The sequence below is a fragment of the Nothobranchius furzeri genome, unplaced genomic scaffold (genome assembly GCF_043380555.1).
Source record: "Nothobranchius furzeri strain GRZ-AD unplaced genomic scaffold, NfurGRZ-RIMD1 Scf024, whole genome shotgun sequence".
Classification (NCBI taxonomy): Eukaryota; Metazoa; Chordata; class Actinopteri; order Cyprinodontiformes; family Nothobranchiidae; genus Nothobranchius; species Nothobranchius furzeri.
In genome coordinates, this window is record NW_027223041.1 from 648406 (window position 1) to 720494 (window position 72089).

At 39.6% G+C, this 72089-nt stretch overlaps 2 protein-coding genes across 4 annotated transcripts; one reads left to right on the plus strand and one right to left on the minus strand.

Moving 5' to 3' along the window:
- Positions 1-23147: 23147 nt before the first annotated feature.
- Positions 23148-37230, minus strand: LOC129160155 (uncharacterized). Of its 3 annotated transcripts, XM_054737337.2 has the most exons (8): positions 35329-37230; positions 35126-35174; positions 31572-31659; positions 30646-30711; positions 30471-30530; positions 30318-30365; positions 30178-30231; positions 23148-27854 (listed from the first exon to the last, which is right to left on the minus strand). In XM_054737337.2, exons 3-8 carry the CDS (start codon positions 31656-31658, stop codon positions 25500-25502), a joined length of 2670 nt encoding a protein of 889 aa, XP_054593312.2. In that variant the 5' UTR covers position 31659; positions 35126-35174; positions 35329-37230; the 3' UTR covers positions 23148-25499. The 3 variants fall into 3 exon arrangements, with proteins under 3 accessions (XP_054593312.2, XP_070403847.1, XP_054593310.2); XM_070547746.1 differs by lacking the exon at positions 35329-37230 and having other exon boundaries at positions 35126-35235; XM_054737335.2 differs by lacking the exons at positions 35126-35174; positions 35329-37230 and having other exon boundaries at positions 31572-34080.
- LOC129164983 (BEN domain-containing protein 5-like) lies at positions 34168-42959 on the plus strand. Its single transcript, XM_054747157.2, has 8 exons — positions 34168-34885; positions 35149-35267; positions 37224-37507; positions 37985-38109; positions 38631-38663; positions 39873-39931; positions 41131-41338; positions 42383-42959. The coding sequence occupies exons 1-8, from the start codon at positions 34732-34734 to the stop codon at positions 42517-42519; spliced, it is 1119 nt and encodes a 372-aa protein (XP_054603132.2). The 5' UTR covers positions 34168-34731; the 3' UTR covers positions 42520-42959.
- The last annotated feature ends 29130 nt before the right edge of the window (positions 42960-72089 follow it).

Here is a 72089-nt window from a genome sequence, read left to right on the forward strand (position 1 = left end):
TAGAGGCTGTTGATTGGAGTACACTAAAACAAACCTGACCTCTTTAGGATATTCAGAAGCCAAGTTATTAGCTCACAAAGGTGTAACTTGACTACTTCTTTAAAGTGACACCAGGATCGGTGACCTTTGGGACATGGTTTGACCCCCTATAGGAATATGCGATCATCATGAAACGTTCAGATCACTTACAACTCAATAGATTCTACCTTCTTGTAACGTTTCAGCCTGATTCGACCTTGTTTTCACACAAATGGACCCAGAATGTTGTGAAATTGTGCTTCGTGCAGCATAATTCTGGGTGCCATTTACAAACCATAAGTGCTAATGACTCCATTCCTTTTTGTGGTTGTAGGGGCTGTTGATTGGAGTACACTAAAACAAACCTGATCTCTCTAGGACATTCAGAAGCCAAGTTATAAGCCCACAAATGTGTAACTGGACTACTTCTTTAAATTGACACCAGATCCGGTGACCTTTGGGACATGGTTTGACCCCCTTAGGAAAGTGCTATCATCATGAAACGTTCAGATCACTTACAACTCAATAGATTCTACCTTCCTGTAACGTTTCAGCCTGATTGGACCTTGTTTTCACACAAATGAACCCAGAATGATGTGAAATTGTGCTTCGTGCAACATAATTCTGGGTGCCATTTAAAAACCATAAGTGCTAATGACTCCATTACTTTTTGGGGTAATGGGGGCTGTTAACTGGAGTACACTAAAACAAGCCTGACCTCTCTAGGACATTCAGAAGCCAAGTTATAAGCCCACAAATGTTGGTACATGACTACGTCTTTAAATTGACACCAGATCCGGTGACCTTTGGGACATGGTTTGACCCCCTTAGGAAAGTGCTATCATCATGAAACGTTCAGATCACTTACAACTCAATAGATTCTACCTTCCTGTAACGTTTCAGCCTGATTGGACCTTGTTTTCACACAAATGAACCCAGAATGATGTGAAATTGTGCTTCGTGCAACATAATTCTGGGTGCCATTTACAAACCATAAGTGCTAATGACTCCATTCCTTTTTGTGGTTGTAGGGGCTGTTGATTGGAGTACACTAAAACAAGCCTGACCTCTCTAGGACATTCAGAAGCCAAGTTATAAGCCCACAAATGTGTAACTGGACTACTTCTTTAAATTGACACCAGATCCAGTGACCTTTGGGACATGGTTTGACCCCCTATAGGAATTTTCTATCATCATGAAACGTTCAGATCACTTACAACTCAATAGATTCTACCTTCCTGTAACGTTTCAGCCTGATTGGACCTTGTTTTCACACAAATGGACCCAGAATGATGTGAAATTGTGCTTCGTGCAACATAATTCTGGGTGCCATTTACAAACCATAAGGGCTAATGACTCCATTCCTTTTTGTGGTTGTAGAGGCTGTTGATTGGAGTACACTAAAACAAACCTGACCTCTTTAGGATATTCAGAAGCCAAGTTATTAGCTCACAAAGGTGTAACTTGACTACTTCTTTAAAGTGACACCAGGATCGGTGACCTTTGGGACATGGTTTGACCCCCTATAGGAATATGCGATCATCATGAAACGTTCAGATCACTTACAACTCAATAGATTCTACCTTCTTGTAACGTTTCAGCCTGATTCGACCTTGTTTTCACACAAATGGACCCAGAATGTTGTGAAATTGTGCTTCGTGCAGCATAATTCTGGGTGCCATTTACAAACCATAAGTGCTAATGACTCCATTCCTTTTTGTGGTTGTAGGGGCTGTTGATTGGAGTACACTAAAACAAACCTGATCTCTCTAGGACATTCAGAAGCCAAGTTATAAGCCCACAAATGTGTAACTGGACTACTTCTTTAAATTGACACCAGATCCGGTGACCTTTGGGACATGGTTTGACCCCCTTAGGAAAGTGCTATCATCATGAAACGTTCAGATCACTTACAACTCAATAGATTCTACCTTCCTGTAACGTTTCAGCCTGATTGGACCTTGTTTTCACACAAATGAACCCAGAATGATGTGAAATTGTGCTTCGTGCAACATAATTCTGGGTGCCATTTAAAAACCATAAGTGCTAATGACTCCATTACTTTTTGGGGTAATGGGGGCTGTTAACTGGAGTACACTAAAACAAGCCTGACCTCTCTAGGACATTCAGAAGCCAAGTTATAAGCCCACAAATGTTGGTACATGACTACGTCTTTAAATTGACACCAGATCCGGTGACCTTTGGGACATGGTTTGACCCCCTTAGGAAAGTGCTATCATCATGAAACGTTCAGATCACTTACAACTCAATAGATTCTACCTTCCTGTAACGTTTCAGCCTGATTGGACCTTGTTTTCACACAAATGAACCCAGAATGATGTGAAATTGTGCTTCGTGCAACATAAATCTGGGTGCCATTTACAAACCATAAGTGCTAATGACTCCATTCCTTTTTGTGGTTGTAGGGGCTGTTGATTGGAGTATACTAAAACAAACCTGATCTCTCTAGGACATTCAGAAGCCAAGTTATAAGCCCACAAATGTGTAACTGGACTACTTCTTTAAATTGACACCAGATCCGGTGACCTTTGGGACATGGTTTGACCCCCTATAGGAATGTGCTATCATCATGAAACGTTCAGATCACTTACAACTCAATAGAATATACCTTCCTGTAACGTTTCAGCCTGATTGGACCTTGTTTTCACACAAATGAACCCAGAATGATGTGAAATTGTGCTTCGTGCAACATAATTCTGGGTGCCATTTACAAACCATAAGTGCTAATGACTCCATTCCTTTTTGTGGTTGTAGAGGCTGTCTATTGGAGTACACTAAAACAAACCTGACCTCTTTAGGATATTCAGAAGCCAAGTTATTAGCTCACAAAGGTGTAACTGGACTACTTCTTTAAAGTGACACCAGGCCCGGTGACCTTTGGGTCATGGTTTGACCCCCTATAGGAATGTGAGATCATCATGAAACGTTCAGATCACTTACAACTCAATAGATTCTACCTTCTTGTAACGTTTCAGCCTGATTGGACCTTGTTTTCACACAAATGGACCCAGAATGTTGTGAAATTGTGCTTCGTGCAGCATAATTCTGGGTGCCATTTACAAACCATAAGTGCTAATGACCCCATTCCTTTTTGTGGTTGTAGGGGCTGTTGATTGGAGTACACTAAAACAAACCTGATCTCTCTAGGACATGCAGAAGCCAAGTTATAAGCCCACAAATGTGTAACTGGACTACTTCTTTAAATTGACACCAGATCCGGTGACCTTTGGGACATGGTTTGACCCCCTTAGGAAAGTGCTATCATCATGAAACGTTCAGATCACTTACAACTCAATAGATTCTACCTTCCTGTAACGTTTCAGCCTGATTGGACCTTGTTTTCACACAAATGAACCCAGAATGATGTGAAATTGTGCTTCGTGCAACATAATTCTGGGTGCCATTTAAAAACCATAAGTGCTAATGACTCCATTACTTTTTGGGGAAATGGGGGCAGTTAACTGGAGTACACTAAAACAAGCCTGACCTCTCTAGGACATTCAGAAGCCAAGTTATAAGCCCACAAATGTTGGTACTGGACTACGTCTTTAAATTGACACCAGATCCGGTGACTTTTGGGACATGGTTTGACCCCCTTAGGAAAGTGCTATCATCATGAAACGTTCAGATCACTTACAACTCAATAGATTCTACCTTCCTGTAACGTGTCAGCCTGATTGGACCTTGTTTTCACACAAATGAACCCAGAATGATGTGAAATTGTGCTTCGTGCAACATAATTCTGGGTGCCATTTAAAAACCATAAGTGCTAATGACTCCATTCCTTTTTGTGGTTGTAGGGGCTGTTTATTGGAGTACACTAAATTAAACCTGATCTCTCTAGGACATTCAGAAGCCAAGTTATAAGCCCACAAATGTGTAACTGGACTACTTCTTTAAATTGACACCAGATCTGGTGACATTTGGGACATAGTTTGACCTCCTTAGGAAAGTGCTATATGCATGAAACGTTCAGATCACTTACAACTCAATAGATTCTACCTTCCTGTAACGTTTCAGCCTGATTGGACCTTGTTTTCACACAAATGGACCCCGAATGATTTGAAATTCTGCTTCGTACAACATAATTCTGGATGCCATTTACAAACCATAAGTGCTAATGACTCCATTCCTTTTTGTGGTTGTAGGGGCTGTTGATTGGAGTACACTAAAACAAGCCTGACCTCTCTAGGACATTCAGAAGCCAAGTTATAAGCCCACAAATGTGTAACTGGACTACTTCTTTAAATTGACACCAGATCCGGTGACCTTTGGGACATGGTTTGACCCCCTATAGGAATTTGCTATCATCATGAAACGTTCAGATCACTTACAACTCAATAGATTCTACCTTCCTGTAACGTTTCAGCCTGATTGGACCTTGTTTTCACACAAATGGACCCAGAATGATGTGAAATTGTGCTTCGTGCAACATAATTCTGGGTGCCATTTACAAACCATAAGGGCTAATGACTCCATTCCTTTTTGTGGTTGTAGAGGCTGTTGATTGGAGTACACTAAAACAAACCTGACCTCTTTAGGATATTCAGAAGCCAAGTTATTAGCTCACAAAGGTGTAACTGGACTACTTCTTTAAATTGACACCAGATCCGGTGACCTTTGGGACATGGTTTGACCCCCTATAGGAATGTGCTATCATCATGAAACGTTCAGATCACTTACAACTCAATAGAATATACCTTCCTGTAACGTTTCAGCCTGATTGGACCTTGTTTTCACACAAATGAACCCAGAATGATGTGAAATTGTGCTTCGTGCAACATAATTCTGGGTGCCATTTACAAACCATAAGTGCTAATGACTCCATTCCTTTTTGTGGTTGTAGAGGCTGTCTATTGGAGTACACTAAAACAAACCTGACCTCTTTAGGATATTCAGAAGCCAAGTTATTAGCTCACAAAGGTGTAACTGGACTACTTCTTTAAAGTGACACCAGGCCCGGTGACCTTTGGGTCATGGTTTGACCCCCTATAGGAATGTGCGATCATCATGAAACGTTCAGATCACTTACAACTCAATAGATTCTACCTTCTTGTAACGTTTCAGCCTGATTGGACCTTGTTTTCACACAAATGGACCCAGAATGTTGTGAAATTGTGCTTCGTGCAGCATAATTCTGGGTGCCATTTACAAACCATAAGTGCTAATGACCCCATTCCTTTTTGTGGTTGTAGGGGCTGTTGATTGGAGTACACTAAAACAAACCTGATCTCTCTAGGACATGCAGAAGCCAAGTTATAAGCCCACAAATGTGTAACTGGACTACTTCTTTAAATTGACACCAGATCTGGTGACCTTTGGGACATGGTTTGACCCCCTTAGGAAAGTGCTATCATCATGAAACGTTCAGATCACTTACAACTCAATAGATTCTACCTTCCTGTAACGTTTCAGCCTGATTGGACCTTGTTTTCACACAAATGAACCCAGAATGATGTGAAATTGTGCTTCGTGCAACATAATTCTGGGTGCCATTTAAAAACCATAAGTGCTAATGACTCCATTACTTTTTGGGGTAATGGGGGCAGTTAACTGGAGTACACTAAAACAAGCCTGACCTCTCTAGGACATTCAGAAGCCAAGTTATAAGCCCACAAATGTTGGTACTGGACTACGTCTTTAAATTGACACCAGATCCGGTGACTTTTGGGACATGGTTTGACCCCCTTAGGAAAGTGCTATCATCATGAAACGTTCAGATCACTTACAACTCAATAGATTCTACCTTCCTGTAACGTTTCAGCCTGATTGGACCTTGTTTTCACACAAATGAACCCAGAATGATGTGAAATTGTGCTTCGTGCAACATAATTCTGGGTGCCATTTACAAACCATAAGTGCTAATGACTCCATTCCTTTTTGTGGTTGTAGGGGCTGTTGATTGGAGTACTCTAAAACAAACCTGATCGCTCTAGGACATTCAGAAGCCAAGTTATAAGCCCAAAAATGTGTAACTGGACTACTTCTTTAAATTGACACCAGATCCGGTGACCTTTGGGACATGATTTGACCCCCTTAGGAAAGTGCTATCATCATGAAACGTTCAGATCACTTACAACTCAATAGATTCTACCTTCCTGTAACGTTTCAGCCTGATTGGACCTTGTTTTCACACAAATGAACCCAGAATGATGTGAAATTAGGCTTCGTGCAACATCATTCTGGGTGCCATTTAAAAACCATAAGTGCTAATGACTCCATTCCTTTTTGTGGTTGTAGGGGCTGTTGATTGGAGTATACTAAAACAAACCTGATCTCTCTAGGACATTCAGAAGCCAAGTTATAAGCCCACAAATGTGTAACTGGACTACTTCTTTAAATTGACACCAGATCCGGTGACCTTTGGGACATGGTTTGACCCCCTATAGGAATGTGCTATCATCATGAAACGTTCAGATCACTTACAACTCAATAGAATCTACCTTCCTGTAACGTTTCAGCCTGATTGGACCTTGTTTTCACACAAATGGACCCAGAATGATGTGAAATTGTGCTTCGTGCAACATAATTCTGGGTGCCATTTACAAACCATAAGTGCTAATGACTCCATTCCTTTTTGTGGTTGTAGAGGCTGTCTATTGGAGTACACTAAAACAAACCTGACCTCTTTAGGATATTCAGAAGCCAAGTTATTAGCTCACAAAGGTGTAACTGGACTACTTCTTTAAAGTGACACCAGGCCCAGTGACCTTTGGGTCATGGTTTGACCCCCTATAGGAATGTGCGATCATCATGAAACGTTCAGATCACTTACAACTCAATAGATTCTACCTTCTTGTAACGTTTCAGCCTGATTGGACCTTGTTTTCACACAAATGGACCCAGAATGTTGTGAAATTGTGCTTCGTGCAACATAATTCTGGGTGCCATTTACAAACCATAAGTGCTAATGACTCCATTCTTTTTTGTGGTTGTAGGGGCTGTTAATTGGAGTACACTAAAACAAGCCTGACCTCTCTAGGACATTCAGAAGCCAAGTTATAAGCCCACAAATGTGTAACTGGACTACTTTAAATTGACACCAGATCCGATGACCTTTGGGACATGGTTTGACCCCCTTAGGAAAGTGCTATCATCATGAAACGTTCAGATCACTTACAACTCAATAGATTCTACCTTCCTGTAACGTTTCAGCCTGATTGGACCTTGTTTTCACACAAATGAACCCAGAATGATGTGAAATTGTGCTTCGTGCAACATAATTCTGGGTGCCATTTAAAAACCATAAGTGCTAATGACTCCATTCCTTTTTGTGGTTGTAGGGGCTGTTTATTGGAGTACACTAAATTAAACCTGATCTCTCTAGGACATTCAGAAGCCAAGTTATAAGCCCACAAATGTGTAACTGGACTACTTCTTTAAATTGACACCAGATCTGGTGACATTTGGGACATAGTTTGACCTCCTTAGGAAAGTGCTATATGCATGAAACGTTCAGATCACTTACAACTCAATAGATTCTACCTTCCTGTAACGTTTCAGCCTGATTGGACCTTGTTTTCACACAAATGGACCCCGAATGATTTGAAATTCTGCTTCGTACAACATAATTCTGGATGCCATTTACAAACCATAAGTGCTAATGACTCCATTCCTTTTTGTGGTTGTAGGGGCTGTTGATTGGAGTACACTAAAACAAGCCTGACCTCTCTAGGACATTCAGAAGCCAAGTTATAAGCCCACAAATGTGTAACTGGACTACTTTAAATTGACACCAGATCCGGTGACCTTTGGGACATGGTTTGACCCCCTATAGGAATTTGCTATCATCATGAAACGTTCAGATCACTTACAACTCAATAGATTCTACCTTCCTGTAACGTTTCAGCCTGATTGGACCTTGTTTTCACACAAATGGACCCAGAATGATGTGAAATTGTGCTTCGTGCAACATAATTCTGGGTGTCATTTACAAACCATAAGGGCTAATGACTCCATTCCTTTTTGTGGTTGTAGAGGCTGTTTATTGGAGTACACTAAAACAAACCTGACCTCTTTAGGATATTCAGAAGCCAAGTTATTAGCTCACAAAGGTGTAACTGGACTACTTCTTTAAAGTGACACCAGGCTCGGTGACCTTTGGGACATGGTTTGACCCCCTATAGGAATATGCGATCATCATGAAACGTTCAGATCACTTACAACTCAATAGATTCTACCTTCTTGTAATGTTTCAGCCTGATTGGACCTTGTTTTCACACAAATGGACCCAGAATGTTGTGAAATTGTGCTTCGTGCAGCATAATTCTGGGTGCCATTTACAAACCATAAGTGCTAATGACTCCATTCCTTTTTGTGGTTTGTAGGGGCTGTTGATTGGAGTACACTAAAACAAACCTGATCTCTCTAGGACATTCAGAAGCCAAGTTATAAGCCCACAAATGTTTAACTGGACTACTTCTTTAAATTGACACCAGATCCGGTGACCTTTGGGACATGGTTTGACCCCCTTAGGAAAGTGCGATCATCATAAAACGTTCAGATCACTTACAACTCAATAGATTCTACCTTCCTGTAACGTTTCAGCCTGATTGGACCTTGTTTTCACACAAATGAACCCAGAATGATGTGAAATTGTGCTTCGTGCAACATAATTCTGGGTGCCATTTAAAAACCATAAGTGCTAATGACTCCAGTCCTTTTTGTGGTTGTAGGGGCTGTTGATTGGAGTACACTAAAACAAACCTGACCTCTTTAGGATATTCAGAAGCCAAGTTACAAGCCCACAAATGTGTAACTGGACTACTTCTTTAAATTGACACCAGATCCGGTGACCTTTGGGACATGGTTTGACCCCCTATAGGAATGTGCTATCATCATGAAACGTTCAGATCACTTACAACTCAATAGATTCTACCTTCCTGTAACGTTTCAGCCTGATTGGACCTTGTTTTCACACAAATGAACCCAGAATGATGTGAAATTGTGCTTCGTGCAACATAATTCTGGGTGCCATTTAAAAACCATAAGTGCTAATAACTCCATTCCTTTTTGTGGTTGTAGAGGCTGTTGATTGGAGTACACTAAAACAAACCTGACCTCTTTAAGATATTCAGAAGCCAAGTTATAAGCCCACAAAGGTGTAACTGGACTACTTCTTTAAAGTGACACCAGGCCCGGTGACCTTATTGGAAATGGTTTGACCCCCTATAGGAAAGTGCGATCATCATGAAACGTTCAGATCACTTACAACTCAATAGATTCTACCTTCTTGTAGCGTTTCAGCCTGATTGGACCTTGTTTACACACAAATGGACCCAGAATGATGTGAAATTGTGCTTCGTGCAACATAATTCTGGGTGCCATTTACAAACCATAAGTGCTAATGACTCTATTCCTTTTTGTGATTGTAGGGGCTGTTGATTGGAGTACACTAAAACAAGCCTGACCTCTCTAGGACATTCAGAAGCCAAGTTATAAGCCCACAAATGTGTAACTGGACTACTTCTTTAAATTGACACCAGATCCAGTGACCTTTGGGACATGGTTTGACCCCCTATAGGAATTTTCTATCATCATGAAACGTTCAGATCACTTACAACTCAATAGATTCTACCTTCCTGTAACGTTTCAGCCTGATTGGACCTTGTTTTCACACAAATGGACCCAGAATGATGTGAAATTGTGCTTCGTGCAACATAATTCTGGGTGCCATTTACAAACCATAAGTGCTAATGACTCCAGTCCTTTTTGTGGTTGTAGGGGCTGTTGATTGGAGTACACTAAAACAAACCTGACCTCTTTAGGATATTCAGAAGCCAAGTTATAAGCCCACAAAGTTGTAACTGGACTACTTCTTTAAAGTGACACCAGGCCCGGTGACCTTTGGGACATGGTTTTACCCCCTATAGGAATGTGCGATCGTCATGAAACGTTCAGATCACTTACAACTCAATAGATTCTACCTTCTTGTAACGTTTCAGCCTGATTGGACCTTGTTTTCACACAAATGGACCCAGAATGATGTGAAATTGTGCTTCGTGCAACATAATTCTGGGTGCCATTTACAAACCATAAGTGCTAATGACTCCATTTCTTTTTGTGGTTGTAGGGGCTGTTGATTGGAGTACACTAAACCAAACCTGATCCCTCTAGGACATTCAGAAGCCAAGTTATAAGCCCACAAATGTGTAACTGGACTACTTCTTTAAATTGACACCAGATCTGGTGACATTTTGGGACATGGTTTGACCACCTTAGGAAAGTGCTATCATCATGAAACGTTCAGATCACTAACAACTCAATAGATTCTACCTTCCTGTAACGTTTCAGCCTGATTGGACCTTGTTTTCACACTAATGAACCCAGAATGATGTGAAATTGTGCTTCGTGCAACATAATTCTGGGTGCCATTTAAAAACCATAAGTGCTAATGACTCCATTCCTTTTTGTTGTTGTAGGGGCTGTTAATTGGAGTACTCTAAAACAAACCTGACCTCTCTAGGATATTCAGAAGCCAAGTTATAAGCCCACAAATGTGTAACTGGACTACTTCTTTAAAGTGACACCAGATCCGGTGACCTTTGGGACATGGTTTGACCCCCAATAGGAATGTGCGATCATCATGAAACGTTCAGATCACTTACAACTCAATATATTCTACCTTCTTGTAACGTTTCAGCCTGATTGGACCTTTTTTTCACACAAATGGACCCAGAATGATGTGAAATTGTGCTTCGTGCAACATAATTCTGGGTGCCATTTATAAACCATAAGTGCTAATGACTCCCTTCCTTTTTGTGGTTGTAGGGGCTGTTGATTGGAGTACACTAAAACAAACCTGATCTCTCTAGGACATTCAGAAGCCAAGTTATAAGCCCACAAATGTGTAACTGGACTACTTCTTTAAATTGACACCAGATCCGGTGACCTTTGGGACATGGTTTGACCCCCTTAGGAAAGTGCTATCATCATGAAACGTTCAGATCACTTACAACTCAATAGATTCTACCTTCCTGTAACGTTTCAGCCTGATTGGACCTTGTTTTCACACAAATGAACCCAGAATGATGTGAAATTGTGCTTCGTGCAACATAATTCTGGGTGCCATTTAAAAACCATAAGTGCTAATGACTCCATTCCTTTTTGTGGTTGTAGGGGCTGTTTGTTGGAGTACACTAAAACAAACCTGATCTCTCTAGGACATTCAGAAGCCAAGTTATAAGCCCACAAATGTGTAACTGGACTACTTCTTTAAATTGACACCAGATCCGGTGACCTTTGGGACATGGTTTGACCCCCTTAGGGCAGCGCTATCATCATGAAACGTTCAGATCACTTACAACTCAATAGATTCTACCTTCCTGTAACGTTTCAGCCGGATTGGACCTTGTTTTCACACAAATGAACCCAGAATGATGTGAAATTGTGCTTCGTGCAACATAATTCTGGGTGCCATTTAAAAACCATAAGTGCTAATGACTCCAGTCCTTTTTGTGGTTGTAGGAGCTGTTGATTGGAGTACACTAAAACAAACCTGACCTCTTTAGGATATTTAGAAGCCAAGTTATAAGACCACAAAGTTGTAACTGGACTACTTCTTTAAAGTGACACCAGGCCCGGTGACCTTTGGGACATGGTTTGACCCCCTTAGGAAAGTGCTATCATCATGAAACGTTCAGATCACTTACAACTCAATAGATTCTACCTTCTTGTAACGTTTCAGCCTGATTGGACCTTGTTTTCACACAAATGGACCGAGAATGATGTGAAATTGTGCTTCGTGCAACATAATTCTGGCTGCCATTTACAAACCATAAGTGCTAATGAATCCCTTTCTTTTTGTGGTTGTAGGGGCTGTTGATTGGAGTACACTAAAACAAACCTGATCTCTCTAGGAAATTCAGAAGCCAAGTTATAAGCTCACAAATGTGTAACTGGACTACTTCTTTAAATTGACACCAGATCCGGTGACCTTTGGGACATGGTTTGACCCCCTTAGGAAAGTGCTATCATCATGAAACGTTCAGATCACTTACAACTCAATATATTCTACCTTCCTGTAACGTTTCAGCCTGATTGGACCTTGTTTTCACACAAATGAACCCAGAATGATGTGAAATTGTGATCGTGCAACATAATTCTGGGTGCCATTTAAAAACCATAAGTGCTAATGACTCCATTCCTTTTTGTGGTTGTAGAGGCTGTTGATTGGAGTACACTAAAACAAACCTGACCTCTTTAAGATATTCAGAAGCCAAGTTATAAGCCCACAAAGGTGTAACTGGACTACTTCTTTAAAGTGACACCAGGCCCGGTGACCTTTTTGGAAATGGTTTGACCCCCTATAGGAAAGTGCGATCATCATGAAACGTTCAGATCACTTACAACTCAATAGATTCTACCTTCTTGTAGCGTTTCAGCCTGATTGGTCCTTGTTTACACACAAATGGACCCAGAATGATGTGAAATTGTGCTTCGTGCAACATAATTCTGGGTGCCATTTACAAACCATAATTGCTAATGACTCCATTCCTTTTTGTGGTTGTAGGGGCTGTTGGTTGGAGTACACTAAAACAAACCTGATCTCTCTAGGACATTCAGAAGCCAAGTTATAAGCCCACAAATGTGTAACTGGACTACTTCTTTAAATTGACACCAGATCCGGTGACCTTTGGGACATGGTTTGACCCCCTTAGGAAAGTGCTATCATCATGAAACGTTCAGATCACTTACAACTCCATAGATTCTACCGTCCTGTAACGTTTCAGCCTGATTGGACCTTGTTTTCACACAAATGAACCCAGAATGATGTGAAATTGTGCTTCGTGCAACATAATTCTGGGTGCCATTTAAAAACCATAAGTGCTAATGACTCCATTCCTTTTTGGGGTAATAAGGGCTGTTGATTGGAGTACACTAAGACAAACCTGACCTCTCTGAGACATTCAGAAGCTAAGTAATAAGCCCCCAAATGTGTGTTTGGAACCCCGCCTTCAAGGAAAAAGTGATCCGGTGACCTTTATGACCTGATTTGACACCCTTAGGAATCTGCTATCATCATGAAACACAGGAATCATTTACAACTCAATAGATTCTACTTTTCTGTGACATTTCAGCCTGATTGAAGCTGTTTTCTTTGAAATGGACCCGGAATGATGTGAAATTGTGCTTTGTGCAACATAATTCTGGGTGCCATTTAAAAACCATAAGTGCTAATGACTCCATTCCTTTTTGTGGTTGTAGGGGCTGCTGATTGGAGTACACTAAAACAAACCTAACTTCTCTAGGCCATTCAGAAGCCAAGTTATAAGCCCACAAAGGTGTAACTGGACTACTTCTTTAAAGTGACACCAGGCCCGGTGACCTTTGGGACATGGTTTGACCCCCTTAGGAAAGTGCTATCATCATGAAACGTTCAGATCATTTACAACTCAATAGATTCTACCTTCCTGTAACGTTTCAGCATGATTGGACCTTGTTTTCACACAAATGGACCCAGAATGAAGTGAAATTGTGCTTCGTGCAACATAATTCTGGGTGCCATTTACAAACCATAAGTGCTAATGACTCCATTCCTTTTTGTGGTTGTAGGGGCTGTTGATTGGAGTACACTAAAACAAACCTGATCTCTCTAGAACATTCAGAAGCCAAGTTATAAGCCCACAAATGTGTAATTGGACTACTTCTTTAAAAATTGACACCAGATCCGGTGACATTTTGGGACATGGTTTGACCCCCTATAGGAATGTGCGATCATCATGAAACGTTCAGATCACTTACAACTCAATAGATTCTACCTTCTTGTAACGTTTCAGCCTGATTGGACCTTGTTTTCACACAAATGGACCCAGAATGATGTGAAATTGTGCTTCGTGCAACATAATTCTGGGTGCCATTTACAAACCATAAGTGCTAATGACTCCATTTCTTTTTGTGGTTGTAGGGGCTGTTGATTGGAGTACACTAAACCAAACCTGATCTCTCTAGGACATTCAGAAGCCAAGTTATAAGCCCACAAATGTGTAATTGGACTACTTCTTTAAATTGACACCAGATCCGGTGACATTTTGGGACATGGTTTGACCCCCTTAGGAAAGTGCTATCATCATGAAATGTTCAGATCACTTACAACTCAATAGATTCTACCTTCCTGTAACGTTTCAGCCTGATTGGACCTTGTTTTCACACAAATGAACCCAGAATGATGTGAAATTGTGCTTCGTGCAACATAATTCTGGGTGCCATTTAAAAACCATAAGTGCTAATGACTCCATTCCTTTTTGTGGTTGTAGGGGCTGTTAATTGGAGTTCTCTAAAACAAACCTGACCTCTCTAGGATATTCAGAAGCCAAGTTATAAGCCCACAAATGTGTAACTGGACTACTTCTTTAAAGTGACACCAGATCCGGTGACCTTTGGGACATGGTTTGACCCCCAATAGGAATGTGCGATCATCATGAAACGTTCAGATCACTTACAACTCAATAGATTCTACCTTCTTGTAACGTTTCAGCCTGATTGGACCTTGTTTTCACACAAATGGACCCAGAATGATGTGAAATTGTGCTTCGTGCAACATAATTCTGGGTGCCATTTACAAACCATAAGTGCTAATGACTCCCTTCCTTTTTGTGGTTGTAGGGGCTGTTTATTGGAGTACACTAAAACAAACCTGATCTCTCTAGGAAATTCAGAAGCCAAGTTATAAGCCCACAAATGTGTAACTGGACTACTTCTTTAAAGGAGACATAACATGCTTTTAAGTTATTCCTTTTTACATCTAAATCCTTCAGTTGGGGGTCTAAAAACAGTGGAACTGCAGTTCTTTGGTCTGATTTCCTCATTATTGTTGCTCTACAGACCCTCATCTACCCCTGTTCTGAGGAGAGTCTTGAGAACGAGCCGTTTTGGGGTACTGTCTCTTTAAACTGGAGGAGGAGCTGTAAACTCCGCCCCCCTCCATAGTGCAGTCCTGTACTCTCCTCCCCCAGTCGGACTTTGTAGTTCTATAGAGAAATCATTATTTAGCATAGCAGATTTAGCATAGCATATTAGCATTTTTAAAACACGTGGGGAGAGTAGTTCATCAAGCTGTTTCATGGCTGCTAACTCTCTCATGCATTTGTCTGTAGTCACTCACACACACCCGTCACGGCCGACGGAGGGACAAGCGAGCAGGCACGCGCGCGCACACACACACAAGGAATGCTGCTTGCTTATTTCTGTAAAAAATGTTTAAAAAAATGATACAGCTCATTAAAACACCATTCAAAGAATATATTTTATTAAGATCTCTATCTATATACATACATATAATTATAAATAATTTTATAAGTAGTCTTATTTTATATTGGGTGTCTTAATGGCTGAAAATGGATAAAAAGCAGTTACATTTTTTTTTAAACTTTTTATTTATCAACTTTTACTTTACAAACACATTAGAAAAAAAAAGACGACAGAAAAACAAAATAAATAAAAAAGAAAAAAAAATAATAATAAAAAGATTTAAAAAAAAAAAAAAAAAAACCCATATATAAATAAATCAAAAGGTCGGCTCATCTGCATATTTCTTCTTTCTCTCCAGTTCTATATATCTGTATGTCTCCATTTAGCCCATCGTTTATGCATTTGTTCCCCTTTCAGTCTTAGTCTAAATGTCAGCTTCTCCATTTCCTGTATTTCTCCAACAATTGTCTTCCATTCTTCTATTGTTGGGGTCTCTGGTCTGGACCATTTTCTAGTGATGGCTTTCTTGGCTGCTATCATGAGTATCCTCATCAGATATTGGTCTCCCCCCGCTATTTCTTCCCGTATGGATCCTAGGTACATTAATTTAAATGTCTGTGGAAAATAATATCCTAATATTATTTTGGTGTTCTCATATATTTGATTCCAAAAAGGTTTTATGTTCTTGCATTCCCAAAATATGTGGGCGTGATTGGATTCTATATTTCCACAATTCCTCCAACATCTCGTTTGTTTTTGTATTTGTTTACTTATGATTTTCGGTGTGCTGAAGTATCGTATTTGGTTCTGCCAGGCAAATTCCCTCCATTTTTGTGATTGTGTTGTCCTATTTTGTGTTTTCCACATCTCCTCCCATTCCCCGTCCAGTATTTCTTCCCTAATTTCTTTTGCCCATTTTTCTTTGATATACTGTGTTGAGTGGTTTTCTATCGTCAATAATGTTTTATATATTATGGATAATTTCCGTTTAGGTGCTGGATTTGTATATGTTTGGATCATCATTGTTATTATTTGATTATTCCCTCGAATTTTCCTTTGAATTCTGTTAGTGTAGTAATCTCTTAGTTGTAAATATCTAAACATATCCTTATTTTCCACGTCAAATTTTTCTTTCAATTCTTGGAAACTGTTTATCATCCCTTCTTTCTGAATTATTCCTAATGCTGTCATTCCTGTCTCATTCCATTTTTTGAATCTATTATCCCTTTTTCCAGGTTCAAAGTCCGAGTCCCACCCTATCCATCTTAGCAATCTTAGCTCTCCCTCTATTTTTAGTTTCTTGCTTATGTTCCACCAGGTTTCTAAACTAGACTTAGTTATCGGGTCCAGTTTTTCAATATTTTTCGTCCAGTATTCTTTTCTGGTATTTTCCCCCAGTAATGTTTGGATTGGTATTTCCTTTCTCTTTGTCTCTATTATTTTCCAGTGGTTCAAGTTTTGCGGGTCACACCAATCAATGAGTGGTGCTATTTGTGCTGCCTGATAGTAATGGTATATATTTGGCACAGCCCTCCCTCCCTGTTCTTTTGCTAGTTGTAGGGTAGACCTTCTAATTCTTGGTTTTTTGCTTTTCCAAATAAATCTTGATAATTGTTTATTCCATTTATTGAATTGTATTGTTGGTATTTGTATTGGGAGGGATTGAAACATATATAAGAGTCGTGGCAAGATATTCATTTTGATAATGTTTATTCTGTCGTATAGTTGTAATGGATAGGATGTCCATCTGTTTAGGTCTGCGTTAATCGTTTGATTTAATTCCTCATAATTTTGTTGAAATAGATTCTTCAGGTCTTTAGTTATGTTGACTCCTAAGTACTTAATGTGGGTATTATCCCATTTAATCTTATATTTGATCAATTCTGTTTTTAGTGTGTGATCATATAACAATGCCTGTGTTTTATGTATGTTAATCTTATATCCTGAGTGTTCCCCATAGGCTCTCATTAGTCCCAATAGGTTCCTTAGGTTATTAGTCGGACTGTTTATGTATATTAATATATCGTCTGCAAAGAGGCTTATGGTATGTTCCTTATTATTAATTTCTATTCCTTTTATTTCATCCTCCTGTCTAATTGCCTGTGCTAAAGGTTCAATATATAGCGCGAACAGAGTAGGGCTGAGACAACAGCCCTGTCTTGTTCCTCTTGTTATCTGTATCTCATCTGTTATTGATCCATTTATTTTAATTCGTGCTCTTGGTTCTGTATACAGGGCCTTAATACAGTTTACTGTCTGTTCATTAAATCCAAATTTTTTTAAAGTTGCATATAGGAATTCCCAGTTTACCCTATCAAATGCCTTTTCTGCATCAAAGCTTATTATAGTTGCCGGTATTCTTTTGGAATTAATTTCTTGTATTATGTGCAGTGTTCGTCGTATGTTATCTTGCGTTTTTCTCTCTACAACAAAGCCACATTGATCCTCATTGATTATATCTGGGAGAAATCCTTTAATTCTATTAGTTATTATTGTTGTATATATTTTGTAGTCTATATTAAGAATTGAAATCGGTCTATAGTTTGTTGCTTCTTCTTTGTTTTTCTGTGGCTTAGGTATTACAGAGATAATAGCTTCTTGCCATGTTGGTGGTATTTTATTGTTGGTCATAATCCAGTTGTATGTTTTATGCATTATTGGTACAAGTTCCTGCTTTAATTTTTTATACCATTCTGCTGGGTATCCATCGCTTCCTGGTGCTTTATTTGTTTTAAGTTTATTTATTGCTTCTATTATTTCTTTTTCCGTTATTGTCTTTGTAATATTCTTATTCTGTTCTGTCCCTATTGATGGTAAATCTAAATTTTGTAAGAATTCTTCTATTTTGTTATTGTTGCTTCCTAGCGGTTGCGTATATAGTTCCTTATAATATTCCCTAAATATTTCTTCAATCTCTTTAGGTTCGTGTGTTATTTTTTTTGTCTTCGGGTTGCATATTTTACTTATGTTATTTTGTTCTTGTTGTTTTCTTATTCTTCTTGCTAGTAGCCTCATTGCTTTCGGCCCTGCTTCATAGTAGTTTTGTTTTAAATATTTTGCCTTAATTTCTATTTCATTTTGGTGCATTTCATTTATTTTGTTCCTGATGTTTTTTATTTGTTCCCGTGTCTTTGTTTCTGTTTTCTGTTTGTCTTTCTTTTCCATTTCTTCTAGTTCCTTTGTAAGTTTTTCATATTGTTTAGTCTTATCCCTTTTCATTTTGCTTGTAATCGCAATTAATTTCCCTCTGATCACTGCTTTCATCGCATCCCACAGTATATCTGGCTGTACTTCTCCATTATCATTTTCTCTCAAATATTCCTTAATATTTTTACTGATCTGTGTTGTCATTATTGTATTATTAAGTATTCCTGTATTCATTTTCCATAAAGTTTTCCTTTTAATTTTGTTGTTTAGTTGAATTTTGAGATATATTGCATTATGATCTGATAGATCCGACCCGCCTATTTCGCATTCCTTTATTTTATATCTATGTTCTTTTTGTATTAAAAAATAGTCAATTCTCGAGTAGGTTTTATAATGAGCAGAGTAGTGGGTATAGTTCTTTTGCGCTGGATTAATTTCTCTCCATATATCTATAAGTCCCATTTCTTTAGTTATTGTATTTATTAATTTGGTTAGTGTTTTTTTATATGTTGCAGTACTTGTTGTATCGAGTTGGGAATTCATTATTAAATTAAAGTCTCCCCCACATATACAAACCCCCTCCATTTCCATTGCTAACATATTTAGTATATATTCATAAAATTGTTTATTACTTTCTGGTGGTGCGTATACATTGGCTAGTGTTACCATCTCATTTTCTATCTTTCCTTTGATTATGATAAATCGGCCTTCTTTATCTCGGACCTCTTTTACATTTTCATAGTTCTGTGAATTAGATATTAAGATTGCCACCCCTCTTTTCCGGCTATTGGGACATGAACTATAGTATGTATTTTTAAACCCAAGTTTTTTAAGTTTTTCGTGTTCTTTCTGTGATAGGTGGGTTTCTTGTAGAAAACTAATTTGTATTTTTTCTTTTTTGATTTTATTTATTATTTTCGCTCTTTTTATTGGATTGCCCAGCCCATTTACATTCAGTGACATTATTTTGATTTCCTGGTTTTTATCATACATCATTTCTTATTCTTCTTGTGTCTTGCCCTTTCTCTCAGTAAGTTCTCCCTTTTGTCCTTGCAGATGGCCTTTCTAGTCTTGAGATACATAAAAAGAAAGAAAAAAATAAAAAAAATACTGATACAGAATAAGTAAATAAAGTACCCCCGCCCCCCTTTAAGAACCCCCTCCTTGTAACAACCAAACTTAGAACCTGTTGCTACAAGGTAACTGCCTTTGAACTTCCATGTTGAGATGCCCTCTTGTGACTCTCTACCCCTCCTCTGGGGGGAATGCCTTCCTTTCCAGAAGGGCCCCCCTACCTCCCTTTCTGTCTCAGTCATCCCACTCTAAACCGTGCCTAGTGACACTCGTTAACCAACATTTTTAAACTTTTTACCTTTATACATGTTCGCCTCATTTTCCTAGAGCGATACTTCCCCTTATTTATTCCCCTCCCTCTGTCTTTTTTCTCCTAAGTTCGTATTCTTGCAGACGTTCTCTGACTCTGTTCTTCAGCATTCCGTTATCCCCCACCTTTTTCCAGCTCGCCGGCCCCTTCGCATTAGCCTCTTTATTCTTTTGCATTTCTTCCTCTGCCATCTGGAGTCCTTCCACTGCGCATCCTCGTGACTTCAGGTCCCTCACCGCCTCCTCCGCGCTGTTGTAGCTCTTCATTCCGTCTTCCCAGAAGATGCGCATTTTAGTGTAGGGCGTTTGGAATCGAATTTTCATGCTTTTTAATTTCTTCTTTATTGGGAGATACGCCTTTCTCTGTTGCAGTACTTTTGCAGTGTAATCATGATCGAAATACACTCCCTCTCCCTCAAACATAATTTTTTTCCCCTTCTCCCAGGCTTTGTTCAGAATCATGTCTTTCGTTTTACTTTGCTGGAATTGTATTATTATGGATCTGGGTGCCTGCCCTTCCTTCGGCTTGGGCGCCTGCGCTCTGTGTGCGCTTTGTATTTGCAGATCTTCTTCTAATCCTAGTTCTTTCTTGAGCCATTCTTCTATTGTCTCCTTCAATTCGGATGGTTTAACTTCCTTACTTTCTTTGATTCCATACACCCTTAAGTTGTTCCTCCTTGCTCTTGCTTCGATGTCCTCTAGTTTGTCTCCGATGTATTTCTGTTGTTGTAACATGTGCTGTATGGCCTCGTTAGCTTCACAGCTCCATTGTTCGAGCTCTTCCGTTCGTGTTTCTCCGTCTTGTATCCTTTTCGTTTGTTCTTTAATTTCTTTGTCCATATTATCAAGTAGCTTATTAATATCTCTCTTGAAGTCGGTCAACTCCTTTCTCATTTCTGTTGTAATCTCCTCTTTGTTCGCCTGGAGTTCGGTCTTCATTTCGGCAGTTAGTGTTCGTATCTGGAGGCTAATGCTATCCAAACTAGCTACTCGTGTTAGCTCTCCTGTAGCCCCCACTGTTAGCATCTGCTTTGTGTCCTTACTTGGATCTTCTGGCTGCTTTTTGCTCTTCCCTTTATTCGTTGTACCTCCGCTCATTGTTGCTTTTCCTTTTCCTTATTTTTCCCTTTACAGTTCAGGCGTTTTCTAGTTCGTGTTTATGTTGGTTATACGGAGCTCTTGTCACTTGCGTCTGTTTCACTCTGTCGCCATACCGGAAGTCGCAGTTACATTTTAATTTAAAGATTTGAGATTCTAGTCAAAAATAAAGAACATTCCTCCAAGTGTTCTTTAATGTCATCATTATAATTCTAATGCTTACAACTTTGTTTTTATTGTCTGCAATGCGTAGCCTATATCTTTATTAAATGTGTTTAGCTGTAAAGTGGTAATTCTCTCTAATGTGTACAGAGAGGTGGACATCAGTGCTGCAGTGAAATTCCCAAGATCAGTCTGCTTTGCTAACAAATATAGTTAAATCTTACCTGCATTCTAAATAAATACCGTTAGGTGAAAACATCAGTAGGCATTGAGTTATTGATACAATCCCTAACAGCCAGAATGGAAGAAGAGCATGCTGGGTCATCCTGGACCTGAGCCTGTTCTGTGTATTTACCTACAGGATGCAATAAATGTCTACAAGGCTGAGTTTGGACCATTACATCTAAAAGAAAGCATACAATCAGTGATTTTTTTTATTGTTTACATTAATATACAAATTTTCTAAGTATTAACCTCACAGCAAATAAGTAGAACAATATAATAAACAGGCTTTAGTAGTTAAAACAGGCGTTGTGCACACAGGTGCTTTGTGTCTCGGTGCTGGTGGTGTCTAGGTCTCAGAGTTCCTGTCCTCCTGCCGTCTTCTGTTGTCCTCAGGATACGGATTGATGTTTCCTGATGATGAGGGAGGGGCAGTATGTGGGCTTCAAACTGGTCCTGGACAACAGTGGGAAACCTCCGTTGTCTGAATACTGAGACCAGAGAGTTGGTGAGATGCAGATCTTCTCTACCTCATCTAGAAACGGAGTTGGTTCAGGGAAAACTTTTCCAAAGACCAGTTCCATGATGTCATCGCCATATTCTGCAATGATAGACAATAACTTTAATGACATATTTTGTTTACAAGCAGCTTTAGGAAAGTTGTTTCTTTAGCTTTCATGTTTATAGTCACGTTTGTGTTTGTTCACAAGTTCACTTTGCTGCAGTGACTTCATATTTTCCTACAAATGTAATAAAATAGTGACACTAAAATTATACAAATGATTCCTTATGAAAGGAAGCTCATTAGAGAGCAGTGCAGACAGACTTACTACATGCTGCAGCTGTTTTTGTAGGCCAGCTGCTGCTGAATTTGGGGAAAGTTATTCTGCACACATCCAGATCAGATGGTCGATTACAGAAAATAATGTAATTCAATAATTTCTAAACAGACTAAACAAGTAAAACATCAAATAAATCACTCTGCTGTCATCAGACGGAGTGATTCAGGGGGTGAGGTGTTCTTAATGATGAGGGTGGCTGAGGTGTGTCATCACTCACTTTGGTCTGGTCCAGACCGTCTCTTTACTGGTGGGTCTCCTTCCTCAGTAGGTGACGTGAAACGCCAACATCTGAACGTTCTGTGTTCCTTAGAGGAGAAGAAAAGTAACATTAGCAAGCTGGCTAAATTATTTTTTACTAGCATCTCAAGGACTTGGAGAAGCAGATCTTCACTTACCTAAACATCAGACCAGTTTGTCCCAGCTGAGCTCATCAGGGCGTTAGTCTGACAGCCTGTCAGTGAAACACGGCTCCAGTCTTCTGGATGTGGACTCTAAAAAGCAAAGGAACATTTTTACTTTGTTTTAATTATTTTACAGCCAATTTTATCAGCTTTCCGACGCTCACGCTCATACAGACGGTGAGCTTTGCTGCGCCTGACTGATGCAGAGTTAGTTTTTATATCTGCAGTGAGACAAAAAACTAACCTCACTTCACTTAGAGATCGTTCTTTAAAACTCTATTAAATCCACTGTGTTGACGCACTTTAATGACTTTGTCACCCTGCTGGAAAAACCAGCATAGACCAGCATGGCTTCCTTGCTGGTCTTTGCTGGTTTTTGCTGGTCCATGCTGGTTTGGTGCTGGTTTAGCTGGTTTATGCTGGTGGACCAGCATAAACCAGCAACGACCAGCATGGCTTCCTTGCTGGTCTTTGCTGGTCCATGCTGGTTTGGTGCTGGTTTAGCTGGTATATGCTGGTCCACCAGCATAAACCAGCTAAACCAGCTTCCTTGCTGGTCATTGCTGGTTTATCCACCAGCAATGTCTGCTGGTGGCCAAAGTTGATCCAGGGTTTGAATTCCAGCCCCATATCTTTAGCCGCATTTCTCCCTCCTCTCTCCCAAGGTTTCCTGCTTCCTTGCAGTGTGAAAAACTGCCAGTAGTGCCCAAAAAATTGAGACCAGTAATGTTTAGATTGCTTTGGGGAATGTGTTTTAAAGTGCTTAGCTTGATACTGTTAATATGGTTAATTCTCTCTCTGATTACAATTCTAAAACTATAGTTTTCAATCACTTTCAGTTTTGATGTTTTGGATGAATCTATGAAAGCACTTTAATAAAAACATTCCTCCATCAGACACAAGCCACACTGAAGACAAGAGCATACATATTTTAGTACATTTAATATTAGGAAAAATAAGTAAATAAATAAAATAAACAGATTCTAAGATTAAAAAAATGGATCTATGAATAATTACACAATAGTCAATATTATCTTTATATACATTTATTATATAAAACAAACAAATTGTAATTGTTTCAGCAAATGTTAAACATCATAAACATTAAAATCTTAAGGGAATTTTTATTGCTATTTAAAGTGGCTTTAGCAACTAATCAAGATTACATCACTTTTGTTCACATTTTAACATTGCAGTTTTTCGATAAAATAGTAATATTTTTCCATCCATCAATAAACACTGTGTACATAAAGTAAAAACAAAACTTAAAGATTTGAGCAGATTAAAAAAGGTGAACACTTAAAGCATGGATCTTTGGTGTGTTCTTGCTGTGTTCTGTTTCTAATTCAATTTCTAGTTCTTTTTAAAACACAGGAAAGGTTTTTGCTTTACCTGCTAACGTTTCGTTTGTGACTAAAAACATCCTCAGAGCTGACGCCAATGGTGGTGTCACTTCCTTCTCTGTGTATCCGCGGGCAGCAGAGGATGTTGTCGCCCTCTGCTGCCCACTCTCCCCTCTCCGATGATGCAGTCCCATGTGCGATCCAACTCCATCGTCCCTGTTCATGGTCCCACATCCACGTCTCCTCATCTCGATAGCTTCTTTTATCCATCTTTTGTACTTCTGTTGCTCGGTTTTTATGATCCTTGTGTTGTCCCAGTCCATTATATGGTTTTCTCTTGTGCAGTGATCTGTTACGGCTGACTTCTTTATAGTGCTTCGTCGCCAACTCAACACACGGACAATAGAACACAGAAAGGAGTGCGAGAAAGAAACAAGTCGAAAACACACAAGAGCAGTGAAGCAAGAAGCAGAAAGCACAATAAAGAAATCGGCCGTAACAGATCACTGCACAAGAGAAAACCACATAATGGACTGGGACACAAGGATCATAAACAGCGAACAATAGAAATACAAAAGATGGATCAAAGAAGCTATAGAGATAAGGAGAAGTGGATGTGGGACCATGAACAGAGACAATGGAGTCTACACATTGGATCGTGCATGGGACTACATCAACGGAGAGGGGAGAGCGGGCAGCAGAGGGCGACAACGTCCTCTGCTGCCCGGGGATAAATGGAGTAGGAAGTGACGCCACCATCAGTGTCAGCTCTGAGGATGTTTGTAGTCACAAACGAAATGTTAGCAGGTAAAGAAAAAACTTCCTGTGTTTTAAAAAGAACTAGAAATGGAATTAAAGCATGCACACTAAAAAAGAAAAGTGCACAGGCAAAGAAATGCTCTTTGTAGTTGGGGTGCTTTACAAAAAGACTATTTTCTCAGTGACACCGAGCATTTCTAATGTTTAAAAGAAATTGATCAAAGTTTCATCTTGTGCATGCTAAAAATACTACAGCCATCAAGAAAGGTTTTGGAACAAGACCACTTGACCACTAGAGTTTGCAATTTTTCAGAACAGTTGTGGTTATTTTTAGTACATGTGTCAGTGATGTTAAAAATGAACCCATCAGAGGGAAGTCAATGCAGTTCTTTGACTTCACCACCAACTGTCAAAAGCCAGCTTGATTTGTGGGAGCAAAATTCTACTTCAAGGCTGCAGCTTTCCAAAAGGCATCGTGCAGATAGAACCAAGTCTAGCACACCCACAGCAGGTTGGCCACACACGTGAGCTGGCCCTCTCTCGAAGAAGGTGCATGCTTGGAGTGGACTTTCAGCATGCGCAATGTTGAGGAAACTGGTCAAATGAGTGCATTTTATGCAAGCGCGGAAAAGGAAGTTGGTCTCCCCACTTATGGCACAAATCAAACCCCATATTGTGTTGTTTCCCTGTCCCCTCTGAAGAAGGACCTTCCACAAATACAAAATCCTGGTGTTCTCCAGTACAGTGAGGAATGCTCAGAACTGTAAATCAGGAAAACAAAGAAGCCAGTTCAGACACATGGCACAGCACATTAAGTCCACTCTCCTGGGCAGAAATCTGAATCAGCCAGAACTGATCAAGAGAAGTTGTGAAACACAAGAGAAAAATGTTACCTACAGAACGACAACCAAAGACTAGTCTCTTTCATGTTGGTTTGGAAAGTCACAAATGAAAGTCTCATCACCAGTTTTCAGGACCAGACATTTCTGCTCTAACCTGTCTACTGGAATCAGATCCACAGTAGGTCCCCTACTTATAAGTCTAATATGTGACTCAAATCTGTACCCTTGTGGTAAAGGGAATGATGCTTGTGTATGAAACTTTTGGAAAAGTACAGCAATTTCTGTACCCCACTCTGAGGGAAAAGATATAATGCTTCGAATCTCTCCACAAACACCATCACTCAACTTTCCATAACAATCCCTTCTTCTCTTACTGAGGCTGTAGCTTTTGCTGGTATAAACCAGTCCTTTGTGCACCATTCTCTTGTGTACCACCATTTCATCTGGTGGAACTTTTTCTGCAGAAATGAAGGCACTTTTCTCCTCCTCAGTTGTCTCAGTAACCCTGCCATTATCCAGAACAGTTGTGTCTTGATATCTAGTGAAGGACTTTACTCTTGAGTTATTTGTGAGCTCCAAACAGAAGTTCTTTACTTGCTCACTAACTGCAAACCTTGTACTGAAAAGCGGAACCGTTCTATGCAACAAGAATTTGTTTACAATCTGCAAAGCTACACATTTTGTTCCGTGAAACAGTTTCAACAGACCACCATTTGCATTTTCAAATACAAATGCTGAGTGTGCCCAGAGCGGCCCCCACAGTTTCACAGACTTGGACAGGTGCGTTAGCAAGTGTACATTGAATGTCATAGATGCTTCTCCATACAACAGTTGAAACCTTGCCACGAACTCGAACAGCATCTCATCTGCTTTGTTGATCTCTTCGAATGTGACATTCTCCTTCAAAAGCAGAAATACTGCAAACACCAGCAGGGATAGGTGCTTCACATAACGTGACTGAAGCACCCCATTCAGGACTGGCAAACTGTAAAACAGGAGCCAAGCTCGCCACTCTGAGGCTTTCCAGTACTTGAACTCTGCAATGGGTCTGGGAAGTCGTGTAATAAGGTGTGGTGGCTTGATTTCCTTGATCCTGTTTTCTAGCACCCTCATTGTATTTGGACTGCCGATATAGTAGGGTTGATCACTGCCACTCAACAGAAGCTCTGTCAGCTGTCTAATGACACCAAGCAAGACAGCATGCATATAGTCTGGAACAAACCCCCAAACAATGTCAAAATAAGGCATGTTTATCAGTGGTGATGGACCTTTCACCCCCCTGACACTTCTGTGTTGTTCTACGGCCTGCTCCATATCTGCAATCATTTTATTAGCCTCTCTCTCAGGGTATTCTGTGGCAGTCACAGTATACTTCACCTGTTTTTCAACGAGAGTCCCAGGGTGTAAACAGAAGCCACAACCAAAATACCCATTAAACTGGGTGGTGTTTTGCATAGCTGGTCTTGCCTTTGAGTCCACACAACAACAGAGTCCAACAATTTTGCTGTTCACCAGAGCTCCACATTTTCTCCAGGACACACCATTGGATGCCAGTGTTTTTGCCTGATCAACAAATGGTTTTAGAAAAATTGGCATGACTGGCTCTTGAGCACCAAACCAAAGACCTGCAAGCATTACATTCTGGAATCTCAATTTGGGAGGGAGTTCATTTAAATGCAGCTGGATGGGCCATATTGAAAATTTGGAAGACTTGTAGACAGGTGAACCATCAGAATTAAAATTAAATGACAAATTGGCCGGATCTGACAGAATGCCACCTGGTTTTGACAGGTTTTGATACATTTCACCATCATATATGTCAGAGATAACATGTTCATTCTGTTGCCTTTGGTATCTGTAGTTCATGCTGTTTTGAATTTGAGGGTTTTCCATCAGTGTCTGAATTTGAGGTGCAATTGGTATGCTTATGAAAAAGCTTGCACTGTTCAATGTGCTAATTTCAATGGGAGCACTACAAATTGTACACTGAACAATGTTTTTTTCTTTTATGTCTTCTTGTTTGCCAATGTATAATTTGCAGGTTTTGCAGTAGAAGTGAAATTCCACTATGTCAGAAGAGTTCTTAAACACTTTGTTGAACAAATATTTGGATCTCGGTAAAACCTCTTTGCCAAACAGTGCATTTATAAGCTTTAACAAATCATCAAGTTGTGTTCCTGTTATGTTATGTCTTGCTGCATGACACATTACCATAAGCAGTGCTTCAGCCCTTGTTGTTGTACCCCCTGAAATTAGTGCAGAATCCATGTCAGTGTCAAATCCTATCTGTCCAAATGGGTCGTCCTCTGGAAGGTCTTCAATGTTTGAATCAACTTGAGGATCACTTTCAGGTGAGGAATCACACTCAAACTCCTGGCTGACGTTACTTGATTTCAGCACAGATAAGCCACCAAAAGAAGTTGTGGGCTGTAGGGTGACAATAAACACACATTATTGCATGTATCTACCAGCAAAAACAAATGATAAAAGCAACTGATCGGGTGACTGTATCGGATCGATTCCCCTCTTTACTTGGTGCTAAATTATTTTTTCGGTTGTTTGGACAAATCTTGTTTAGAGATCAGGAAACCGATTTATTCATTATTTATTTATTATTAAAGAGGCCATTTCATTCTGACCTGAATTGGAATGTTTATTATGTGAAGTGCCTTGAGACGACTCTTGTCGTGATTTGGCGCTATATAAATAAACTTGAATTGAACTGAATTGAATTGAATTCTAATTTCAGGACTTTGTGGTTATTTCTTAAGTATTAACCAGTAATATGAAACATTTTACATCTAAAAAACGTTACGAAATACTGATTAACAGACCATTCAATCGGTCTGGGTCAATATTCAGGTGGTTCCGGCTTGTTCCATCAGGCAGCTTCGGCTGCTGCTCGTTCATACTCATTATTCGAATTTGCTAGCCTCAGATTGGCTAACAAACTAGCCTATGAGAGCAAGATATATCGTTTCCTGCCCTGCTGCTCATTGTTAACACCGGGCGTTCTCTCTTCCTGTTTGGTATGCTACAGCTTTTAGCATGCAGCATGCTAGGCGTGGTTTCAACTGCGAGAGCTACCGAATACTAACAAACAAAGGAGTTGTGACAAATCAAATACAGGCCATTGGAACTCGCATTTTATCAACACCTGCATAGTTTGGGATTGTGTTTTTTGGTTTGGGAGACGAACCCCTCCTCCGTAACCAGGTTATTTGTACGGAAGCCCGGAAAGGTAAAAAATCCTCAAATGTATTTTTCCCTACTGGCGGATAAAAATGTATTGAATAGAACAGAATAGATTTATTAATCCCACAGTGGGGACATTCACTCATTACAGCAGCACACACACTTAGAGAAGAAAAATAAGATTACAGGTAAAACTGATTCCAGCCATGTTTGCTTTCATAACTTCAACAACATCATGCTGATGACCCACATGAACATAATCCTCTGTTAGTCGATGCAGTTACATCACAAAGTTAGCTTAACATGATAAGATTACTTTTGCTTGGCAAAATACAACAACAGGTAATATTACGAATGACCCTAGATGGAATTTAAATCCTTTTACATTAATCATAACTAAAAGTTCCTGGGAGACATTTGTGACATGTAGCTGTAACTCTTTACTGCTGACAGATGATGTGAGTCCTTGTAAACCACCCCACGATGGGACGCACCCAAAGCACCACATATACCAAATAACACCCAAGAACATACAGTCCGATGTCTCAGAACGACCGTCTTAGTACGTCTATGCACCCCCGCTCCAACGGTGCCGAAAAAGTCAGCAAGTCCGGGTAAACTGGACGCTGCTGCCAACATGAAACACAACAGAGACGCTCTTTTCACGACTAAAATGCTAGATTTTAAACGTTTTTGAATTGTAAACAATTTGGTACGCTTAACATGATTAATCATTTTTAAATTAATCGGCACACCCCTTGATTCAATGAATTCTTTTTATTTAGTTTTTCTTAGGTTATTTCCATCAGAAATGACGTTTTTTTTCTGGTCTTTGATGCTGATTTCCATATTAGTTTCCTCTTTTATTGATCAGCCCTAATTTACTCTGCAGTATTAATTAATTTCTTTATCCCTAGTTTTATGGGTTAATTTTAGTTTGATCTATATAGCTTTTCTAGTGTTCACTAGCCCGTATGTTACCCCTTATATCTGTTGCACTCTTTTTGTGGATTTTTAGCGCCTTTCCATTTTGCCAATGTCCTGTTTGTGGTTTTGAAGGCACTGTTACGTTAGATCTTTTTTTTCCTGGTTTAGGTCTCTTTATACTGTAATTTCTTGGACCATTGCAGATGTTCTCCCTCTTTTTAGTCCAGCATTTAGAATACTTTTTCTCTACATGATATCTATTTGTTTTTACTTTCCCAGAAATGTCACTTATGTCACTCACCTGTGCTGCTTGATCATTATCATGAGATACACATGCTGTCTCTCCAATTTCCGTTATTACAGTTTTTCAGTTAATTACCGGATCCTCTGATCTGTTCAGTTTTTCGCTCATTCTGTTTTTGCCAACTTCATGTCGAGCCTTCTGTTTTATTTAATGTTTCTTGAATAGACCTTGTAATTTATTTTTTTTATTAACTCACTACAATGCCTCACTTCAGTGGACTGCTGTTTAACACTTATAATAAACAGCAAAGATAATAGAAAAACATTGCTTGTGTATAAAAATAAGAATTGCAGGTATTGTTGTGTGATTTGGTTAAAAGCTTACCAGGTTGAATGTCTCATCTGAATCAGACTCCAGACAGCCACATGGAGACATGGTCTGAAGAGAATGTAGAAAAGGCACAAACACAGTAAGAAACAGAAATGTGTAATAATATTATCTTGCCTCACATATTAGTCAATCACCTCAACATCTGCAGCATCTTCTCTGCCACATTCAGTGTAGGGCAAGGTCTAGAGACAAAAGAAATTATTTGAAAAGATTTTTAGTTCATTTCTTTGTACATTCAGTTTGTAAATATCACAAACTTGCACATGAGGTTTGGTAAAAGAACTTACAAGGTTGATTGTGTCATCTGGATATTCCGGGAAATCAAAATGACCAGATGAAGACGTGGTCTTCAGAGGAGGTAGAAAAGATGTTACTAAGTAAGAAAGTACCACAACACTTTGTGCAGGGCAGCACAGTGTGAAATCATGTTTCTATCAATTTAAGAATACATGTAACCCTCACCTCAAAATCTGCAGAATATGGACCAGAAGTCACTTGGTCACAGCTTTCACTGCTCAAGGGAGAAGTCTGAAAATATTTACAAAACCATATTCCCTATTTAGTGTCTTCAAACATCAGCAAAGGCAATGTGATAGATCTGTTAAAGAAAAAAAAAAGTCAAATTTCATTACTGCATTACAAAAGGGTTATTGTAGGTTTCAGAAAGTTACAATTAAGACCTTTTAAGACCGCTATGAACAAAATGTTAGACCAGCATGACACATTAACACAAAGTCACACATTAACAAAGTCTGTTTGAGTTGGAACATCTCAGAAGCATCTGATGGCAGATGTTTTGTTATCCAGTCAATCAAAAGAACTGACCTGTTTAAACCTAAGACATAGTAGGGCTGCACGATTCTGGATAAAATAATCCCAATTATTTTTTGCTCATATTTAGATCATGATTCTCTCACAATTTTTTCCCCAATTTAAATAGTTATTGCACGTATTAACTGCAAATCAGCTTTGTAACAGCTGACACTGAAAATAAAAACAATAAATAAAGGCTACTGTTGTTTTATCCTGCCAGCTCGCTTCTGCATCACATGGTATAAGGCTCCGCCATTATCAATTGTTGAGGGAAAAAGAGGGAGCACTTTTTTTCATGCAGATTATGTCCAGGTTTAAAATGCGGTACAATGATTGTGTTTTTTTTTTCCCTTTTTCATTTTAATTGTCATTTCAGAATGAGTTTGCTTACAAGCATGAATTGAAATCACAACCTTTTAACGATTAATTGTGCAGTCCTAAGACATAGAACAAAAAACTGGGTGGGCGTTGTTCAGACTTAAGTCCTTGAATTTAAAGTTATGTATTTTAGACTTTTTTTAAGACCATTTAAGACCCTGCAAGAACTCTGATACATCTTTCATGAGCTAACTTACATCCAAAGTCTCTCTGTTCCATCTTGCAGAGGGTAACTTGATGGTACTGTTTGGTTCCAGGTACAATTTGTACTTGCGCTTTGGCATTCTAAAACAAAAATGAACATCGATATCAGTAACAGACATGATTCGTGAATAAAACCATGGTAAATTTAAACAGTTACACTGGTGAAATTCAGCTCACTTAAGAAATACCATTATTTGAAAGTATTAGTCAAGTCACCATTTCAAAAGTCCAAGTCACACTCAAGTCCTTAGTGCAGGGGTCGGCAACCTGTTCCCATCAAAGAGCCATTATTACCCGTTTCCCACGGTAAAGAAAACACTGGGAGCCACAGCAGCTGTGGCGTTGTGGGCGGGGCCTACACTCAGACAGCAGAGAGCTGCTTTAACAGATCACAACAGGTGACAGCAACCAATACCAGTCGCTCATGTACCTCAAAGTTATCTTTCAACAGAAGATTATTAATAAAACAGTTTGTTTCAAATTGATCCAAAAAAAATGTAGCCCGTCTGCGCTACAATATTTTGATATTTTTCACCCTTCTAGTGGTTTTAATAGCTGAGCAGGTGACGCTTCTTGAGGCGTCACACATAACTGCTCTGTCTCGTTGGACTGTTGTAATTAAACATTGTACTGAACTAAACTTTGCATTAATCATTGTTGAAAAGGATCCAATCAGGTAGTTTTTTTCCCTCATTTACACTGACGGAGGTAACGGCACAGTGTGCATGGCTCTGGTGTTCATCCGGTTTAATGTTTCTGTTTGCAACAATTTTCACAAGAAGGTAAAACAGTTAAATGACAGGATTCGCACTGACCGGATATTTCCCGTGTTTGACTGTTTATTTTGATGGAGAAATCTCAAACCTGCAGATGCGCTGATATTTTAATCGTTATGCACATCGTAGAGGTAGCTACATCAATCAGGAAAAGATTCCCATCAGAACATCTGAGATGGACACTGAGCTCAGCGCAGCTCGCTGTCAGCGCATGCGTATGGTGGACAGCAAGATGAAGATGTGTAGATCGGGGGCTTGGAGCGCATCGCATAACCAGAACCATGCAGGAAGATTCAGTGTTTTCTAAACACGGTCTCTCAGAGACTTAAAAAATGTCCCCTGATTATGAATCTTTGGCTGAATAGCACTTGTTCCTGTCTCCAACACATCAATGAGCCTGTCTGAAGAACAGTCCAGAATCTCATATCCTCTTCAGCTCAGAAAGCGCCTATAGACTTATTTGATTATGCACAAACAGTTGACCTGTTCAGGTTTACGCAGACAATCTTTAACTATTCATTAGTTAGTTTACAAGCAGAGAGCCACATCAGATGGATGAAAGAGCCGCATGCGGCTCCAGAGCCGCGGGTTGCCGACCCTTGCCTTACCCCGGGTTTCCACAGGAGCCGTCAGCAGCACGTTACTGCAGCAGCACGTTTTGCTCGCGTAAGCTGCTGCTTGGCCCTTCCCACGAGACGCAAAGCAGCAGGGGAGCAGCTGTCACCGACAGGGCACGAAGTCACACGAGTGACTTCGTCAGTAAACACAACAACAAGCAGGAGAAAACTACAACATGGTTTGTGTTTTATGTTCTGTCCGTTTTATAATCGCCAATACGGACCTGAAAAACAAAGGAGACCGCTAGCTAGGTGATAACTTCTCACGGGGCCGCACAGTTAGTAACTTTTTCTTTAAAGTAAAGCAACCGGAAGGCAGTACGTTCTTTATTCTGAAAATCTCGGGAGCTTCTCTCCATTTCCGCGTCCGATTTCCTGTCTTTCCTTCCCCAAAAATGTCGAACTTGACCCGTTTCAGAGGCGTCGCGCGTAGAAAATAGAACCGGCGCGTAAAGGCCGCGACATGCTGCTCCTGAGACGTGGCCGACTCGCGCTGCTGACGGCTCCAGTGGAAACGGTTCTGTTGACCACACGGTTCCTATCAGCAGCTATGACGTGCTGCTGCAGTAACGTGCTGCTGACGGCTCCAGTGGAAAGCCGGGGTTAGTGTGCAAGTCCAAGTCTCATAGGATTAATCCAAGTCAAGTCACTGGACCCTACTGGGCAAGTGTGAGTCCAAGTCCCTAAAATAATCTTCCAGTCCAGGTCAAGTCATTATCACCTTTGAGCAAATCACCAATCTGAGAGAGTTTATAACTACAATAATGGCAGCTATACATGGTTTATTTTAAAATAAATTGTACTCATATCAGGCGAGTCTTTCATCATGAATGGTCATCATGTGGTGGAAACAATAGCTAGAAAATTACATTAGAAGAACAAAATTCTGTGCAAACATCTCCCTTTAACAAGAACTGTAGATGTTTGTTTTCTGCATTTTTAGTTAATGTTTTTTTGTATTCACTGAAGTTACTCGTTGGTTACAGTATTCAGAAATGTTAGTCAAATAAGAGTAATTGTGAACTACTAAACACTTTGAATAAATTATTTAAATCTTAAATTTAATTTTAAAGTACTCAATTAAATGAAATCATTAAATTTAAATTAAATAAAAATTTACTAATTATTTAATTTTATTAGTTTATTTTATTTCATTAATTTATTTTATTAAAATTATTTAATTATAAAATTGAATTAAATGAATATGCAACATTTTATTCGAGTAGAAATGATAAAGTAAAACTACCCGTAAAAAGTATTTTTCCCCCATAAAGTTACTAAAGGAAATTGGCGGAGTGAATGTAACAAGTCCCTACCCACCTCTGGTGGATAATAAGTAATAATAAATCACTTTTTTTTTCTAGATGGATTGTAGTTTCAAAAAATGTCAATGTTTACATTTAAGAAATATTTCAGATATAGTGTCTGCAATTAGCTATTAACATTTAATGAGTCAAGGGTCACTTATTCTCCCTTAAAATAAAAAATAATTGGTTGTAATCAAATCCCCACTATGAATTGAGAGGGGGAACTGGGAACTACAGCATCCTCTGCTCAGTGCTCACGCGCTTCCCGCCGTTGAAGTCAAAGCTAGCTGGAGGGGCGTATCTCAACATTAGCATTAGGACCAAGATCAAGAGCAAATTAAGTTGCGGCGTCACGATTTAAAAACTAAAATATTTTAGACCTTATTTCTTTTTAGACAACAGTTATATTTAACTAATTCGAATTTAGGAAACTAATTTTGTTTGCCTTAAAAAATGTTTGCTTATGTTAGGTATATAGACGACGGCTGTAAAGAAATCGTTCCAACAACCTTTATCAAAGATTTTGACAGCCAGAAGGATACCAGCAAAATTTACTGGGTTCGCTGGCAAGACAGTTTTTTCAAAGCTCAAATATTAATGCTGAAGGGTAAGTCACGATCTCACAAACAGTTTTACTTATTAATAAGGTCGACCTAGGATGTGTAGTTAAATTGACTGGCTGAAATCTCTGTCTACCGCTCTAGTCGAGCTAGCTAGTGTGCTATTAGCTTTTAGCTAGTTACGATAGTGTAGCGTTGCTAAGGTTAGCGTTCCTTAAGAACAGAGCGAATAATGAAATAACTACATAAAATTATGTACAGTATAGCCGATGCAGTCAAATACTTACATGAAGTGCTGTTTATATTCCAGACACCAAAGAGGACATCGAAGAGGAGCTGTCAACGGGGAAGAGGGTCCGTGTTAAAAAAGTCATGGATCCCAGCACTTCACCGCTACCTTCTGAGGCGGAGGAAGCCAGGACAAAAAAAGTATATTCTACTAGCATGTTGGCAAACATTAGGCAATGTTCATTAACCACTCAATACTCACCAATGATGAATAAATGGGCCCAACGTTGGTAAAACAAAAATGAAAAGACAAATCTTCACAACTTTCCAACACACAAATGCGCAGCTGCTTCCGATCTTCTGTTTTTTCTTCTTCTCCTTTCTTGAGGGGTTTTACGGCGGTTGGCAGCCAACTGGGAGTTGCAGTTTTTATCTTTACCTTTACTTTTTACCGCCCCTACTGCTCCGGAGTGTGCATCAGCGATTACATTTTATTTATAAATCCAGTGTAATCCGAATTTTTTTAGAATTATAAACTAAAATCTTTATATTAAATTGTTAACCATTTTCCTTAACCTTTCAATCAATCATGATCTATATTATATAGACAACAAATAAAAATAATGTACATATGCATATCTGTCAATGGAACATACTCAGTTTAAATTAAAATGGAACATACTCAGTTTAAATTAAACACCCAATTCTAATTTTCTACTGAAAAGGTCATTATATTACTTACTGACACCCAAATTGTGTGGATAGATATATTTCATATAAGAAAACTCCCAAATAACCAAGTTTTTCTCCAACATATTTCATTAAATAAGTTTGTTCCATGCAGATTCCATCTCCATGCAGCAAGTTTCAGCTGTCTGGCTCATAGTATCTCTTTGAATTATTTTTATTTTATTTTTGTGTTTTACAGCTACTACTCAAAACGGGGTCTGAGTTTCTTATATATATAAATTTGTAAATCAGCCTAGTTTGAAATAATTAGTTTTAGGCTTAAAGGAATAGAATCCATAACATAACAATCAAGGAGTCAAGTCAAGTTTTAAACCCAGAAAGGAATTCTACATATGTAAAAGTTAGACCATCGTTGTTAAAAAGTTGTTTAATGAGAAGAATATTATAATCAATCCAGTTCTGTAAAAACAATGTCACATCTAAATAAATATCCTGGTTATTGCAAATACTGTATAACACTTAGGGAGAGAAATTATGCTTTAAAAATGTAATCAGATCTTTTCAAAAAATTTCACAAATACCGTTAGAGATCTCAAGGGCTGAGCTTGTATTTACTAATCAAGAAAGACCCTCAGCTTTGGGAAACACACGTCCAGGTATAGTTAAGTCCTTCTGTAACCATAAATTGCATTTGTGTTACAAAGACGATATTAGTAGATCACCATTTTCACTTATTTCCACTGTTTGATCCTTTTCTGCTGCATAGACAATAAAGAATAAACCCATTCTTACATATTTATTTCACACCAATCAAAATATTTCAGGCAAATTTACCGAAATGTTAAGAAGTCAATGTAAAATTAATCATTGGTCTTTTTTGGTCTAATTAGAATTTTAATGTTCACAAGTTAAAAAATGTTATAGTTAATGTGTTTTTTAAAGTAGCTCAGTGCATGCTCTTAAATGGAGAATAAGGTTAGAAAATAAACACAAAATGACAAAAAAAAAGTTATGGCACTAATATTAAGAAAGAGAAGAAGTCGTCTGAGCAAATTCGATATTAACAACACAAAACGAATACATGTAATGTGGGTCTAGACAAAGAAGTCACTTATCAGCTATTTTGGGAAGACATGGTCTATTTCAATGAAAAAAAAACATCACAACAAAAAACGCATTAATAAGGAATCAGCAAGAGAAAGTTGTTTTGTCATTGTAAGCTACAAATGTCATTTACAAGAATATGCAAACTCAGTCCTTTCTGAGCAGATCTGTGTCCAAAAGTGTATTGTTACTGGAGTGAATAAAGCCAACATCAGGCCATGACATTAGGTTAAAAATTATTTCCAGTAATATTGCGCTTGCTTTGTGTAGCATTGCTTAGTTTGTTAGTATGTGAGTTTGCTAACTTTAAATCTTATGAAAGTCATACTGTAATTTTAAGTTGTGCTTTTGTAATGTTTACAGACAACTCAGAAAAAGGCCGCAGAGGAAGCAAAAGATGTTAACCTACTGGCCATTCTGCAGGAAAGAAAAAACAGAAAGAGGAACTCTCCACTCTGCCCTACCAGTACCAAAAAAATCAGAGAAGATATCCTCAGCGATTCCCTCTTTGAAGATGATACTGAGGATGACGATAATGATGGTGGTGTTGTCCCACAGAAACTTTATGAGGAGGCAATAAAAAAACAATGCTTTTATCAGAAAAAGTATAGTTGCATGTGTCTACAGCAGCAGGAAATGGAAAAAAGGTAAGTTTTGAATAGCCTTGAAAAATAATTTTGTATTATTGTTAATGTGTCCTAACAATATACTGTAAATCTACCTTTAAGCTCTAGTTGGATTCAGTCTTGTTATTGTCCTTGCCAAAAGTAGATGGGTGTGTAGAATATTGTGAATAGCAATAGCATTATTTGGTCCTGTTGAAATAGGCTGGGTACTTTGATCAAAAATATGTTTTTAATTATTGAGCCTTATTATTGAATCTTTATATTTCAAAGGTGTGTTTATACTTTTAAATTGATATATTTGGTAATATAATATTTTGCTACTTGTTTTTGTCACACAACTACCACATGCTGTCCAGATTTGGCCTTTCTGAATGCTGTGCACATGTGCAGCACTACCCATCTGCACTATAGGCAGCTAGATAATTTCACAGATAATAATTAACAATTTTTTTATCATTTCCTAATAATATAGTCATTACATATTTTCTTCTGTTTAAGAATGCAGGAGCAAGAAAAGAGTCTTTCAACAATGGAGTCTGAAAATAAAACTCTCCGAGAGCTGAACATAGAGCTGCAACAGCATCTAATGAAGGCGCTGAAGTCAACCTCCTCCAAGAGCAGTGGTGAGGACAGATCATTTCCCCTAAGTCTCTTTACTAATGCAGTTGTACCTAAAACTGAAATGTGTTGTGGGTATTTTTTAATGTATACTTCTGGGCTTAATGTAAATTATCCCATATAAGGAAATGTTTCCCTCTGGGCTGGCAGTCCCAAACCCCTCTTATCTTGTTGAAATGTTTTTGGGCAAAACACTGAACTTAGACAGTTATGCACCCATTTGTTTGTGAATAGGGAAAAAGATAGAAAAGCAATATATATTGTAGCTCACTTAACTTTTACAGTTGCCTGACGCTCAGAAACAAACATTTTAACAAGGATATAAGGACAAAATATATACATTTATCAAGTAGCTGAAGGTAGCAAACATCAAAAACACTTTGGAAGTGACCATTAGTTGCAGTACTTCAGCTGTGAGCTTAGGTATCACTAACCTAATAAGGTTTGGGAAACATATTCTTTGTTGTTGTGTTTTCCATTATTTCCTGTGTTCATGATATGCTTATTTTCTCTCTAACTGTTAAAGATCCTGCCACCCAAAACTCAAAGACTTTATACAGTAAGTGCAACCAAAATTTATCAACATTTAGAATACAATTTTTTTTTTAAATTTACATTGTTAAAATAGATTTCTACACTTGCAGTACCAACTTGATATAAGTGAAATCAGAATTGTGAACTAATTTTACATTTTCAAAAGCCCCTTAATTTAGTCAAAGTGGTCTCATGTTTGGTTTTACATGTTTGTCAATCTTAAATGTTTCATTTCATCACACAAATGTAAATTTTACTCAAAGACAACACAAACACAAAATGGAAGTTTTAAATCAAGGTTTTTATCAAGGGAGAACTGAAAATCTACACAGCCCTGGGTGAGTAAATGATTGCGCCCTCAGCTGAAACTAGTGCTGTGTTGAAACATTTTGAAAAATTGATTCTGAATCAATTCTTCTAAGAAACAAATCGTATCAATTAAAAAGTCCAAGAATCGTTTGGTTTAACATTGTTTGCCTTTTCTTTAAAACTAATGAAAAGTAAGGTCTGAAAGGGTTAACACAATTTTTTCAGGTGAATTGTTACTCAGTGTTGCATCATTTCATTTCAGCAATATAATTAAGGTAACAGCTCACAGAAAAGTTTTCAAAAGCAGTGACCCATGTTGAATTGGAACAGATTGGGTTGAATCAAATTTTGTCGATTCTAACTCTTGAGAATCAAAATCAAATTTATTCTTGAAATGAACCAATACCCAGCTTTAGCTGAAACATAACTTAACAGCGGCTCATCACACCCGACTTCTGTTTGTCCTGCCGCACAGAGGCCTGATTCCTACCACACCTGTTCTCAGTAAAGAAATCAATCCTGTCAGACTTTCCTGAAACAGTGAAGTAGATCAAAATATCCTCAACATCATGCAGAGATTCCAAGACATTCAGCAACAAATGGGATGACTTGTCGTAATTTGGCGCTATATAAATCAACTTGAATTGAATTGAATTGAAGCTGCTAAGGGCAGCCCAATCGAGGTAATTGGGTTTCGGGGCAATCACTTTGTCACACTGGGCCATGGAAGTTTTGGATTTTTCTTCTCCCTTACTCATAATAACCCTCATTTAAAAATGGCCTTTTGTGTTTGTACTTGTGTTGATTTTGATTTAAAGTGAGACAGTTTTGGAAAAAAATTATCCATTCTCCACTTATACCATGTGGCTTCTTGCTTGGTTTAAGCAAGACACAAATGCTGAATATTTTAACATTCTTTTCATAGTTGCAGAGTCTGGCAGTGAAGATGGAGTGGAGACACCTAGGTGTCCAGAAGGAGAGGAGGTACTGTACTTCCCCTGCATACAGTATTCAAATACACACCACAAGTGTAGCAACACAACTCATATATGGGTTGCCATTTGTAATGTTACACAGTAAAAAATTATCAGCAAAATTTTTAATCATTTATCTTGTAATCAGAGAAAAAAACTAGGTTTCATTTTTAAGCACTTATTTTCACCTTGTCATTCATGTATTTATAAATGTTAAGTTTCCTAGCTAAATATTTAGTTAGCAAGTTAAATAAAGCCCCAGAGTGTGATATTTTTACCTGTTTACTATCAAATCCTGCGTTTCCAGTTCACAAACTTGTCCATCCATCCGTCTATCCATTTTCTGAACCCGCTTTGTCAATGCGGGGGGGGGGGGGGGGGGGCTGGTGCCTAACTCCAGCAGCCAACGGGCAATCAGGCAGGGTTCACCCTGGACAGAGAGCTAGTCCATTGCAGGGCAACACAGACACACAGGACAATCAATCATGCACACACACACTCACACCTAAGGACAATTTGGACAGACCGATCAACCTAACAGTCATGTTTTTGGCAGATTTAAATTCAAATACAGTGCAGAATTTTTCCCTGACGACGGCGGCGCAACAGTTTTAGGCAGAATATTTGAATTTTAACCACGATGCACTGAACTGCCAAATTATTGACTGCACGTGTCTGTAGCATGATTAGACACTCCTTTATATAGTTTATCAGCAAAAAAAAAGTGATTTGGGTGTGACTTGCTCTTTAAAAACTAGACATTTAGCCTGTAAAAAAATGTTTAAAAACAAAATATTTGATTTGAAAAATGGATATTAAATTAGGAAGCTAAATATTTTGTTCCAAACTAAATGTTTAATTTTCACAATAAATATTTTGTTTTTAAAATATATATTTAACTTGTTAACTAAATATTTAGCTAGGAAACTTAACATTTATAAATACTTGAATGACAAGGTGAAAATAAGTGTTTAAAAAATGAAACCTACTTTTTTGCTCTGATTATGAGATAAATAATTAAAAATATTGCTGTTAATTTTTGACTGTGTAACATTACAAATGGCACCCCATACTCAAATAGCAAAATGTGTTTTCATATGTAGAACTATGAAGAACACCTCTCCATCATTTGTTCACAAGCCAACTAACTTTTCAGTGTATTTGTTTTAGACTTGTGTGGGTGTTTATTTTTATTTTTATTTTTGTCAGATTCACCTGGGAGGAGGAGTCTACATCCGGAGAGAGGCCTGGTCAAGGATTAAAAACCAATCAAAGGATTCTTTGTTTCTGAAGGAGCTTGCAGTGGCAATCTGGGGAACAAAGACCCTAGGCCAGAAAAGCCTTACAGGGAAGGCGTGTCCTACAACTAAGAGCACCAGGCAGCCTTTAACCCCAAAGAAGCTGGAAACATTGAGAGGTATGGTATTTTTAGTTGGATTTGCAAAATGTTCTTGAGTGTTGACAAGTATGAAGGAGTAAAAGTGCACAAATAATTAAATATATCAATAGACAAATGCTTTAATGTCAATAATAGATAAAATTGAATTTAAACTAGGGTGGTCATATTTCCATTTCCCAAAAAGAAATCACACTAGGGCTGGGCTATATGGCCTAAAATCAACATCACGATATACTGAGGATTTAACCTCGATAACAATTTGTTTGATGCCGTTTTACCTTGGCCCCCAAAATGCATTGAAACAGCCCTGGCTGTGTGACTGAATTTGAAGGTGATCTGAATTGTATCAAATGTATAAATATTACATGTGTATAACTTATTGTTTTATTCAACGTGTAGTGGAGATAAATCTACCTATATTTTACTTTCAAACACTTTGCTTTGTTTTCTTGTTGCTTTGTTTTCTGTCCCATCTCTCATCTTCCTGCATCTCCTCTAAACTCTCCAGAAAAACTACTACTTGGCTTCTTACTTTTTCACCTCATCAGTTACTTTTGAGCAGATCAAAGGGATCTCCTGACCGCAAAGTGTAGTAGGCGTTTCAATGCTGCGTCGGTGAGGTGAAACACCGCAGCACACGGATAGCGGAGCGCGTCAAGCCATGTGTTGTAGTGCAACACATGGCTTTTACAAACATATACAGTACCGGATAAAGGACACATCCTTTTATGGAGTAGTTTTTCTTTGTGGTGTTTCTTTTCTTTGGACCTCTTTTCTACATTGTAGATTAATTGACATTTGCTATATTTTGTTTGCTACACATTTCCATATGTTTTCATTCATTGTTTGATATTTTCAATTTTAATTCATACTATAGAAGAAAATGAAAAAAATATCTATATTTTTTGTTTTCAAACTTTTGACTGATACCCAATACTCAAGTAACAATGAAGCAAACATTGTTGATAATATATTGCTTGTAGGAAACCCTGTTCATGCTTATGTGAATGATTTTTTCAAGACTTAATACTTAGGTACTTGTCTATTTGTATTTCATTTCAGCCTGCTTCAAAGAGTGGCTCATCAACAAAAAGTTGGAGGAGCCCGAGCTGCAAGCAAGATGGGTAAAAGCAGGGCGATACCTTACAGAAAAAATTATGGACATTAATAAACAAAAAAACAAAACCCCCAAGGACTGAAATGTGGCATTTTTTATGTTTCATGTTTTCATAAGGTAAGTTAAATTAGTTACTTGTTATTAGTGTTTGTTCTTATTTGTTATTAGTTTGTTTTTTAAATGATTTGTATGCATTTTGTTACCACGTTCTTTGTTAAACAAACGTAATAAATGTACATACTGACTTGAAAACCTTACCTTGTCTTTATTGTAGTAGTTACAGTATGTAATATTTTCCAATATTCTGTCTTATTGTAACAAAATTCAGTGTGGTTGTTCAGTACACTCGTATCCTCTGGGAGAATTTGTACTGCTAATCAGCATCCCATGCATGGACCACCATTGAATGCTGCTCCAATAACATGGACCAACAATCAATAGTGGTCCATGCTGGTCTATGCTGGTTCAGCTGGTAACCAGATCCATGCTGATTACCAGCTGAACCAGCATAGACCAGCATGGACCAGCTAGATCAGCATAAACCAGCTAGACCAGCATGGACCAACATGGACCAGCTAGACCAGCATGGACAAGCAAGACCAGCTAGACCAGCATGGACAAGCAAGACCAGCTAGACCAGCATGGACAAGCAAGACCAGCTTGACCAGCATGGACAAGCAAGACCAGCTAGACCAGCATGGACAAGCAAGACCAGCTAGACCAGCATGGACAAGCAAGACCAGCTTGACCAGCATGGACAAGCAAGACCAGCTAGACCAGCATGGACAAGCAAGACCAGCTTGACCAGCATGGACAAGCTAGACCAGCAAGACCAGCTTGACCAGCATGGACCAGCTTGACCAGCTAGACCAGCACCAAAACACAACATATGCTGGTCTATGCTGGTTACCAGCTATGCTGGTCTATGCTGGTTTTTCCAGCAGGGAACTTGGCTTCTGAATGTCCTAGAGCGATCAGGTTTGTTTTAGTGTACTCCAATCAACAGCCCCTACAACCACAAAAATGAATGGAGACATTAGCACTTATGGTTTGTAAATGGCACCCAGAATTATGTTGCACGACGCACAATTTCACATCATTCTGGGTTCATTTGTGTGAAAACAAGGTCCAATCAGGCTGAAACGTTACAGGAAGGTAGAATCTATTGAGTTGTAAGTGATCTGAACGTTTCATGATGATAGCACTTTCCTAAGGGGGTCAAACCATGTCCCAAAGGTCACCGGATCTGGTGTCAATTTAAAGAAGTAGTCCAGTTACACATTTGTGGGCTTATAACTTGGCTTCTGAATGTCCTAGAGAGATCAGGTTTAATTTAGTGTACTCCAATAAACAGCCCCTACAACCACAAAAAGGAATGGAGTCATTAGCACTTATGGTTTGTAAATGGCACCCAGAATTATGTTGCACAAATCACAATTTCACATCATTCTGGGTTCATTTGTGTGAAAACAAGGTACAATCAGGCTGAAACGTTACAGGAAGGTAGAATCTATTTAGTTGTAAGTGATCTGAACGTTTCATGATGATAGCACTTTCCTAAGGGGGTGAAACCATGTCCCAAAGGTCACCGGATCTGGTGTCAATTTAAAGAAGTAGTCCAGTTACACCTTTGTGGGATTATAACTTGGCTTCTGAATGTCCTAGAGAGGTCAGGCTTGTTTTAGTGTACTCCAATCAACAGCCCCTACAACCACAAAAAGGAATGGAGTCATTAGCACTTATGGTTTGTAAATGGCACCCAGAATTATGTTGCACGAAGCACAATTTCACATCATTCTGGGTCCATTTGTGTGAAAACAAGGTCCAATCAGGCTGAAACTTTACAAGAAGGTAGAATCTATTGAGTTGTAAGTGATCTGAACGTTTCATGATGATCGCACATTCCTATAGGGGGTCAAACCATGTCCCAAAGGTCACCGGGCCTGGTGTCACTTTAAAGAAGTAGTCCAGTTACACCTTTGTGGGCTTATAACTTGGCTTCTGAATATCCTAAAGAGGTCAGGTTTGTTTTAGAGTACTCCAGTTAACAGCCCCCATTACCCCAAAAAGGAATGGAGTCATTAGCACTTATGGTTTTTAAATGGCACCCAGAATTATGTTGCACGAAGCACAATTTCACATAATTCTGGGTTCATTTGTGTGAAAACAAGGTCCAATCAGGCTGAAACGTTACAGGAAGGTAGAATCTATTGAGTTGTAAGTGATCTGAACGTTTCATGATGATAGCACTTTCCTAAGGGGGTCAAACCATGTCCCAAAGGTCACCGGATCTGGTGTCAATTTAAAGAAGTAGTCCAGTACCAACGTTTGTGGGCTTATAACTTGGCTTCTGAATGTCCTAGAGAGGTCAGGCTTGTTTTAGTGTACTCCAGTCAACAGCCCCTACAACTACAAAAAGGAATGGAGTCATTAGCACTTATGGTTTTTAAATGGCACCCAGAATTATGTTGCACGAAGCACAATTTCACATCATTCTGGGTCCATTTGTGTGAAAACAAGGTCCAATCAGGCTGAAACGTTACAAGAAGGTAGAATCTATTGAGTTGTAAGTGATCTGAACGTTTCATGATGATCGCACATTCCTATAGGGGGTCAAACCATGTCCCAAAGGTCACCGGGCCTGGTGTCACTTTAAAGAAGTAGTCCAGTTACAACTTTGTGGGCTTATAACTTGGCTTCTGAATATCCTAAAGAGGTCAGGTTTGTTTTAGTGTACTCCAATCAACAGCCCCTACAACCACAAAAAGGACTGGAGTCATTAGCACTTATGGTTTTTAAAAGGCACCCAGAATTATGTTGCACGAAAAATAATTTCACATCATTCTGGGTTCATTTGTGTGAAAACAAGGTCCAATCAGGCTGAAACGTTACAGGAAGGTAGAATCTATTGAGTTGTAAGTGATCTGAACGTTTCATGATGATAGCACTTTCCTAAGCGGGTCAAACCATGTCCCAAAGGTCACCGGATCTGGTGTCAATTTAAAGAAGTAGTCCAGTTACACATTTGTGGGCTTATAACTTGGCTTCTGAATGTCCTAGAGAGATCAGGTTTGTTTTAGTGTACTCCAATCAACAGCCCCTACAACCACAAAAAGGAATGGAGTCATTAGCACTTATGGTTTGTAAATGGCACCCAGAATTATGCTGCACGAAGCACAATTTCACAACATTCTGGGTCCGGTTTGTGTGAAAACAAGGTCCAATCAGGCTGAAACGTTACAGGAACGTAGAATCTATTGAGTTGTAAGTGATCTGAACGTTTCATGATGATCGCACATTCCTATAGGGGGTCAAACCATGTCCCAAAGGTCACCGGGCCTGGTGTCACTTTAAAGAAGTAGTCCAGTTACACCTTTGTGAGCTAATAACTTGGCTTCTGAATATCCTAAAGAGGCCAGGTTTGTTTTAGCATACTCCAATCAACAGCCTCTACAACCACAAAAAGGAATGGAGTCATTAGCACTTATGGTTTGTAAATGGCACCCAGAATTATGTTGCACGAAGCACAATTTCACATCATTCTGGGTCCATTTGTGTCAAAACAAGGTCCAATCAGGCTGAAACGTTACAGGAAGGTAGAATCTATTGAGTTGTAAGTGATCTGAACGTTTCATGATGATAGCACATTCCTATAGGGGGTCAAACTATGTCCCAAAGGTCACCGGATCTGGTGTCAATTTAAAGAAGTAGTCCAGTTACACATTTGTGGGCTTATAACTTGGCTTCTGAATGTCCTAGAGAGATCAGGTTTGTTTTAATGTACTCCAACCAACAGCCCCTACAACCACAAAAAGAAATGGAGTCATTAGCACTTATGGTTTGTAAATGGCACCCAGAATTATATTGCACGAAGCACAATTTCACATCATTCTGGGTCCATTTGTGTGAAAACAAGGTACAATCAGGCTGAAACGTTAGAAGAAGGTAGAATCTATTGAGTTGTAAGTGATCTGAACGTTTCATGATGATCGCACATTCCTATAGGGGGTCAAACCATGTCCCAAAGGTCACCGGGCCTGGTGTCACTTTAAAGAAGTCGTCCAATTACACCTTTGAGGGCTTATAACTTGGTTTCTGAATGTCCTAGAGAGATCAGGTTTGTTTTAGTATACTCCAATCAACAGCCCCTACAACCACAAAAAGGAATGGAGTCATTAGCACTTATGGTTTTTAAATGGCACCCAGAATTATGTTGCACGAAGCACAATTTCACATCATTCTGGGTTCATTTGTGTGAAAACAAGGTACAATCAGGCTGAAACGTTACAGGAAGGTAGAATCTATTGAGTTGTAAGTGATCTGAACGTTTCATGATGATAGCACTTTCCTAAGGGGGTGAAACCATGTCCCAAAGGTCACCGGATCTTGTGTCAATTTAAAGAAGTAGTCCAGTTACACATTTGTGGGCTTATAACTTGGCTTCTGAATGTCCTAGAGAGATCAGGTTTGTTTTAGTATACTCCAATCAACAGCCCCTACAACCACAAAAAGGAATGGAGTCATTAGCACTTGTGGTTTTTAAATGGCACCCAGAATTATGTGGTACGAAGCACAATTTCACATCATTCTGGGTTCATTTGTGTGAAAACAAGGTCCAATCAAGCTGAAACGTTACAGGAAGGTAGAATCTATTGAGTTGTAAGTTATCTGAACGTTTCATGATGATAGTACTTTCCTAAGGGGATCAAACCATGTCCCAAAGGTCACCGGATCTGGTGTCAATTTAAAGAAGTAGTCCAGTTACACATTTGTGGGCTTATAACTTGGCTTCTGAATGTCCTAGAGAGATCAGGTTTGTTTTAGTGTACTCCAATCAACAGCCCCTACAACCACAAAAAGGAATGGAGTCATTAGCACTTATGGTTTGTAAATGGCACCCAGAATTATGCTGCACGAAGCACAATTTCACAACATTCTGGGTCCATTTGTGTGAAGACAAGGTCCAATCAGGCTGAAACGTTACAGGAACGTAGAATCTATTGAGTTGTAAGTGATCTGAACGTTTCATGATGATCGCACGTTCCTATAGGGGGTCAAACCATGTCCCAAAGGTCACCGGGCCTGGTGTCACTTTAAAGAAGTAGTCCAGTTACACCTTTGTGAGCTAATAACTTGGCTTCTGAATATCCTGAAGAGGCCAGGTTTGTTTTAGTGTACTCCAATCAACAGCCTCTACAACCACAAAAAGGAATGGAGTCATTAGCACTTATGGTTTGTAAATGGCACCCAGAATTATGTTGCACGAAGCACAATTTCACATCATTCTGGGTCCATTTGTGTCAAAACAAGGTCCAATCAGGCTGAAACGTTACAGGAAGGTAGAATCTATTGAGTTGTAAGTGATCTGAACGTTTCATGATGATAGCACATTCCTATAGGGGGTCAAACTATGTCCCAAAGGTCACCGCATCTGGTGTCAATTTAAAGAAGTAGTCCAGTTACACATTTGTGGGCTTATAACTTGGCTTCTGAATGTCCTAGAGAGATCAGGTTTGTTTTAATGTACTCCAACCAACAGCCCCTACAACCACAAAAAGAAATGGAGTCATTAGCACTTATGGTTTGTAAATGGCACCCAGAATTAAATTGCACGAAGCACAATTTCACATCATTCTGGGTTCATTTGTGTGAAAACAAGGTACAATCAGGCTGTAACATTACAGGAAGGTAGAATCTATTGAGTTGTAAGTGATCTGAACGTTTCATGATGATAGCACTTTCCTAAGGGGGTCAAACCATGTCCCAAAGGTCACCGGATCTGGTGTCAATTTAAAGAAGTAGTCCAGTTACACATTTGTGGGTTTATAACTTGGCTTCTGAATGTCCTAGAGAGATCAGGTTTGTTTTAGTATACTCCAATCAACAGCCCCTACAACCACAAAAAGGAATGGAGTCATTAGCACTTGTGGTTTTTAAATGGCACCCAGAATTATGTGGTACGAAGCACAATTTCACATCATTCTGGGTTCATTTGTGTGAAAACAAGGTCCAATCAAGCTGAAACGTTACAGGAAGGTAGAATCTATTGAGTTGTAAGTTATCTGAACGTTTCATGATGATAGTACTTTCCTAAGGGGATCAAACCATGTCCCAAATGTCACCGGATCTGGTGTCAATTTAAAGAAGTAGTCCAGTTACACATTTGTGGGCTTATAACTTGGCTTCTGAATGTCCTAGAGAGATCAGGTTTGTTTTAATGTACTCCAATCAACAGCCCCTACAACCACAAAAAAGGAATGGAGTCATTAGCACTTATGGTTTGTAAATGGCACCCAAGATTATGTTGCACGAAGCACAATTTCACATCATTCTGGGTCCATTTGTGTGAAAACAAGGTCCAATCAGGCTGAAACGTTACAAGAAGGTAGAATCTATTGAGTTGTAAGTGAACTGAACGTTTCATGATGATCGCACATTCCTATAGGGGGTCAAACCATGTCCCAAAGGTCACCGGGCCTGGTGTCACTTTAAAGAAGTAGTCCAATTACACCTTTGAGGGCTTATAACTTGGTTTCTGAATGTCCTAGAGAGATCAGGTTTGTTTTAGTGTACTCCAATCAACAGCCCCTACAACCTCAAAAAGGAATGGAGTCATTAGCACTTATGGTTTTTAAATGGCACCCAGAATTATGTTGCACGAAGCACAATTTCACATCATTCTGGGTCCATTTGTGTGAAAACAAGGTCCAATCAGGCTGAAACTTTACAAGAAGGTAGAATCTATTGAGTTGTAAGTGATCTGAACGTTTCATGATGATCGCACATTCCTATTGGGGGTCAAACATTGTCCCAAAGGTCACCGGGCCTGGTGTAACTTTAAAGAAGTAGTCTTGTTACACCTTTGTGGGATTATAACTTGGCTTCTGAATATCCTAGAGAGGTCAGGTTTGTTTTAGAGTACTCCAATTAGCAGCCCCCATTACCACTAAAAGGAACGGAGTCATTAGCACTTATGGTTTTTAAATGGCACCCAGAATTATGTTGCACGAAGCACAATTTCACATCATTCTGGGTTCATTTGTGTGAAAACAAGGTCCAATCAGGCTGAAACGTTACAGGAAGGTAGAATCTATTGAGTTGTAAGTGATCTGAACGTTTCATGATGATAGCACCTTCCTAAGGGGGTCAAACCATGTCCCAAAGGTCACCGGATCTGGTGTCAATTTAAAGAAGTAGTCCAGTTACACATTTGTGGGCTTATAACTTGGCTTCTGAATGTCCTAGAGAGATCAGGTTTGTTTTAGTATACTCCAATCAACAGCCCCTACAACCACAAAAATGAATGGAGTCATTAGCACTTATGGTTTTTAAATGGCACCCAGAATTATGTTGCACGAAGCATTATTTCACATCATTCTGGGTTCATTTGTGTGAAAACAAGGTCCAATCAGGCTGAAACGTTACAGGAAGGTAGAATCTATTGAGTTGTAAGTGATCTGAACGTTTCATGATGATAGCACTTTCCTAAGGGGGTCAAACCATGTCCCAAAGGTCACCGGATCTGGTGTCAATTCAAAGAAGTAGTCCAGTTACACATTTGTGGGCTTATAACTTGGCTTCTGAATGTCCTAGAGCGATCAGGTTTGTTTTAGTGTACTACAATCAACAGCCCCTACAACCACAAAAAGGAATGGAGACATTAGCACTTATGGATTTTAAATGGCACCCAGAATTATTTTGCACGAAGCACAATTTCACATCATTCTGGGTTCATTTGTGTGAAAACAAGGTCCAATCAGGCTGAAACGTTACAGGAAGGTAGAATCTATTGAGTTGTAAGTGATCTGAACGTTTCATGATGATAGAACTTTCCTATAGGGGGTCAAACCATGTCCCAAAGGTCACCGGATCTGGTGTCACTTTAAAGAAGTAGTCCAGTTACACATTTGTGGGCTTATAACTTGGCTTCTGAATGTCCTGGAGAGGTCAGGTTTGTTTTAGTGTACTCCAATCAACAGCCCCTACAACCACAAAAAGGAATGGAGACATTAGCACTTATGGTTTGTAAATGGCACCCAGAATTATGTTGCACGAAGCACAATTTCACATCATTCTGGGTTCATTTGTGTGAAAACAAGGTCCAATCAGGCTGAAAAGTTACAGGAAGGTAGAATCTATTGAGTTGTAAGTGATCTGAACGTTTCATGATGATAGCACTTTCCTAAGGGGGTCAAACCATGTCCCAAAGGTCACCGGATCTGGTGTCAATTTAAAGAAGTAGTCCAGTTACACATTAGTGGGCTCATAACTTGGCTTCTGAATGTCCTAGAGCGATCAGGTTTGTTTTAGTGTACTCCAATCAACAGCCCCTACAACCACAAAAATGAATGGAGACATTAGCACTTATGGTTTGTAAATGGCACCCAGAATTATGTTGCACGACGCACAATTTCACATCATTCTGGGTTCATTTGTGTGAAAACAAGGTCCAATCAGGCTGAAACGTTACAGGAAGGTAGAATCTACTGAGTTGTAAGTGATCTGAACGTTTCATGATGATAGCACTTTCCTAAGGGGGTCAAACCATGTCCCAAAGGTCACCGGATCTGGTGTAAATTTAAAGAAGTAGTCCAGTTACACATTTGTGGGCTTATAACTTGGCTTCTGAATGTCCTAGAGAGATCAGGTTTGTTTTAGTGTACTCCAATCAACAGCCCCTACAACCACAAAAAGGAATGGAGTCATTAGCCCTTATGGTTTTTAAATGGCACCCAGAATTTTGTTGCACGAAGCACAATTTCACATCATTCTGGGTTCATTTGTGTGAAAACAAGGTCCAATCAGGCTGAAACGCTACAAGAAGGTAGAATCTATTGAGCTGTAAGTGATCTGAACGTTTCAAGATGATCGCACATTCCTATAGGGGGTAAAACCATGTCCCAAAGGTCACCGGGCCTGGTGTCACTTTAAAGAAGTAGTCCAGTTACACCTTTGTGGGCTTAAAACTTGGCTTCTGAATGTCCTAGAGAGGTTAGGTTTGTTTTAGTGTACTCCAATCAACAGCCCCTACAACCACAAAAAGGAATGGAGTCATTAGCTTTTTTGGTTTGTAAATGGCACCCAGAATTATGTTGCACGAAGCACAATTTCACTTCATTCTGGGTCCATTTGTGTGAAAACAAGGTCCAGTCAGGCTGAAACGTTACAGGAAGGTAGAATCTATTGAGTTGTAAGTGATCTGAACGTTTCATGATGATAGCACCTTCCTAAGGGGGTCAAACCATGTCCCAAAGGTCACCGGATCTGGTGTCAATTTAAAGAAGTAGTCCAGTTACACATTTGTGGGCTTATAACTTGGCTTCTGAATGTCCTAGAGAGATCAGGTTTGTTTTAGTATACTCCAATCAACAGCCCCTACAACCACAAAAATGAATGGAGTCATTAGCACTTATGGTTTTTAAATGGCACCCAGAATTATGTTGCACGAAGCATTATTTCACATCATTCTGGGTTCATTTGTGTGAAAACAAGGTCCAATCAGGCTGAAACGTTACAGGAAGGTAGAATCTATTGAGTTGTAAGTGATCTGAACGTTTCATGATGATAGCACTTTCCTAAGGGGGTCAAACCATGTCCCAAAGGTCACCGGATCTGGTGTCAATTCAAAGAAGTAGTCCAGTTACACATTTGTGGGCTTATAACTTGGCTTCTGAATGTCCTAGAGCGATCAGGTTTGTTTTAGTGTACTACAATCAACAGCCCCTACAACCACAAAAAGGAATGGAGACATTAGCACTTATGGATTTTAAATGGCACCCAGAATTATTTTGCACGAAGCACAATTTCACATCATTCTGGGTTCATTTGTGTGAAAACAAGGTCCAATCAGGCTGAAACGTTACAGGAAGGTAGAATCTATTGAGTTGTAAGTGATCTGAACGTTTCATGATGATAGAACTTTCCTATAGGGGGTCAAACCATGTCCCAAAGGTCACCGGATCTGGTGTCACTTTAAAGAAGTAGTCCAGTTACACATTTGTGGGCTTATAACTTGGCTTCTGAATGTCCTGGAGAGGTCAGGTTTGTTTTAGTGTACTCCAATCAACAGCCCCTACAACCACAAAAAGGAATGGAGACATTAGCACTTATGGTTTGTAAATGGCACCCAGAATTATGTTGCACGAAGCACAATTTCACATCATTCTGGGTTCATTTGTGTGAAAACAAGGTCCAATCAGGCTGAAAAGTTACAGGAAGGTAGAATCTATTGAGTTGTAAGTGATCTGAACGTTTCATGATGATAGCACTTTCCTAAGGGGGTCAAACCATGTCCCAAAGGTCACCGGATCTGGTGTCAATTTAAAGAAGTAGTCCAGTTACACATTAGTGGGCTCATAACTTGGCTTCTGAATGTCCTAGAGCGATCAGGTTTGTTTTAGTGTACTCCAATCAACAGCCCCTACAACCACAAAAATGAATGGAGACATTAGCACTTATGGTTTGTAAATGGCACCCAGAATTATGTTGCACGACGCACAATTTCACATCATTCTGGGTTCATTTGTGTGAAAACAAGGTCCAATCAGGCTGAAACGTTACAGGAAGGTAGAATCTACTGAGTTGTAAGTGATCTGAACGTTTCATGATGATAGCACTTTCCTAAGGGGGTCAAACCATGTCCCAAAGGTCACCGGATCTGGTGTAAATTTAAAGAAGTAGTCCAGTTACACATTTGTGGGCTTATAACTTGGCTTCTGAATGTCCTAGAGAGATCAGGTTTGTTTTAGTGTACTCCAATCAACAGCCCCTACAACCACAAAAAGGAATGGAGTCATTAGCCCTTATGGTTTTTAAATGGCACCCAGAATTTTGTTGCACGAAGCACAATTTCACATCATTCTGGGTTCATTTGTGTGAAAACAAGGTCCAATAAGGCTGAAACGCTACAAGAAGGTAGAATCTATTGAGCTGTAAGTGATCTGAACGTTTCAAGATGATCGCACATTCCTATAGGGGGTAAAACCATGTCCCAAAGGTCACCGGGCCTGGTGTCACTTTAAAGAAGTAGTCCAGTTACACCTTTGTGGGCTTAAAACTTGGCTTCTGAATGTCCTAGAGAGGTTAGGTTTGTTTTAGTGTACTCCAATCAACAGCCCCTACAACCACAAAAAGGAATGGAGTCATTAGCTTTTTTGGTTTGTAAATGGCACCCAGAATTATGTTGCACGAAGCACAATTTCACTTCATTCTGGGTCCATTTGTGTGAAAACAAGGTCCAGTCAGGCTGAAACGTTACAGGAAGGTAGAATCTATTGAGTTGTAAGTGATCTGAACGTTTCATGATGATAGCACTTTCCTAAGGGGGTCAAACCATGTCCCAAAGGTCACCGGATCTGGTGTCAATTTAAAGAAGTAGTCCAGTTACACATTTGTGGGCTTATAACTTGGCTTCTGAATGTCCTAGAGAGATCAGGTTTGTTTTAGTGTACTCCAATCAACAGCACCTACAACCACAAAAAGGAATGGAGTCATTAGCACTTATGGTTTTTAAATGGCTCCCAGAATTATGTTGCACGAAGCACAATTTCACATCATTCTGGGTCCATTTGTGTGAAAACAAGGTCCAATCAGGCTGAAACGTTACAGGAAGGTAGAATCTATTGAGTTGTAAGTGATCTGAACGTTTCATGATGATAGCACTTTCCTAAGGGGGTCAAACCATGTCCCAAAGGTCACCGGATCTGGTGTCAATTTAAAGAATTAGTCCAGTTACACATTTGTGGGCTTATAACTTGGCTTCTGAATGTCCTAGAGAGATCAGGTTTGTTTTAATTTACTCCAATCAACGGCCCCTACAACCACAAAAAGGAATGGAGTCATTAGCACTTATGGTTTGTAAATGGCACCCAGAATTATGTTGCACGAAGCACAATTTCACATCATTCTGGGTCCTTTTCTGTGAAAACAAGGTCCAATCAGGCTGAAACGCTACAAGAAGGTAGAATCTATTGAGTTGTAAGTGATCTGAACGTTTCAAGATGATCGCACATTCCTATAGGGGGTAAAACAATGTCCCAAAGGTCACCAGGCCTGGTGTCACTTTAAAGAAGTAGTCCAGTTACACCTTTGTGGGCTTATAACTTGGCTTCTAAATGCCCTAGAGAGGTTAGGTTTGTTTTAGTGTACTCCAATCAAAAGCCCCTACAACCACAAACAGGAATGGAGTCATTAGCACTTATGGTTTGTAAATGGCACCCAGAATTATGTTGTTCGAAGCACAATTTCACATCATTCTGGGTTCATTTGTGTGAAAACAAGGTCCAATCAGGCTGAAACGTTACAGGAAGGTAGAATCTATTGAGTTGTAAGTGATCTGAACGTTTCATGATGATAGCACTTTCCTAAGGGGGTCAAACCATGTCCCAAAGGTCACCGGATCTGGTGTCAATTTAAAGAAGTAGTCCAGTTACACATTTGTGGGCTTATAACTTGGCTTCTGAATGTCCTAGAGAGATCAGGTTTGTTTTAGTGTACTCCAATCAACAGCCCCTACAACCACAAAAAGGAATGGAGTCATTAGCACTTATGGATTGTAAATGGCACCCAGTATTATGTTGCACAAAGCACTATTTCACATCATTCTGGGTCCATTTGTGTGAAAACAAGGTCCAATCAGGCTGAAACGTTACAGGAAGGTAGAATCTATTGAGTTGTAAGTGATCTGAACGTTTCATGATGATAGCACTTTCCTAAGGGGGTCAAACCATGTCCCAAAGGTCACCGGATCTGGTGTCAATTTAAAGAAGTAGTCCAGTTACACATTTGTGGGCTTATAACTTGGCTTCTGAATGTCCTAGAGAGATCAGGTTTGTTTTAGGGTACTCCAATCAACAGCCCCTACAACCACAAAAAGGAATGGAGTCATTAGCACTTGTGGTTTTTAAATGGCACCCAGAATTATGTTGCACGAAGCACAATTTCACATCATTCTGGGTTCATTTGTGTGAAAACAAGGTCCAATCAGGCTGAAACGTTACAGGAAGGTAGAATCTATTGAGTTGTAAGTGATCTGAACGTTTCATGATGATAGCACTTTCCTAAGGGGGTCAAACCATGTCCCAAAGGTCACCGGATCTGGTGTCAATTTAAAGAAGTAGTCCAGTTACACATTTGTGGGCTTATAACTTTGCTTCTGAATGTCCTAGAGAGATCAGGTTTGTTTTAGTATACTCCAATCAACAGCCCCTACAACCACAAAAAGGAATGGAGTCATTAGCACTTATGGTTTTTAAATGGCACCCAGAATTATGTTGCACGAAGCACAATTTCACATCATTCTGGGTTCATTTGTGTGAAAACAAGGTCCAATCAGGCTGAAACGTTACAGGAAGGTAGAATCTATTGAGTTGTAAGTGATCTGAACGTTTCATGATGATAGCACTTTCCTAAGGGGGTCAAACCATGTCCCAAAGGTCACAGGATCTGGTGTCAATTTAGAGAAGTAGTCCAGTTACACATTTGTGGGCTTATAACTTGGCTTCTGAATGTCCTAGAGAGGTTAGGTTTGTTTAGGTGTACTCCAATCAACAGCCCCTACAACCACAAAAAGGAATGGAGTCATTAGCACTTATGGTTTGTAAATGGCACCCAGAATTATGTTGCACGAAGCACAATTTCACATCATTCTGGGTCCATTTGTGTGAAAACAAGGTCCAATCAGGCTGAAACGCTACAAGAAGGTAGAATCTATTGAGTTGTAAGTGATCTGAACGTTTCAAGATGATCGCACATTCCTATAGGGGGTAAAACCATTTCCCAAAGGTCACCGGGCCTGGAGTCACTTTAAAGAAGTAGTCCAGTTACACCTTTGTGGGCTTATATCTTGTTTTCTGAATTTCCTAGAGAGGTTAGATTTGTTTTAGTGTACTGCAATCAAAAGCCCCTACAACCACAAAAAGGAATGGAGTCATTAGCACTTATGGTTTGTAAATGGCACCCAGAATTATGTTGCACGAAGCACAATTTCACAACATTCTGGGTTCATTTGTGTGAAAACAAGGTCCAATCAGGCTGAAACGTTACAGGAAGGTAGAATCTATTGAGTTGTAAGTGATCTGAACGTTTCATGATGATAGCACTTTCCTAAGGGGGTCAAACCATGTCCCAAAGGTCACTGGATCTGGTGTCAATTTAAAGAAGTAGTCCAGTTACACATTTGTGGGCTTATAACTTGGCTTCTGAATGTCCAAGAGAGTTCAGGTTTGTTTTAATGTACTCCAATCAACAGCCCCTACAACCACAAAAAGGAATGGAGTCATTAGCACTTATGGTTTTTAAATGGCACCCAGAATTATGTTGCACGAAGCACAATTTCACATCATTCTGGGTTCACTTGTGTGAAAACAAGGTCCAATCAGGCTGAAACTTTACAGAAAGGTAGAATCTATTGAGTTGTAAGTGATCTGAACGTTTCATGATGATAGCACTTTCCTAAGGGGGTCAAACCATGTCCCAAAGGTCACCGGATCTGGTCTCAATTTAAAGAAGCAGTCCAGTTACACATTTGTGGGCTTATAACTTGGCTTCTGAATGTCCTAGAGAGATCAGGTTTGTTTTAATGTACTCCAATCAACAGCCCCTACAACCACAAAAAGGACTGGAGTCATTAGCACTTATGGTTTGTAAATGGTACCCAGAATTATGTTGCACGAAGCACAATTTCACATCATTCTGGGTTCATTTGTGTGAAAACAAGGTCCAATCAGGCTGAAACGTTACAGGAAGGTAGAATCTTTTGAGTTGTAAGTGATCTGAACGTTTCATGATGATAGCACTTTCCTAAGGGGGTCAAACCATGTCCCAAATGTCACCGGATCTGGTGTCACTTTAAAGAAGTAGTCCAGTTACACATTTGTGGGCTTATAACTGGGCTTCTGAATGTCCTAGAGAGGTCAGGTTTGTTTTAGTGTACTCCAATCAACAGCCCCTACAACCACAAAAAGGAATGGAGTCATTAGCACTTATGGTTTGTAAATGGCACCCAGAATTATGTTGCACGAAGCACAATTTCACATCATTCTGGGTCCATTTGTGTGAAAACAAGGTCCAATCAGGCTGAAACGCTACAAGAAGGTAGAATCTATTGAGTTGTAAGTGATCTGAACGTTTCAAGATGATCGCTCATTCCTATAGGGGGTAAAACCATGTCCCAAACGTCACCGGGCCTGGTGTCACTTTAAAGAAGTAGTCCAGTTACACCTTTGTGGGCTTATAACTTGGCTTCTGAATGTCCTAGAGAGGTTAGGTTTGTTTTAGTGTACTCCAATCAACAGCCCCTAAAACCAAAAAAAGGAATGGAGTCATTAGCACTTATGGTTTTTAAATGGCACCCAGAATTATGTTGCACGAAGCACAATTTCACATCATTCTGGGTTCATTTGTGTGAAAACAAGGTCCAATCAGGCTGAAACGTTACAGGAAGGTAGAATCTATTGAGTTGTAAGTGATCTGAACGTTTCATGATGATAGCACTTTCCTAAGGGGGTCAAACCATGTCCCAAAGGTCACAGGATCTGGTGTCAATTTAGAGAAGTAGTCCAGTTACACATTTGTGGGCTTATAACTTGGCTTCTGAATGTCCTAGAGAGGTTAGGTTTGTTTTAGTGTACTCCAATCAACAGCCCCTACAACCACAAAAAGGAATGGAGTCATTAGCACTTATGGTTTGTAAATGGCACCCAGAATTATGTTGCACGAAGCACAATTTCACATCATTCTGGGTCCATTTGTGTGAAAACAAGGTCCAATCAGGCTGAAACGCTACAAGAAGGTAGAATCTATTGAGTTGTAAGTGATCTGAACGTTTCAAGATGATCGCACATTCCTATAGGGGGTAAAACCATTTCCCAAAGGTCACCGGGCCTGGAGTCACTTTAAAGAAGTAGTCCAGTTACACCTTTGTGGGCTTATAACTTGGCTTCTGAAATTCCTAGAGAGGTTAGATTTGTTTTAGTGTACTGCAATCAAAAGCCCCTACAACCACAAAAAGAAATGGAGTCATTAGCACTTATGGTTTGTAAATGGCACCCAGAATTATGTTGCACGAAGCACAATTTCACAACATTCTGGGTTCATTTGTGTGACAACAAGGTCCAATCAGGCTGAAACGTTACAGGAAGGTAGAATCTATTGAGTTGTAAGTGATCTGAACGTTTCATGATGATAGCACTTTCCTAAGGGGGTCAAACCATGTCCCAAAGGTCACTGGATCTGGTGTCAATTTAAAGAAGTAGTCCGGTTACACATTTGTGGGCTTATAACTTGGCTTCTGAATGTCCAAGAGAGTTCAGGTTTGTTTTAATGTACTCCAATCAACGGCCCCTACAACCACAAAAAGGAATGGAGTCATTAGCACTTATGGTTTGTAAATGGCACCCAGAATTATGTTGCACGAAGCACAATTTCACATCATTCTGGGTCCTTTTCTGTGAAAACAAGGTCCAATCAGGCTGAAACGCTACAAGAAGGTAGAATCTATTGAGTTGTAAGTGATCTGAACGTTTCAAGATGATCGCACATTCCTATAGGGGGTAAAACAATGTCCCAAAGGTCACCAGGCCTGGTGTCACTTTAAAGAAGTAGTCCAGTTACACCTTTGTGGGCTTATAACTTGGCTTCTAAATGCCCTAGAGAGGTTAGGTTTGTTTTAGTGTACTCCAATCAAAAGCCCCTACAACCACAAACAGGAATGGAGTCATTAGCACTTATGGTTTGTAAATGGCACCCAGAATTATGTTGTTCGAAGCACAATTTCACATCATTCTGGGTTCATTTGTGTGAAAACAAGGTCCAATCAGGCTGAAACGTTACAGGAAGGTAGAATCTATTGAGTTGTAAGTGATCTGAACGTTTCATGATGATAGCACTTTCCTAAGGGGGTCAAACCATGTCCCAAAGGTCACCGGATCTGGTGTCAATTTAAAGAAGTAGTCCAGTTACACATTTGTGGGCTTATAACTTGGCTTCTGAATGTCCTAGAGAGATCAGGTTTGTTTTAGTGTACTCCAATCAACAGCCCCTACAACCACAAAAAGGAATGGAGTCATTAGCACTTATGGATTGTAAATGGCACCCAGTATTATGTTGCACAAAGCACTATTTCACATCATTCTGGGTCCATTTGTGTGAAAACAAGGTCCAATCAGGCTGAAACGTTACAGGAAGGTAGAATCTATTGAGTTGTAAGTGATCTGAACGTTTCATGATGATAGCACTTTCCTAAGGGGGTCAAACCATGTCCCAAAGGTCACCGGATCTGGTGTCAATTTAAAGAAGTAGTCCAGTTACACATTTGTGGGCTTATAACTTGGCTTCTGAATGTCCTAGAGAGATCAGGTTTGTTTTAGGGTACTCCAATCAACAGCCCCTACAACCACAAAAAGGAATGGAGTCATTAGCACTTGTGGTTTTTAAATGGCACCCAGAATTATGTTGCACGAAGCACAATTTCACATCATTCTGGGTTCATTTGTGTGAAAACAAGGTCCAATCAGGCTGAAACGTTACAGGAAGGTAGAATCTATTGAGTTGTAAGTGATCTGAACGTTTCATGATGATAGCACTTTCCTAAGGGGGTCAAACCATGTCCCAAAGGTCACCGGATCTGGTGTCAATTTAAAGAAGTAGTCCAGTTACACATTTGTGGGCTTATAACTTTGCTTCTGAATGTCCTAGAGAGATCAGGTTTGTTTTAGTATACTCCAATCAACAGCCCCTACAACCACAAAAAGGAATGGAGTCATTAGCACTTATGGTTTTTAAATGGCACCCAGAATTATGTTGCACGAAGCACAATTTCACATCATTCTGGGTTCATTTGTGTGAAAACAAGGTCCAATCAGGCTGAAACGTTACAGGAAGGTAGAATCTATTGAGTTGTAAGTGATCTGAACGTTTCATGATGATAGCACTTTCCTAAGGGGGTCAAACCATGTCCCAAAGGTCACAGGATCTGGTGTCAATTTAGAGAAGTAGTCCAGTTACACATTTGTGGGCTTATAACTTGGCTTCTGAATGTCCTAGAGAGGTTAGGTTTGTTTAGGTGTACTCCAATCAACAGCCCCTACAACCACAAAAAGGAATGGAGTCATTAGCACTTATGGTTTGTAAATGGCACCCAGAATTATGTTGCACGAAGCACAATTTCACATCATTCTGGGTCCATTTGTGTGAAAACAAGGTCCAATCAGGCTGAAACGCTACAAGAAGGTAGAATCTATTGAGTTGTAAGTGATCTGAACGTTTCAAGATGATCGCACATTCCTATAGGGGGTAAAACCATTTCCCAAAGGTCACCGGGCCTGGAGTCACTTTAAAGAAGTAGTCCAGTTACACCTTTGTGGGCTTATATCTTGTTTTCTGAATTTCCTAGAGAGGTTAGATTTGTTTTAGTGTACTGCAATCAAAAGCCCCTACAACCACAAAAAGGAATGGAGTCATTAGCACTTATGGTTTGTAAATGGCACCCAGAATTATGTTGCACGAAGCACAATTTCACAACATTCTGGGTTCATTTGTGTGAAAACAAGGTCCAATCAGGCTGAAACGTTACAGGAAGGTAGAATCTATTGAGTTGTAAGTGATCTGAACGTTTCATGATGATAGCACTTTCCTAAGGGGGTCAAACCATGTCCCAAAGGTCACTGGATCTGGTGTCAATTTAAAGAAGTAGTCCAGTTACACATTTGTGGGCTTATAACTTGGCTTCTGAATGTCCAAGAGAGTTCAGGTTTGTTTTAATGTACTCCAATCAACAGCCCCTACAACCACAAAAAGGAATGGAGTCATTAGCACTTATGGTTTTTAAATGGCACCCAGAATTATGTTGCACGAAGCACAATTTCACATCATTCTGGGTTCACTTGTGTGAAAACAAGGTCCAATCAGGCTGAAACTTTACAGAAAGGTAGAATCTATTGAGTTGTAAGTGATCTGAACGTTTCATGATGATAGCACTTTCCTAAGGGGGTCAAACCATGTCCCAAAGGTCACCGGATCTGGTCTCAATTTAAAGAAGCAGTCCAGTTACACATTTGTGGGCTTATAACTTGGCTTCTGAATGTCCTAGAGAGATCAGGTTTGTTTTAATGTACTCCAATCAACAGCCCCTACAACCACAAAAAGGACTGGAGTCATTAGCACTTATGGTTTGTAAATGGTACCCAGAATTATGTTGCACGAAGCACAATTTCACATCATTCTGGGTTCATTTGTGTGAAAACAAGGTCCAATCAGGCTGAAACGTTACAGGAAGGTAGAATCTTTTGAGTTGTAAGTGATCTGAACGTTTCATGATGATAGCACTTTCCTAAGGGGGTCAAACCATGTCCCAAATGTCACCGGATCTGGTGTCACTTTAAAGAAGTAGTCCAGTTACACATTTGTGGGCTTATAACTGGGCTTCTGAATGTCCTAGAGAGGTCAGGTTTGTTTTAGTGTACTCCAATCAACAGCCCCTACAACCACAAAAAGGAATGGAGTCATTAGCACTTATGGTTTGTAAATGGCACCCAGAATTATGTTGCACGAAGCACAATTTCACATCATTCTGGGTCCATTTGTGTGAAAACAAGGTCCAATCAGGCTGAAACGCTACAAGAAGGTAGAATCTATTGAGTTGTAAGTGATCTGAACGTTTCAAGATGATCGCTCATTCCTATAGGGGGTAAAACCATGTCCCAAACGTCACCGGGCCTGGTGTCACTTTAAAGAAGTAGTCCAGTTACACCTTTGTGGGCTTATAACTTGGCTTCTGAATGTCCTAGAGAGGTTAGGTTTGTTTTAGTGTACTCCAATCAACAGCCCCTAAAACCAAAAAAAGGAATGGAGTCATTAGCACTTATGGTTTTTAAATGGCACCCAGAATTATGTTGCACGAAGCACAATTTCACATCATTCTGGGTTCATTTGTGTGAAAACAAGGTCCAATCAGGCTGAAACGTTACAGGAAGGTAGAATCTATTGAGTTGTAAGTGATCTGAACGTTTCATGATGATAGCACTTTCCTAAGGGGGTCAAACCATGTCCCAAAGGTCACAGGATCTGGTGTCAATTTAGAGAAGTAGTCCAGTTACACATTTGTGGGCTTATAACTTGGCTTCTGAATGTCCTAGAGAGGTTAGGTTTGTTTTAGTGTACTCCAATCAACAGCCCCTACAACCACAAAAAGGAATGGAGTCATTAGCACTTATGGTTTGTAAATGGCACCCAGAATTATGTTGCACGAAGCACAATTTCACATCATTCTGGGTCCATTTGTGTGAAAACAAGGTCCAATCAGGCTGAAACGCTACAAGAAGGTAGAATCTATTGAGTTGTAAGTGATCTGAACGTTTCAAGATGATCGCACATTCCTATAGGGGGTAAAACCATTTCCCAAAGGTCACCGGGCCTGGAGTCACTTTAAAGAAGTAGTCCAGTTACACCTTTGTGGGCTTATAACTTGGCTTCTGAAATTCCTAGAGAGGTTAGATTTGTTTTAGTGTACTGCAATCAAAAGCCCCTACAACCACAAAAAGAAATGGAGTCATTAGCACTTATGGTTTGTAAATGGCACCCAGAATTATGTTGCACGAAGCACAATTTCACAACATTCTGGGTTCATTTGTGTGACAACAAGGTCCAATCAGGCTGAAACGTTACAGGAAGGTAGAATCTATTGAGTTGTAAGTGATCTGAACGTTTCATGATGATAGCACTTTCCTAAGGGGGTCAAACCATGTCCCAAAGGTCACTGGATCTGGTGTCAATTTAAAGAAGTAGTCCGGTTACACATTTGTGGGCTTATAACTTGGCTTCTGAATGTCCAAGAGAGTTCAGGTTTGTTTTAATGTACTCCAATCAACAGCCCCTACAAACACAAAAAGGAATGGAGTCATTAGCACTTATGGTTTTTAAATGGCACCCAGAATTATGTTGCACGAAGCACAATTTCACATCATTCTGGGTTCATTTGTGTGAAAACAAGCTCCAATCAGGCTGAAACGTTACAGGAAGGTAGAATCTATTGAGTCGTAAGTGATCTGAACGTTTCATGATGATAGCACTTTCCTAAGGGGGTCAAACCATGTCCCAAAGGTCACCGGATCTGGTGTCAATTTAAAGAAGTAGTCCAGTTACACATTTGTGGGCTTATAACTTGGCTTCTGAATGTCTTAGAGAGACCAGGTTTGTTTTAATGTACTCCAATCAGCAGCCCCTACAACCACAAAAAGGAATGGAGTCATTAGCACTTATGGTTTGTAAATGGCACCCAGAATTATGTTGCACGAAGCACAATTTCACATCATTCTGGCTTCATTTGTGTCAAAACAAGGTCCAATCAGATTGAAACGTTACAGGAAGGTAGAATCTATTGAGTTGTAAGTTATCTGAACATTTCATGATGATAGCACTTTCCTAAGGGGGTCAAACCATGTCCCAAAAGTCACCGGATCTGGTGTCAATTTAAAGAAGTAGTCCAGTTACACATTTGTGGGCTTATAACTTTGCTTCTGAATGTCCTAGAGAGATCAGGTTTGTTTTAGTGTACTCCAATCAACAGCCCCTACAACCACAAAAAGGAATAGAGTCATTAGCACTTATGGTTTGTAAATGGCACCCAGAATTATGTTGCACGAAGCACAATTTCACATCATTCTGGGTCCATTTGTGTGAAAACAAGGTCCAATCAGGCTGAAACGCTACAAGAAGGTAGAATCTATTGAGTTGTAAGTGATCTGAACGTTTCAAGATGATCGCACATTCCTATAGGGGGTAAAACCATTTCCCAAAGGTCACCGGGCCTGGAGTCACTTTAAAGAAGTAGTCCAGTTACACCTTTGTGGGCTTATAACTTGGCTTCTGAATTTCCTAGAGAGGTTAGATTTGTTTTAGTGTACTGCAATCAAAAGCCCCTACAACCACAAAAAGGAATGGACTCATTAGCACTTATGGTTTGTAAATGGCACCCAGAATTATGTTGCACGAAGCAAAATTTCACATCATTCTGGGTTCATTTGTGTGAAAACAAGGTCCAATCAGGCTGAAACGTTACAGGAAGGTAGAATCTATTGAGTTGTAAGTGATCTGAACGTTTCATGATGATAGCACTTTCCTAAGGGGGTCAAACCATGTCCCAAAGGTCACTGGATCTGGTGTCAATTTAAAGAAGTAGTCCAGTTACACATTTGTGGGCTTATAACTTGGCTTCTGAATGTCCAAGAGAGTTCAGGTTTGTTTTAATGTACTCCAATCAACAGCCCCTACAACCACAAAAAGGAATGGAGTCATTAGCACTTATGGTTTTTAAATGGCACCCAGAATTATGTTGCACGAAGCACAATTTCACATCATTCTGGGTTCATTTGTGTGAAAACAAGGTCCAATCAGGCTGAAACGTTACAGGAAGGTAGAATCTTTTGAGTTGTAAGTGATCTGAACGTTTCATGATGATAGCACTTTCCTAAGGGGGTCAAACCATGTCCCAAAGGTCACCGGATCTGGTGTCACTTTAAAGAAGTAGTCCAGTTACACATTTGTGGGCTTATAACTTGGCTTCTGAATGTCCTAGAGAGGTCAGGTTTGTTTTAGTGTACTCCAATCAACAGCCCCTACAACCACAAAAAGGAATGGAGTCATTAGCACTTATGGTTTGTAAATGGCACCCAGAATTATTTTGCACGAAGCACAATTTCACATCATTCTGGGTCCATTTGTGTGAAAACAAGGTCCAATCAGGCTGAAACGCTACAAGAAGGTAGAATCTATTGAGTTGTAAGTGATCTGAACGTTTCAAGATGATCGCTCATTCCTATAGGGGGTAAAACCATGTCCCAAAGGTCACCGGGCCTGGTGTCACTTTAAAGAAGTAGTCCAGTTACACCTTTGTGGGCTTATAACTTGGCTTCTGAATGTCCTAGAGAGGTTAGGTTTGTTTTAGTGTACTCCAATCAACAGCCCCTAAAACCAAAAAAAGGAATGGAGTCATTAGCACTTATGGTTTGTAAATGGCACCCAGAATTATGTTGCACGAAGCACAATTTCACAACATTCTGGGTTCATTTGTGTGACAACAAGGTCCAATCAGGCTGAAACGTTACAGGAAGGTAGAATCTATTGAGTTGTAAGTGATCTGAACGTTTCATGATGATAGCACTATCCTAAGGGGGTCAAACCATGTCCCAAAGGTCACTGGATCTGGTGTCAATTTAAAGAAGTAGTCCAGTTACACATTTGTGGGCTTATAACTTGGCTTCTGAATGTCCAAGAGAGTTCAGGTTTGTTTTAGTATACTCCAATCAACAACCCCTACAACCACAAAAAGGAATGGAGTCATTAGCACTTATGGTTTTTAAATGGCACCCAGAATTATGTTGCACGAAGCACAATTTCACATCATTCTGGGTTCATTTGTGTGAAAACAAGGTCCAATCAGGCTGAAACGTTACAGGAAGGTAGAATCTATTGAGTTGTAAGTGATCTGAACGTTTCATGATGATAGCACTTTCCTAAGGGGGTCAAACCATGTCCCAAAGGTCACAGGATCTGGTGTCAATTTAGAGAAGTAGTCCAGTTACACACTTGTGGGCTTATAACTTGGCTTCTGAATGTCCTAGAGAGATCAGGTTTGTTTTAGTATACTCCAATCAACAGCCCCTACAACCACAAAAAGGAATGGAGTCATTAACACTTATGGTTTTTAAATGGCACCCAGAATTATGTTGCACGAAGCACAATTTCACATCATTCTGGGTTCATTTGTGTGAAAACAAGGTCCAATCAGGCTGAAACGTTACAGGAAGGTAGAATCTATTGAGTTGTAAGTTATATGAACGTTTCATGATGATAGCACTTTCCTAAGGGGGTCAAACCATGTCCCAAAGGTCACAGGATCTGGTGTCAATTTAGAGAAGTAGTCCAGTTACACATTTGTGGGCTTATAACTTGGCTTCTGAATGTCCTAGAGAGGTTAGGTTTGTTTAAGTGTACTCCAATCAACAGCCCCTACAACCACAAAAAGGAATGGAGTCATTAGCACTTATGGTTTGTAAATGGCACCCAGAATTATGTTGCACGAAGCACAATTTCACATCATTCTGGGTCCATTTGTGTGAAAACAAGGTCCAATCAGGCTGAAACGCTACAAGAAGGTAGAATCTATGGAGTTGTAAGTGATCTGAACGTTTCAAGATGATCGCACATTCCTATAGGGGGTAAAACCATTTCCCAAAGGTCACCGGGCCTGGAGTCACTTTAAAGAAGTAGTCCAGTTACACCTTTGTGGGCTTATAACTTGTTTTCTGAATTTCCTAGAGAGGTTAGATTTGTTTTAGTGTACTGCAATCAAAAGCCCCTACAACCACAAAAAGGAATGGAGTCATTAGCACTTAGGGTTTGTAAATGGCACCCAGAATTATGTTGCACGAAGCACAATTTCACATCATTCTGGGTTCATTTGTGTGAAAACAAGGTCCAATCAGGCTGAAACGTTACAGGAAGGTAGAATCTATTGAGTTGTAAGTGATCTGAACGTTTCATGATGATAGCACTTTCCTAAGGGGGTCAAACCATGTCCCAAAGGTCACTGGATCTGGTGTCAATTTAAAGAAGTAGTCCAGTTACACATTTGTGGGCTTATAACTTGGCTTCTGAATGTCCAAGAGAGTACAGGTTTGTTTTAATGTACTCCAATCAACAGCCCCTACAACCACAAAAAGGAATGGAGTCATTAGCACTTATGGTTTTTAAATGGCACCCAGAATTATGTTGCACGAAGCACAATTTCACATCATTCTGGGTTCATTTGTGTGAAAACAAGGTCCAATCAGGCTGAAACTTTACAGAAAGGTAGAATCTATTGAGTTGTAAGTGATCTGAACGTTTCATGATGATAGCACTTTCCTAAGGGGGTCAAACCATGTCCCAAAGGTCACCGGATCTGGTGTCAATTTAAAGAAGCAGTCCAGTTACACATTTGTGGGCTTATAACTTGGCTTCTGAATGTCCTAGAGAGATCAGGTTTGTTTTAATGTACTCCAATCAACAGCCCCTACAACCACAAAAAGGACTGGAGTCATTAGCACTTATGGTTTGTAAATGGTACCCAGAATTATGTTGCACGAAGCACAATTTCACATCATTCTGGGTTCATTTGTGTGAAAACAAGGTCCAATCAGGCTGAAACGTTACAGGAAGGTAGAATCTTTTGAGTTGTAAGTGATCTGAACGTTTCATGATGATAGCACTTTCCTAAGGGGGTCAAACCATGTCCCAAAGGTCACCGGATCTGGTGTCACTTTAAAGAAGTAGTCCAGTTACACATTTGTGGGCTTATAACTTGGCTTCTGAATGTCCTAGAGAGGTCAGGTTTGTTTTAGTGTACTCCAATCAACAGCCCCTACAACCACAAAAAGGAATGGAGTCATTAGCACTTATGGTTTGTAAATGGCACCCAGAATTATTTTGCACGAAGCACAATTTCACATCATTCTGGGTCCATTTGTGTGAAAACAAGGTCCAATCAGGCTGAAACGCTACAATAAGGTAGAATCTATTGAGTTGTAAGTGATCTGAACGTTTCAAGATGATTGCTCATTCCTATAGGGGGTAAAACCATGTCCCAAAGGTCACCGGGCCTGGTGTCACTTTAAAGAAGTAGTCCAGTTACACCTTTGTGGGCTTATAACTTGGCTTCTGAATGTCCTAGAGAGGTTAGGTTTGTTTTAGTGTACTCCAATCAACAGCCCCTAAAACCAAAAAAAGGAATGGAGTCATTAGCACTTATGGTTTTTAAATGGCACCCAGAATTATGTTGCACGATGCACAATTTCACATCATTCTGGGTTCATTTGTGTGAAAACAAGGTCCAATCAGGCTGAAACGTTACAGGAAGGTAGAATCTATTGAGTTGTAAGTGATATGAACGTTTCATGATGATAGCACTTTCCTAAGGGGGTCAAACCATGTCCCAAAGGTCACAGGATCTGGTGTCAATTTAGAGAAGTAGTCCAGTTACACATTTGTGGGCTTATAACTTGGCTTCTGAATGTCCTAGAGAGGTTAGGTTTGTTTTAGTGTACTCCAATCAACTGCCCCTACAACCACAAAAAGGAATGGAGTCATTAGCACTTATGGTTTGTAAATGGCACCCAGAATTATGTTGCACGAAGCACAATTTCACATCATTCTGGGTCCATTTGTGTGAAAACAAGGTCCAATCAGGCTGAAACGCTACAAGAAGGTAGAATCTATTGAGTTGTAAGTGATCTGAACGTTTCAAGATGATCGCACATTCCTATAGGGGGAAAAACCATTTCCCAAAGGTCACCGGGCCTGGAGTCACTTTAAAGAAGTAGTCCAGTTACACCTTTGTGGGCTTATAACTTGGCTTCTGAAATTCCTAGAGAGGTTAGATTTGTTTTATTGTACTGCAATCAAAAGCCCCTACAACCACAAAAAGGAATGGAGTCATTAGCACTTATGGTTTGTAAATGGCACCCAGAATTATGTTGCACGAAGCACAATTTCACAACATTCTGGGTTCATTTGTGTGACAACAAGGTCCAATCAGGCTGAAACGTTACAGGAAGGTAGAATCTATTGAGTTGTAAGTGATCTGAACGTTTCATGATGATAGCACTTTCCTAAGGGGGTCAAACCATGTCCCAAAGGTCACTGGATCTGGTGTCAATTTAAAGAAGTAGTCCAGTTACACATTTGTGGGCTTATAACTTGGCTTCTGAATGTCCAAGAGAGTTCAGGTTTGTTTTACTGTACTCCAATCAACAGCCCCTACAAACACAAAAAGGAATGGAGTCATTAGCACTTATGGTTTTTAAATGGCACCCAGAATTATGTTGCACGAAGCACAATTTCACAACATTCTGGGTTCATTTGTGTGAAAACAAGCTCCAATCAGGCTGAAACGTTACAGGAAGGTAGAATCTATTGAGTCGTAAGTGCTCTGAACGTTTCATGATGATAGCACTTTCTTAAGGGGGTCAAACCATGTCCCAAAGGTCACCGGATCTGGTGTCAATTTAAAGAAGTAGTCCAGTTACACATTTGTGGGCTTATAACTTTGCTTCTGAATGTCCTAGAGAGATCAGGTTTGTTTTAGTGTACTCCAATCAACAGCCCCTACAACCACAAAAAGGAATAGAGTCATTAGCACTTATGGTTTGTAAATGGCACCCAGAATTATGTTGCACGAAGCACAATTTCACATCATTCTGGGTCCATTTGTGTGAAAACAAGGTCCAATCAGGCTGAAACGCTACAAGAAGGTAGACTCTATTGAGTTGTAAGTGATCTGAACGTTTCAAGATGAACGCTCATTCCTATAGGGGGTAAAACCATGTCCCAAAGGTCACCGGGCCTGGTGTCACTTTAAAGAAGTAGTCCAGTTACACCTTTGTGGGCTTATAACTTGGCTTCTGAATGTCCTAGAGAGGTTAGGTTTGTTTTAGTGTACTCCAATCAACAGCCCCTAAAACCAAAAAAAGGAATGGAGTCATTAGCACTTATGGTTTTTAAATGGCACCCAGAATTATGTTGCACGAAGCACAATTTCACATCATTCTGGGTTCATTTGTGTGAAAACAAGGTCCAATCAGGCTGAAACTTTACAGAAAGGTAGAATCTATTGAGTTGTAAGTGATCTGAACGTTTCATGATGATAGCACTTTCCTAAGGGGGTCAAACCATGTCCCAAAGGTCACCGGATCTGGTGTCAATTTAAAGAAGCAGTCCAGTTACACATTTGTGGGCTTATAACTTGGCTTCTGAATGTCCTAGAGAGATCAGGTTTGTTTTAATGTACTCCAATCAACAGCCCCTACAATCACAAAAAGGACTGGAGTCATTAGCACTTATGGTTTGTAAATGGTACCCAGAATTATGTTGCACGAAGCACAATTTCACATCATTCTGGGTTCATTTGTGTGAAAACAAGGTCCAATCAGGCTGAAACGTTACAGGAAGGTAGAATCTTTTGAGTTGTAAGTGATCTGAACGTTTCATGATGATAGCACTTTCCTAAGGGGGTCAAACCATGTCCCAAAGGTCACCGGATCTGGTGTCACTTTAAAGAAGTAGTCCAGTTACACATTTGTGGGCTTATAACTTGGCTTCTGAATGTCCTAGAGAGGTCAGGTTTGTTTTAGTGTACTCCAATCAACAGCCCCTACAACCACAAAAAGGAATGGAGTCATTAGCACTTATGGTTTGTAAATGGCACCCAGAATTATTTTGCACGAAGCACAATTTCACATCATTCTGGGTCCATTTGTGTGAAAACAAGGTCCAATCAGGCTGAAACGCTACAATAAGGTAGAATCTATTGAGTTGTAAGTGATCTGAACGTTTCAAGATGATTGCTCATTCCTATAGGGGGTAAAACCATGTCCCAAAGGTCACCGGGCCTGGTGTCACTTTAAAGAAGTAGTCCAGTTACACCTTTGTGGGCTTATAACTTGGCTTCTGAATGTCCTAGAGAGGTTAGGTTTGTTTTAGTGTACTCCAATCAACAGCCCCTAAAACCAAAAAAAGGAATGGAGTCATTAGCACTTATGGTTTTTAAATGGCACCCAGAATTATGTTGCACGATGCACAATTTCACATCATTCTGGGTTCATTTGTGTGAAAACAAGGTCCAATCAGGCTGAAACGTTACAGGAAGGTAGAATCTATTGAGTTGTAAGTGATATGAACGTTTCATGATGATAGCACTTTCCTAAGGGGGTCAAACCATGTCCCAAAGGTCACAGGATCTGGTGTCAATTTAGAGAAGTAGTCCAGTTACACATTTGTGGACTTATAACTTGGCTTCTGAATGTCCTAGAGAGGTTAGGTTTGTTTTAGTGTACTCCAATCAACTGCCCCTACAACCACAAAAAGGAATGGAGTCATTAGCACTTATGGTTTGTAAATGGCACCCAGAATTATGTTGCACGAAGCACAATTTCACATCATTCTGGGTCCATTTGTGTGAAAACAAGGTCCAATCAGGCTGAAACGCTACAAGAAGGTAGAATCTATTGAGTTGTAAGTGATCTGAACGTTTCAAGATGATCGCACATTCCTATAGGGGGAAAAACCATTTCCCAAAGGTCACCGGGCCTGGAGTCACTTTAAAGAAGTAGTCCAGTTACACCTTTGTGGGCTTATAACTTGGCTTCTGAAATTCCTAGAGAGGTTAGATTTGTTTTATTGTACTGCAATCAAAAGCCCCTACAACCACAAAAAGGAATGGAGTCATTAGCACTTATGGTTTGTAAATGGCACCCAGAATTATGTTGCACGAAGCACAATTTCACAACATTCTGGGTTCATTTGTGTGACAACAAGGTCCAATCAGGCTGAAACGTTACAGGAAGGTAGAATCTATTGAGTTGTAAGTGATCTGAACGTTTCATGATGATAGCACTTTCCTAAGGGGGTCAAACCATGTCCCAAAGGTCACTGGATCTGGTGTCAATTTAAAGAAGTAGTCCAGTTACACATTTGTGGGCTTATAACTTGGCTTCTGAATGTCCAAGAGAGTTCAGGTTTGTTTTACTGTACTCCAATCAACAGCCCCTACAAACACAAAAAGGAATGGAGTCATTAGCACTTATGGTTTTTAAATGGCACCCAGAATTATGTTGCACGAAG

Bases quoted from the DNA above. Each gene is read 5' to 3' on its own strand.
- LOC129160155 (XM_054737335.2), bottom strand. From the start codon at position 31,697: ATGTCTGTTACTGATATCGATGTTCATTTTTGTTTTAGAATGCCAAAG. The intron at 30,712-31,571 runs GTAAGTTAGCTC...AAATATTTTCAG, and splicing joins GGAACAGAGAGACTTTGGAT to ACTTCTCCCTTGAGCAGTGA. The intron at 27,855-30,177 runs GTAAGCTTTTAA...GTCACCCTACAG, and splicing joins CAGATGAGACATTCAACCTG to CCCACAACTTCTTTTGGTGG.
- LOC129164983 (XM_054747157.2), top strand. From the start codon at position 34,732: ATGTTTGCTTATGTTAGGTATATAGACGACGGCTGTAAAGAAATCGTT. The intron at 34,886-35,148 runs GTAAGTCACGAT...TTTATATTCCAG, and splicing joins TCAAATATTAATGCTGAAGG to ACACCAAAGAGGACATCGAA. The intron at 41,339-42,382 runs GTATGGTATTTT...ATTTCATTTCAG, and splicing joins GAAGCTGGAAACATTGAGAG to CCTGCTTCAAAGAGTGGCTC.